This window comes from Nomascus leucogenys, chromosome 20 (genome assembly GCF_006542625.1).
Source record: "Nomascus leucogenys isolate Asia chromosome 20, Asia_NLE_v1, whole genome shotgun sequence".
NCBI classification, from domain to species: domain Eukaryota; kingdom Metazoa; phylum Chordata; class Mammalia; order Primates; family Hylobatidae; genus Nomascus; species Nomascus leucogenys.
The window spans coordinates 41733501-41805589 of record NC_044400.1 but is presented as its reverse complement, the minus strand read 5'-3'; the positions used below and the strand labels follow the sequence as shown (position 1 = coordinate 41805589).

General features: G+C 35.5%; 2 protein-coding genes across 6 annotated transcripts; one reads left to right on the top strand and one right to left on the bottom strand.

The window, feature by feature from the left end:
• Nucleotides 1-17556: 17556 nt before the first annotated feature.
• On the top strand, nucleotides 17557-53616 carry GUF1 (GUF1 homolog, GTPase). 5 transcript variants are annotated; one of them, XM_030800874.1, is made up of 18 exons: nucleotides 17560-17968; nucleotides 19640-19751; nucleotides 19894-20042; nucleotides 20320-20400; nucleotides 21525-21602; nucleotides 22426-22509; nucleotides 25157-25221; nucleotides 25712-25915; nucleotides 27202-27341; nucleotides 28473-28596; nucleotides 29029-29161; nucleotides 29890-30033; nucleotides 30842-30975; nucleotides 33680-33781; nucleotides 35673-35792; nucleotides 37447-37483; nucleotides 38565-38703; nucleotides 53301-53616. In XM_030800874.1, the coding sequence occupies exons 1-17, from the start codon at nucleotides 17804-17806 to the stop codon at nucleotides 38694-38696; spliced, it is 2004 nt and encodes a 667-aa protein (XP_030656734.1). In that variant the 5' UTR covers nucleotides 17560-17803; the 3' UTR covers nucleotides 38697-38703; nucleotides 53301-53616. The 5 variants fall into 5 exon arrangements, 4 of the variants coding, with proteins under 4 accessions (XP_030656736.1, XP_030656734.1, XP_030656735.1 ...); XR_004027221.1 differs by lacking the exon at nucleotides 53301-53616 and having other exon boundaries at nucleotides 17557-17968; nucleotides 35654-35792; nucleotides 38565-42015; XM_030800876.1 differs by lacking the exon at nucleotides 53301-53616 and having other exon boundaries at nucleotides 17558-17968; nucleotides 22430-22509; nucleotides 38565-40724.
• Nucleotides 42187-66781, bottom strand: GNPDA2 (glucosamine-6-phosphate deaminase 2). The gene is made up of 7 exons (XM_003258397.4): nucleotides 66665-66781; nucleotides 62071-62232; nucleotides 58282-58383; nucleotides 57091-57273; nucleotides 50981-51165; nucleotides 47835-48009; nucleotides 42187-43186 (listed from the first exon to the last, which is right to left on the bottom strand). Exons 2-7 carry the CDS (start codon nucleotides 62192-62194, stop codon nucleotides 43125-43127), a joined length of 831 nt encoding a protein of 276 aa, XP_003258445.2. The 5' UTR covers nucleotides 62195-62232; nucleotides 66665-66781; the 3' UTR covers nucleotides 42187-43124.
• Nucleotides 66782-72089: the final 5308 nt, after the last annotated feature.

Here is a 72089-nt window from a genome sequence, read left to right as displayed (position 1 = left end):
AGTGAAAAATATGTTTTTGTAGGATGGAAAAAATTGAGATTTATTTTATGTAGTACCAAAAAGTTTGGCAATACTAGTGCCCTGGTTAATCTGTAAAATAGACAAGGAAACTTTCCAGACAAAATACAGAAAATGCCAACAGGCTTCTTGCAGCAACTTATAAGAACATATAAAGAGACTAAAATACAAAAACTAAAGCAGGAACTGTTAAGATTCTAAATGGAATTTAGAGGAAATTTAAAAAGGCCAGGACTTGCTTGATTTGAAAACAAAATAGTTTTCCAACCTTAGTCTCTCTTAGCAAAAATTCTCAAAGTGGAAAATGGCTTCAGCACAAAGATAAAACTTAGGATGCCACCATTAAAGTATGGGCTCAGAGATAAACTGAAGGTTGTGACTACAAACCATTTGTTAAGACTTCAGACAGATGTAAGGGTATACTTAGTAGGGCTTCTAAATATCTCATGGGCACGTCTTGTGAATTCTCTCAGTTAAACAACAAGGATTTTAGAAATATTAACATCCCACAGTAACCACAGAGGGGGTCTAACGTAGAAAAGGGCCTGTCTTGGGAAGAAACATTGGTTGCGAAGTGGATTATAAATTGATCCATAAGAAACTCAAATAGGGAGGCAGCGAATTGACAGAGCACCTCTGTTCTTTGGATAGAAGTTCGTAAGATTTGTAAATAGTAAAATTTCTTACACAAAGTTTGCAAGTACTACAGGTTGCATTTGTTGCAATATGCATTTGTCATCCCTTATAAAGGGTACACATGTCTCTTTAAGTCATCTTAACAGCAATAAAAAGCAGCATAATTTATTAATCTTATATATTTCCCACCAGGGAGGAGACATCATTCACTGGGAGGTGAGAATTATTGGGCTTAAACCTTCAAATTCCTAACATAAAAATGTACATTTGACCAAAAGTGTTGCAGATAAATCCACGTGGAAGAAAAAAGATTAACAGGAATATTACTTAGTGAGGTGGAATCAGAGAATGGGGACTTGGTCTTTAATTACCAAGTTAATTGGTTTTTATCTGTCACCATCTCTAGCCAGCAGATAGAGTTCCTGGTTCAAGGCACTCACAACTTTGAATCCTTCAGAGGTACTGTCAGCTTTTTTCTCTTCAAGGCTCTTTCTCCCTTGTTTCTTTCTGATTTATCTTTCTTCTGATGAACATGTGCTTTTCTTCAGTTATACTGAAACCATTTGTTACATTATACCAAATGTTGTGCTGTTCAGTACAGCAGTACCCCTTATCCTTATGGGATACATTACAAGACCCCTAGTGGGTGCCTAAGAAATCACAGATAGTATGGAACCCTATATATATACTGTTTCTTCCTATACATACATACCTATGATAAAGTTTAATGTATAAATTAGGTACAGTAAGAGACTAACAATAATAAAACAGAACAATTATAACAATATGCTGTAATAGCAGTTATATAAATGTGGTCTCTCTCTCTTTCTCTCAAAATATCTTATTGTACTCTACTCACCCTTCTTTGTGTTGATTTGATAACCAAGAAGGCTACTTAAGTGACTAATGGACAAAGAGCAAACATGGTGTGGATACTTTGGACAAAGGAATGATTCATGTCCTGGGCACAGTGGAGCAGAAGAAGGACAGAGCAGGACAGGGCAAGACTTCATTATGCTACTCAGAATGGCACTCAGCTTACAACTTATGAATTGTTTATTTCTGGAATTTTCCATTTAATGCTTTTGGCATACAGTTGACCACAGGTAACAAATTGTATGCTCGCTATGGTTTGGATATTTGTCCCCTCAAACCTCATTTGAAATGTGATCCCAATGTTGGAAGTGGGGCCTACTGGGAAGTGTTTGGGTCCTGGGGTGGATCTCTCATGCACTGCTTGGTGCTGTCCTTACAGTAATGAGTGAGTTCTTGATCAATTAATTCCTGTGAGAACTGATTGTGAAAAGCAGCCTGGCTCCTCCCTCCCTGCTCTTTCTTGCTTCCTGTCTCACCGTATGATCTGTACACACCAGTTCCCCTTTGCCTTCCGCCATGAACAAAAGCAGCCTGAAGCTCTCATCTGACATACATGCTGGTGCTGTGCTACTTGCACAGCATGCAGAACGGTGAGCCAAATAAACCTATTTTCTTTATAAATTACCCAGCCTCAGCTATTCCTTCATAGCGACACAAATGAACTATGACACTTGGAAAGAGAAGCCACGTGTAAGAGGGAACTACTATACATTATTCTTTCTTCTTTAAGTGGTTTTGGATATTCTTGAACGCATCTCCTATAGATTTTAGGTTTTAAGTGATTAATGTGGTTGCTCTAATTGCCAAAACTCAGATGGTGACTAATAAAGGAAAGACCAGAATCACTATTGTGATCATCAAAGTGAGCACAGAGTTTATTGATTTGCCAGGCAAGAGAACACACACCAGAAAAAAATTGAAGGAGCAGTTTTCTGAGGGAAAAACTTTAGGCAGTATTATGCAATAGGGACGTAGTGAGAGTTGGTGATGGTTACGCTAATGAATACTTGATGTTTGCTTTCTGGATAGGACTACCAGTCCGTAAGTCTGCACAAGGTTAGTTAAAACAAGCCCCACTGTTCACCTGTTAACAGTGAAGTTCACACTTTCATTGTAATTTTAGCATGTGGGGTGTTGACCCTTTTTTGTTGTTGTTAGCTGTGCACAGAATGTGTAATCTTTTTCCTGTGTGTGTGTGTGTGTGTTGTTTGTGTGTTTTTCTTTCTTCTCCTTGGCTAATTCTTGGCAGGGATCTTTCTGGAGGAAAAGCTGGGACCAGCCATGGCAGGAGAGGTGTGGAATCTGCCACGTGAGGCCTGCTGTTTGCCTGCCAGCCCAACCTCTTGTTGCTTGCCCCTACCCTCTGCGCCTTTGCCTCTCCTCAGGCCTCTGGAACAAAGGAAGGACAGCTCATTCCCCATGGGCGATCACTTCGCACCTGAAGGGTAGAGCCTGTGGGAGCTCGAGAGTGGGCTGGGGGCTCCTTGTCCTGGGTTCACAGCTGTCTCCACGCCCCGTCCCTCAGCACTAACGGTGCCACCTCCCACACGGGGCTGCTGCTTTCTGCGCAGCCACTACGCCGCCTCCCTCAAACTGTCATGGAAAGAGTGGAGAATGGAGGAGAACCAGGCGTCCTTGGAGGCAGCGCGGGAGGGCGACTGTGTAATGTCACCCACAAGGGAGGCTGGGGCAACAAAGCAGGCCAACAGCAGCAGCAGCTGCTGCGTGAATGTGCAGCATGGAACCCAGGCCAGGCCAGGCTCCGGGGTTGTGGGATCTGCTCGGAGTTTTCTGCCCCACACCCCGAGCTTCCGGCAAGGAGCAAGGCTTGCGAACAAGTCAGAAGGATTTGAACTGAGCAGCCAATCTTTTCAGCGCACCCCCTCCCCAACCCCCACCCCGCAACCACTAAACTCTGCCTGGAGATGCGGCTGCCTGTGTCATCCAGGGCCTCTGGTTTTTTGTATTATAATATATTTCGCTGTGGAAAATATCACGTTTATTCACCTTGCAGCCCAGTCACCTGGTCCTGTTGTTTTACCCCATCTCTTCTCCCGCGCGCCCTTTTATTTCTCGTTTCTGAGAAGAGTACACCGTTCACTATTGTAGAGTAATCCCTGTGACTCAGTATTACCATAGTGTGATGTCGTTTCGTGCTATTTTGAACAATTAAAAGACTTTTTGAAATAAACAAGAGAAAGAGTCTCCAATTGTGTTCAGCAATGGTCCAATATCCTGGAGTCACTCAAAATTCACATTCATTTGTCAGCCATGGTTGGTGAATGTTCAATGTTCATGATTGCTTAAAAGCTTCCACTGGTTAGCACTAGCTGGGGTGAAACACAGCGTATCATATAGTCCAATTATATCATAGGCAATCACCGCTTTAAGTTGGAAATCTTTCTTTTGGATATCTCATTATTGCCATCACTTACCATCTACTATAATTATATAGAAGGCTTATATTCTATTCTGGTGATTCACTTGAGAATTTAACTGCATTCATATATTCTTCATAGCACCTAGCACAGTTCCTGAGATGCAATAAACGTTCAGTAAATGTTTGTTGAATTAATGAATACTCAAACAAGACAACTTTTTTTAACCTCACTTTTTTTTACCTTGTCAAAATTAATGTGTATCTATTTAGAATAAAATCTCTGTGTAAGAGGCTTTCTTAATATTTTATCAGGGTAATATACTTGAAAATATCCTTTAACATAGGAAAACCCCTATCAATAGATTCTCTTTGCATTGTCATTTACAATTAGCATTTTATTAAAAATAAGATATACATATAAATTTATTTCTATTCTGATTAACTAATAAATTAAGTGATAAATGAAATACACAGTATTATGTTCACAGCAGACATTCAAAAAATGAGACTAGTAAGACATATACTCTCAAATTCATGTGGCAGAATTGATTTTCAGGACTATTTTAAATATATTTAACAAATGATGTAAAATGTATCAAATGATGTAATGATCTTTATGACTTACATGAGCTTGTTTTAATTGTGTGTGTGTATACACACACATACATATACATATTGTGGAACTAAAAACAGTGATAAATCACAGCAATTAACAAAACTGATAAATTAATTGCTTACTATCTATTAAAGACAAATATTTATATTAAAAAGATGTATTTCAAATTTTATTATTACATATGTTTGATTGTTTTTGACTGGGGAAATAAGAAGTTTTGGGTTATAAATAGTTTCTGGCATTGTTTTGTTGCCTAAATATGTTATGCAGCTTTAAGTATAGCAAAACTAGCTTAAAATCTTTTTTTTCTTTCTATTGCATCAATGTTTCTATATAAAAATCTATTGCTGAGCATGTTTTTAGGCTGTGAATTTTAGGCTGTGCATATCACACTGTGGTTTTCATAGAATAATATTAATAGTTTTACTGACAGTCTTTTTTGGAAAGGTTGTTTTCTAACTGTGATAGGCAGCTTCTGATGTGGTCACGAATAATCCCAGCATCCTGGTATTCATGCTCTTGTGTGATCCCCTCCCCTTGAGCATAGTCTTGATTACTTGATTCTAACCAATAAAATATGGAAAAGATAATGGGATGTCATTTCTGTGATTAAGTGTAAAATATTATGACTTCTATATTGTTAGCAGACTCTATTGCCTTTGTGGCTTGCACACTTTGATGAAGCAAGCTAAAATATGGGAGAGACCCAGGTGGCATGGAAATAAGGGAGGCCTCACTTTCTATCCATCCCATTTCTCATGGATAGGTAGAAAATGAGGTCCTCAGTCCATCAGACCACAGGATCTTAATACAGCCCCAAATCACTGAATGAGCATGGAAAAGAATCCTTTCTCAGTTGTGTCTTCAGATGAGACTGTGGATCTTTGTCTGATATCTCAATTGCAGCCTTGTGATAGGTTGTATAGCAGAGAACCCAGTTCAGCCATGCCCAGTTTCCTGACCCAAAGAAACTATAAGATAAAAAAATGTGTGCTGTTCTGTAGTAGTAGGTAACTAATACAATAACTCGTCAGTAAAACTGACAAACTTAAATATTTCTTGACATCAAAATCTTTTAAAAAACTAATTAAATGTATAAGATCTTATCCTCACATATGTCATGTCAACATGGTGCAATTCTCATTTTCTAAGAAAACCAGATAATTTACCTGACAAGACAAACCTGTAGCCATTCTAATGTCTTCTCTTGATGTATTATGCTCATGCTATTTCTCTCTAAATCATCTATTATGACAAAGAAGGAAAATGGGAGACATTACATTCATATAACAAAACTTAACATGGTACCCAGAGGGCCTCCAGCTCATCTTTTTCCAAGGGGAAAACATCATCAAATTTTTCCACTAAGAGGGCCATCAAGTTTTGTCACAGAGATTTCCCTAATAATAGCTTCCTGTAAACTTGTAGGTTAGCATTGTATTTCTGTTATAACGTAAGCTCTCTTCTTCCTGCTGTGTGACCTATGGCAATTTACTTAGTTTCTCTGCACGTCAGTTTTCTAAGCTATAAAATTATATTTTTGGACTATATGGTACATAAGGACACCCCTATACCTATGAAATATTTCAAGTACTGTAAGTGTGCCTAAAAATATTTATATTTTTAACATGGCCACAGCAGAAGCTTCTGATGGGAGACATTATCTGTGTTGCAAACCTGCTTGATATACTGCCTAAATGTGCCAAAAATTTCTGCTAAGACATTTTATTGCAAACTCGAATCTACTAGATTCTGCAGGGATTCTTTTCAATAAATCCTTTTAGGCCTTAAAAAGAAAAGTTCTCTTTTTTTCATGTTCCTAGTGCAACATTAAAAGTGTTTATTTCTCATATTCTTTATTCAACATGTTACAATTCCCTTCCTTGTGAGCATAAATAAATATTAAATTCCACAACTGCCATAGAGAAACAAGCACAAAAGGAAATGATGTTTTTCTAAGATAATTCACTTTCAAATGAATGAATACTACTGTGAGGTGTTTAATAAATCTAAAACTAGTGACAAAAACAGGAGGAATTATTAGAGAAAAAATTGATCAGTACTATGCAAATAATGACTCACATAGGAATACAAAATGTCAGAGAAGCAAAAAATAACACAGGTAAGAAATAGATGCTAAAGTAATTTTTTAAAAAGACAAAGTCACAGGAAAATTAATTTCCTTATTTTCCTTGGCATTGTGCACTTAGAAATGTACTCTTCGGGGTTGCTTAAGAATCCTTGTAATGGACATTTATTGCTACTCAATATCCAATCCACCTTCTCATTTCCTGTCAGCACCCAGTTTTCCTTTTGGGGAACACCCTGCTGACATTGTGTAAGGGCCCGGGGGCTCACATCAGAATTTTTTCCATAGTGCTACTAGTATATCCAGATCAACACCTCAAAAAAGGATTATTTCACTAATTGTGAAAACTGATGCTGTCTCCCTGTATCTGAATAAGAAAAAGCAGTGCTTCAATTGCTTCTTACACTCATTTTTTAAGGATGTAAGACAAAATAAACCAAATATGGAGGAAGGCAGAACCAATGGACTATCAGAGAAACAAACCTGTGATCCTGATAAATCCAAGGCTTAAAGAGACTTGGCAGTGATATAAGCCAATAGAACTTCTTGTTTAAACCAGGTTAAGCTGTATAATTGTAACTTAAAGTTTATAATACACCTTCCTGTGAAAACATAGCTAACAATCAAAGCATCTCCCCCCACCAAGAGATAGAGTGATTCACTCCATTGCATAGGCTAGAGTGCAGTGGCACAATCATAGCTCACTGCAGCTCTGAACTCCTGGTCTCAAGTGATCACCTTGCCTCTGCCTTCCAAATCACTGGGATCAGAGGCATAAGCCACTGCACCCCCCAGCCTCCAAAGTGTCTTTAATTGATGCCTTTTATTTAGCTATTGTTGTATATGTTGGGTCAGGATATTTTTCAATTTAAACACTTCTAATCTTATCCTTCCTAGTATTTTATGGGGATAAAAATCACAATTAATACTATAATATTTTATTTTTAATAGTGAAATCTATCAAAACTCTTAATGATATGATCCTAAACGAAATACCGATGCTCCACGACATAGCTTTCTGAAGAAGACATACCTTTGAAAGACGTATGAGTGAATATGTGTGTTCCCAAATATACGACAGTACAAAGGCCACGGCCGTTGCCTGGCCCTGCCTTGGGGTTTATGAAAGTTACCTGACTGGTGGAAAAATAGCCAAGCCTTTCCTGTGTGATATATTCTGGTGCATGAGTAGCATATCATTTCTCCAGGTCAAAGACTTTAAGCTAAGGCATCAAACAAGTTTCTGTACATGCCAAAGAGCAAAAGGAAGGATTCCAGAGACAAGTCATTTTCAGTTATTACTAACTTCCTGAATCCATAAGATTCACTGAAGAATTGGAGAACAATAAACTTTGCTTTGAGATTTTTGTTTTAGAATAATATAACAACAAGCTTAGAAAGTAGTTGAATTGGTCTTCATCTTACAAGAATGACCCAAGTCTCCACAATGCAAAACTAAACAAAATATTCCCTCTCCCCTGCCCTGGTTAAATTTTAACCAATAGATGATAATGGAGGCATAATGGAAACCAGGAATCAGCTGATACACTTCAAGTGTGAAATGCGAAAATTTTCTTTACTCTGGGTTTGTAATACGCAATTGCTTCTTTCATATTCTATATTAAGGCAGGATGAATTTACCATACAGTCAAATTCATTTCTTCTGCAGACACAGTATCACTGTCCCCATGTAGGTTGCCATCATTTATCTCTTGAAACTAATTTATTCCCTGCCTCCAAGCAGCTGTTAAAATGATCTAAATGAGACACAAAATTGCCACGCTACTCCCCTGTGTAAAATCTTTCTAACCTTGCAGTGGCTACAATTACTAGTAACAGGAAATCCAAGCTCCTCCTTCCCTGGTCTGGTTCCTAATTTCTTTTTCAACTTCACTTCTTGCCAAACTCTAAATTCCTGCAACCTAAAAGAGCTGGCTGTTTCCTGCATATATCATGCCTCTGTTCACGTAGGATCTTCCATCTAGAACGTTACACCTCACTTTCATCTCAGCCTGGTTGAATCTGACTTATCCTTTGGCCCCCAAGTTAGGGGCATAACTCTGTGGTCAAGGGAATAGTTTTCAAGTCTGCCAGAGTGGTGCTTAAATGCCCCTTCACTACATATGACCTGTATGAACTCAGTCAAGTTATTCAACTGGCCCAAGCTCAATTGCCCTATCTGTAAAACAGGGGCAATAATACCTATTTATAACATTGTTTTGAGGATTAACTGAGATATTTACAAAGTGCTTAGATGAGCACCTGGCACATAGTAAGTTCTTTATTAATGTGTATAGCTAAGTATTATTGTCACCTGCCATGCAAAGACTTTCCTGGTACCACCACTCTCTGGCTGTAGAAGAGGCCTCTTCTCTGTTCCTTTATAATACTTTATTGAAAATTCTATCATAAAAATTATAACATTGTAATATTATTATCTTTTATAAAATGGCTTTTTAAATTTATCATAAATTCTCTCAGTACTACAACCATACCTATTTCACTTTTGCATTCCCATGGCTTAATACAGTGTCTGACATGTAGTAAACATCCAGCTAATATTTATTGAATGATTAATAAATGATATTCTGTCCCCAGCCACATCTCATCTTGAGGTGTAATCACCATAACCCCCATGTATAAAGAGAGAGACCAGGTGGAGGTGATTGAATCATGGAGGCAGTTTCCCCCGTGCCATTCTCTTGAGAGTGAGTGAGTTCTCACGAGATCTTATGGTTTTATAAGGGGCTCTTCCCTTTTCACTCTTTCACTCAGTACTTCTCCTTCTTTACTCCTTGTGAGGAAGGTGCCTTGCTTTCCCTTTGCCTTCTTCCATGACTGTAAGTTGTCTGAGGTCTCCTCAGCCATGCTGAACTGTGAGTCAATCAAATTTCTTTCCTTTATAAATTACCCAATCTCAGCAGTTCTTTATAACAGTATGAAAATGGACTAATACGCTAATCAGTGAATGCAGATTTCTCAGAATAAAACAAATATGTGTACATAAGTTGTTACAGATAGTCATTGCTACACACACACACACAAAAAAAAACACATCAAAATTTACTGAATTTAAACAAGGAGACATTTATCTTTTTCAGAAATCTGCAATTTGGGCTGTGCTGATGGGGAGAGCTCTTCCCTGCTCTGCTTGGCAAAATCTGTGGTAGCTCAGAAACTAAATGCTGGAATCATGTGAAGGGTTGCTGAGTCCATATGTCTGGTGGTTGTTGCTGGGTGTCACCTTAGCAAAAGGCATATAATTAAGGTCACTTGTTAGTTGACTTTAAAATAGGGAGATGATCTGAGTGCCTTAATCTAATCACATGAATCTTTTTAAAACAGAAAATTTTCTCTGGCTGGTGGCTGGCGGCAGAAGAAGAAGTGAGGTATTTGAAGCTCAGTGGGGATTTGATGTACCATGGCTAGCTTTAAGATGGAGAGGGCCACATGCCAAAGAATGCAAGTAGCGCTAGGAGATGAGAGCTGCCCCCTGATGACAGTCAACTAGGAAATATGTATCTCAGTGCTACATGGAATTGAACTCTGCCAGCAGCCTGAATGAACCCAGAAGTAGATGCTACCCTAGAGTTCCAAGTAAAAGTCCAGCCTGACTAGATCCCAGATTTCAGCCTCGTGAAATACTACGCAGAGAATCCAAATGAACCATGCTGTACTTATGGGCTACATAACTGTGAACTAATAGATCTCTATTGTTTGAGGTGCTACATTTGTGGCAGTTAGTTACATGGCAACAGAAAACTAAAACAATGGAGTTTCTGGGGACAGCATTCCGACAAGAAATATTGCTATGACCATTTAAGAACAACCAATAAGTATCTATTCAGAGTATTTGGGTTTGTAATGTTTTTGCTTGAACATAAATACTTTAAAAGTGATTATCATTAAAAGAGTCTTTGGATTTAAGGCTAATTTTAAGGTAATTTTTACAAATTACCATAAATTATGATACAAAGTCTCAGTCTGATTCATTTTTGAGGCTCTGAAAGAGGAGGTTCATCCAGATTGTTAACCAGGATCAAGATTTAGACAGAAGGCTACTGACCTTGGGCCTGCCTGGAGGTCAACTCTTAGGTGCTGTTGTGGTTAAACTCTGTCCCCACCAGAAAGATATGTTGAAGTCTTAATGCCCAGTACCTCAGAATGTGACCTTATATGAAACTGGGGTCTTTACAGAGATAACCATGTTAAAATGAGATCATTAGGTTGGGCCCTAATTTAATATTACTGGTATTTTATAAAAATGGAAATTTTGAAGAGAGAGAGACAGAAGACTATGTTAAGAGACACAGGGAGAACACCATATGGCAGAGACTGGATTGATGCAGCTACAAGCCAAGAAATGCCATAGACTGCCAGGAAACAAGCAGAAGCTAGTAGGGGGCAATGGAACAGATTCTCTATCCTGGTTGCCAGTAAAAACCAACCTTGCCAATTGAACTTCTAGCCTCCAGAACTATAAAATAATGATTTCCGTTGTTTAAGCCACTCAGTTTGAGGAAGCCCTAGAAAACTAATACAGATGGCAAAAGGAAGTGGGCTGCTTCAGCAAGAAATATCTTAAAAAGTATAAGTTGTTTTGAACTTAAGAAATGCGCAAAGACTGAATTTTGAGGTAAATGGCAGAAAAAGCCTAGATTGCCTTGAAGAGATTGTTGGTAAAAAATATGGATGTTAAAGGAGAGTCTGTGGAGAGCTCATAAAGAGGAAAGCTGGAGAGAAAGCTTCTATCATCTTAGATGATACATCATCATGAACAATGTTGCTAGAAATATAAATGTTAAAGGTGGTGGGGTATCAGACAAAAATGAAGATCATTTTATTGGAAACTGGAGAATAGGTGATCCATGTTTATGGAAACTGAAGAAAAGGTGACAGAGAATTTGGTTGACTTGTGTTCTATAGAGTGGAAAGAACTTATTCATGATGAACTTGGATATTTAGCTGAGGAGAATTCTAAGAAAAGTATTGAAGGTGCAGCCTGGTTTCTCCTTGTTGTTTATAGTAAAACAAGAGAGGTAAAAGATAAACTGAAGAAGGAATCCTGCCTGAGTTTTCCTGTAGATTTTGAATTCCCTGCAGATTTTGGACTCAAGAGTGCAACATCAACTCTTACCTGAATTTTTAGGCTGCCATCCTGGTCTACAAATTTCTTGCCTGCTAGCTTCCACAATCGTGTGAGTCAATTATTTAAAATCTCAAATGTGATCTCTTTCTCTCTGTCTCCATATGCATGTACATGCCGTGCATAGCTATATATATATGTGTGTGTATGTGTGTAAATATTTATATACACACACATATATATATACACACACACACATTTTGAGTGTATGTGTGTGTGAATAGCCAGTATATATATACCTAGCATGTGAGACAGTGTGTGAAGCACCTTGAATAAGTAATGTGAGAAGCCATTGTAACCAGTATTTCTAGCTTAGGTAGATTGGAGAATAACATTGCTGTTAGGATTTTTTTAATATTCAATATCTCATAGGTAGTTATAAACCAAGTTTAGGGAAAATAATTCAGGGCTAGAGTTCTGGAAACCATCTGTAAACAATTTTTCAAAAAATTGTGGTACTAGATAACTTTTTGAAGCCAGAGGGCAGGAAATAAGGTTGTTGAGAAAAGAAGAGAGAAGAACTCAACACATTTGAGGGTACCCTTTTGTGAAACATGCCTTGAGGAAACAGAATAGCCTATATGGATTTATACTTACATTTTTCAAAAATTATCTCTAAGCATCTATATTAGTCAATGTTCTCCAGAAAAGCAGATGATGACTCCAGCCTCCTTAAGTTTCAGTCTGGGAAAGCTCAAAGCTGCCAAAAGAATCTGTTTGTTCCAGCCAACACCTTATTTTGGTGCTAATATTTCACAATTCTTCTCTAATGCTGACTAATCTCCCTTTTTAATCAAAAGAAATCAAACCCTAAATGAATCACATTTTTTATTCATTACGCTGATACTGTTAGTTTTTAACAGGTCATTATGCCGTTTCGATTTATATTAATCATATAAAGTTTTCTATTTAAAAATTCATTTACATATAAAAGGTAAGTTAATTTAAAAAATATTAAGTATGTAAGAGAAATAGGAGGACTGACAAAATACTTTTCCTGACTAAACTATAGCCAGGTTCCTCTGAGCCCTTTTACTGGCAAAGCCTCCTTGGCCTATAAAAACTACAGACTCTCAGCACAACTGATTTCATCCATATCCTCCCCCCTCCCACCCCTACACACATATCAAAAGACTTGAACAAACACTAATATAGTTTCTAACAGCTCAAGGTTGCATTCTTAAGATGAAATTTGGAGTTATCCTGGACTTCTCCCTCTCTCTACATCAAATTAATCTTGTTAATTTTGTCTCCAAAATGCCACTAATCATCTCTTCATTCTCTGCCACTGATTCACCCAGGACTCTACTGTGTCTTACCTAGATGATGATGATGATGATGATTATTATTATTATTTGAGATGGAGTCTAGCTCTGTTGCCCAGGCTGGAGTGCAGTAGCGTGATCTCGGCTTACTGCAAGCTCCTCCTCCTGGGTTCACGCCATTCTCCTGCCTCAGCCTCCCAAGTAGCTGGGACTACAGGCACCTGCCACGATGCCCAGCTAATTTTTTGTATTTTTAGTAGAGACGGGGTTTCACCGTGTTAGCCAGGATGGTCTCGATCTCCTGACCTCGTGATCCACCCGCCTCAGCCTCCCAAAGTGCTGGGATTACAGGCGTGAGCCACCGCGCCTGGCATGTCTTACCTAGATTATTAAAATTAAAAACTCTCTTTTCCTTCTCATTCTCATCACCTCATCTGATTTCTTTTCATTTTACACATCATTGTTAGAGAAAGCCCCCTAGAGCAAAAAATTCTGTTATTTCCTTCCTTACGATGGTTTCTGCATAGATTAATGTTGAAATGCTAACTAGTAAGTCCCTGTTCAAAGCCCTTCACAATGTGATACAAACTCTTCTTTCTCTGATTCCTCCTCTACCCCATACACTTTCTATTTTTTGATATGAAAATATTTCTAAAGATCCAATTTTTATGCTCAAAATTTGAAAAAATATAAAACTCTAAAAAACTTAGCATAATTTAAAAATGGGCCTCAAAAGTGAGTTGAAAGTTGTATTTTATACTGTAGACACACGGTGGCACCATTTTAGCAGCCTAACCGCAATACTAGAGAACCTTTGTTAATACTGTGTGATTATGCTCTAAAATTGTCCAAGTGCTTTAAATGGCTAATGTGATACTACTTTAATCATTTAATAATGGTATTGTTAGTGCTAAAAATGCTCCACAATATCAATGACTTTGAAACAGAATTTAGAGGTAATATTTATAGATTGTTTTTATTACTCCTTTATTATGGGCTGAACTGTGTCAACACTTCCATGTTCATATGTTGATGTTCAAACCCCCAATATCTCAGAATGTGACTGTATTTGGAGATAGAGTCTTTAATGAAATAATTAATTTAAAATTATTAGGATTGGCCCAAATCAAATATGACTAGAGTCCTGACAAGAAAATGAGGACACAGACATGTATAGAGGGAAGACCCTGTAAGAACACAGAAGGTACTGATCTGCAAGCCAAACACAGAGAGGTCCCAGAAGAAACCAGCTGTGCTGATACATTGATCTCAAACTCTTAGCCTCCAGAATTGTGAGAAAATAAATATCTATTGTTTAAGCCACCAAGTCAGTCTGTGGTATTTTGCTATGGAAGCCCTGGCAAACTCATATTCCCTTCGGTATATTTACAAATATAGAAACCATACAATAGTTGTGGATTAATGTACCATATGAGTGCAATCTCCATATTATGTATTTATTCTTACAGAAAAACTGAGTCTTGATTTATGAGTTTGTAAATTATTTGAGCTCTTCAGAAGTCCTCGCCTCAAATAAAATCCTACTGTCCTGAATGTTGGCCCTGTTCTCTACTGACTATTAACCCAATTTATTGTGTATTTTTCCTCATTTGTATCCTTGCTCAGCTGAGCCGAGTTCACTGGAGTGGTTAAGGGTGCAGGCTCTACAGCCGGACTGTGTGGACTCACAGTCCTAGTTCATCACTAACTGTGACTCTAGACAGTTATTTAAAAAGCGTGGGCCACATTTTTCTTGGATATCTATAAAACAGAGATAATAAGAGTGCCAGCAATAAAGGGCTCTGTGAAGATCGAATGAATTGATACAAAGTATGTAGAATAGTACTGGGAACTGAGAAAATGTGTTATGCTGTTGATTATTCCTCTGCTTAAGTTCCATTTATTTCCTTGGGTAAAAACAAAAAACTGCCTATCCTTCAAAGCACAGAAAAGATACCTCCTCTTTGAAGTTCAGTCACTATACCTCCTGCTTCTTCTCAAGTTGAATAATAAAGAAACTTGTGCTGTCAAAGATATTGCAAGAGATGAGCTTTAGTTTCCAAAAATTTGGATTCAAATAATTTTTTGCATTTATCTATCATGTAATTTTAGACATTTTGCTTAATTTGTTTGAGTTTCCACAGCTCGTATATAACCTGACACAGTGGAGCTCAGTATTTTTCTAATAAATATGTTTTTCCAGTTGCAGGTTGGGGAATATAATGTCAGCCTTATAAGATACTGCAGTTTTCTAAAGTGTGGGACAAATATCTGTTGAGGCACCAAGATAGATTTAGGTGAGATACAGACATGGTATCAAGGACACTGTATCATTCAGATAAAGTTTTTCTTTCAACCCTATTTAAATGCTTCTTGTTAGGTCAAAGAGAAAAATCTCAGTTTGAGGCTAATATTTTTAAATTCTTTTCTAATATTTGCTAATCTCCCTTTTGTAATCCAGACAGACCAAACCTACAATTGAAACACATTTTTTATTCACTACAGTTATATTTACTGTTACTCTTATGACAGCTCATCATGCTTTCTCCATTAATGGTAATCTACGTTTTCTTTTAAAACAAATTCATTTACATATAAAGGTAAGTTAATTTAAAGAAAACTATAAAGTACACAATATCGGTATGAGGATTGACAAAGATTCTTGACCAAACTCTAGCCACACTCCTCTAAGCCCTCTTACCAGCAAAGCCTCAAACTTTCCTATAAAAACTACAGACCCTCAGCACAAATGATTTCATCCATATACTTCCCCTACCGGCTTGCCAACACACATTAAAAGACTTGAACGAACTCATATAGTTTCTAACAGCTCAAGGCTGCATCTCTAAGCTGAAGCCCCCTTAAGTTTCTGTCTGAGAAGGCTCAAGACTAACAAAATAATTTATTTGTTCCAGCCAGCATGTGAAGGTAGGACTCATTTCCTAGTGTCTGCGGGAAAGGTAGGAGCCTTATTTCCATAAGAAAGTTAACAACCCTGATGGATTTCAAATGGACCATTCTCCCGCCTTTGCTTTTTGTAAATTTCCGTTTCCCTGACTTTGATCAAGCCGTTGTTCTCTTTCCCTACTCCCGCATTCTCCTTTTAAAATACAGTCGCCTCTGTACAAATTGTAGTTTAGTTCATTCTGGATCTTCTTCCCGATTGCATTAGTATATCACTATAATAAAAATCTGTCTTCACCCCTTGGTGTCTGCCTTTGTTTATCTTTGACAGGATATGGTGAAAATTAATGAGGGTAATGTGCAAATTATGGAAGTCTGGGCAACACTGAATATAAATTATTGTGTTTACTTCAAGATAGTTGTTAAATTCATTCTCTTACAAGTGTGACAGAAATAGTCGTGTATCAAGTACTGTTTTAATTCATAAAAGTTCCAAGAAAGGGCCAGGCGCGGTGGCTCACCCCTGTAATCGCAACACTTTGGGAGGCCCAGGTGGGCGGATCACGAGGTCAGGAGTTCGAGACCAGCGTGACCAACATGGTGAAACCCCGTCTCTACTAAAAATACAAAAATTAGCCGTGATTGCTGGCGCGCGCCTGTAATCCTAGCTACTCAGGAGGCTGAGGCAGGAGAATCGCTTGAGCCCAGGAGGCGGAGGTTGCAGTGAGCCGAGATAGCGCTACTGTACTCCAGCCTGGGCGACTGAGCGAGACACCATCTCAGGGGAAAAAAAAAAAAAATCCAAGAAAGAACTGAGTCTGGTACAGAATTCTTGATCCTGAGAAATCCTCCAAATGAAGAAACTTTCAAAGGCTCTGGAAACAATACGAATGATTCTGTCTTCAGTCACAATGATGAACTGAACATAGCTGTCATCTCCCTCCTTCACACCAAACTCTGGATATTCCAGAAAAGCGCAAGAGAAATAGTGGGAGACAAACACTGGATGCAATCCACGCATCATCATCTGTTTTATCCCCCATTCTTACTTCGTCAGAGCTCATTCGATGAAGTGGTAACTTGACGACGATGGAAACATTGGGAGTCCAGCATGGAACTTTTTCCCACCTTTACTTCTTGCCAAAACCTTCCTGGATTCACTACTGCAATCGATGTTATGGCCCGTTTCCTTTCAGATGCACTTCAAGATTAGCTCAGTCACTGACGACATGGGGAATATATTTCGACCTCCAGATTTTAAAAGTGCCATTATTATTTTGCCATTAGGTAGAAGGCTAAGTCTCAACGTTGTGCTAATAATAGCATCTTTAAGTCCCTGGACTAAGACCTCGGCTCCTGGTTTGGGAATCAGACTGCCTAGGCGGCACTCAAGGCTCCACAGCTCCCCACCTGTGAGCTCCAGGGCATGTCACTCGGTCCGGATTTCCAGAGGTAGTTTGGGGGGAACCAACAGTACACACACCACAGGGCAATAGTGAGAAAGAAAGAGACAATGCAAAGGAATTGGCACAGCACTCAGCAGACAATATAAGCTAATACGTACTCTGTCTACACCCTGCGTTTTAGGGAGTTAACCGAAAGCCTCCACTCACGTGACCACTCCACTACCCGGCGCCACGACGCGCTGATGTCACGACGGCGTGCGGCGTGCAGACGTCGGCAAGCTGCGCCGCGCCTTCGGGGTGCTTCCGGATCTGGTACTTGGGCAGAGTTGCTCGGCGTTCATTGTCGTCCCTTCACAGGGTCTGTTTGAGTCCTGTCCACGGGACCCTACGGGGGTACCTTCGAAAAAAACGGGCTATGCTGCTGTTGCTTGTCGGTACCCTTTCCTGACGCCTCCGCCGCTGGGGTCATGTGGACCCTTGTGGGTCGGGGCTGGGGGTGCGCACGCGCCCTCGCGCCACGAGCCACTGGGGCCGCGCTTGTGGGGGGCCCGGGGCCCCGGCCCGCGCCGACCTTTGGGGCTGCTCCAGAGTCCTGGGCTACCGACAGGCTCTACAGCTCCGCAGAATTCAAGGTGACTGCCCCCTGGAATCTGATTTAGCCACATTTTAAAACATTGGAGTGCCCCATGCGATCTTGGAAATGTATAGGGCTTTCTGGGACTAGTTCTGAACTCTGCTTGCCACTTGGTACAGGGAGGCAGAGCAGAGAGTGTGAGCACTGCTCAGGTTCCCGACCCTCCAACCCTCACTATCGTGACCTTGGGCAAGTCACTAACTTTGTAGGTTTTCCCATTTGCAATGTCAAATGTTGATTTGTTTACGCGAGCCACTGGTCGAAGTGCTTTGCGCGTATTCATCTATTTAATTCTCCTAAAAAGCCTACTGAGAAAGTTGCTAGTAAATATTAATATAACGTCCATTTTCCTGCAAATTAACTGGCTATGTGGCCTGGGCAAGTTACTTCTTTGTCATTCTCCTGCTTCATTAGTTGAATGCAGAAGTAATCAAACATCCAGTGGCTAATTTGTGAGATTTGTGTGATGTGAGAAGTGGACTTTTTTAGACTAATACCTAGAATGCAGGAAGTGCTCGGTCTGACTTTGTAGTTTTATTTCATTCTACCTCAGCCAGAGCAAACCTGTGTAATTTTGACTGTGGTGGGAGAGGGTGGGAGGTTCAACAACTCTGGTAATTGTGAAGGGATACAGTTTAGGCAGAAAAGTGAAGTGACTGAAGGCAAGCTGTAAGTAGGCAGAAAGACAAAACCTTGTAATTAATCAACTTTGGCCCTAATATGCCTGTGGTTTTAAAAATGGATTTATATTGCAATTCGAAGTTTTAAAGATGGTGCAATTCTCTATACCTTTTGAACTGAAGGCAAAGAAAATCTACAGGGCAAACATCAGAATTAGTTTTTTTTAAGTTTTTTTTTTTTGGCAGTCTTTCAGCTATAATTGTGCTTTTATTATCTGTCTCGTGTGGGGTATTACAAAACTTAAAGCTTACGTGAATTTTATATTTCATTGTACTTTCGTGGTTTTGCTGATTGTCAAATATACGGTTGTTTGGAAAAAAATGTCTAGAGTACAAAAAACTGGTATTTTTGCTTGATAACAATTTCTAGCAGTTTGTGATGTGTTTCAGTAAAACGTTAAAGAAGATGTGTACACGAAAAACCAGGAGTTCCGTTTTAAAATATTTTTAAGTTTAAAATTATAAGTCTTTTGTTGCATGTCATCTATCTTTCTCACTAGAGAAGCTGCAAAGTAGTAAAATTGTATCTAAAATAAAATTTTGAGGCTCAGTTAGAGACACAGATTTTTAAATAAATCTGATTCCTGATTAAATGTGTGATAGGAGCAGAAAATTCTTCTTTCAGCTTTTCTGTAGCTCCGTTGCCTCAAAAGTTTTACTGAACAAGGTATTCTCAGGCCTTTAGAAGTTCTAGGTATCTTATGTTCTCCATTCACGGTGATAAATTCAGTTCCTGATTGGCCCTAAAAATGGTGTAGAAATGTTAAGGGATTATTATTCAGCTGTATAGTTACCTTTGACTATTAAACTGATGTTCCTTGTAATATGAACTTAACCATACATGTCTTTATTCTTAGAAGAATAATATAAACAATATAAATGCTAGAAATGATATTGTTCAACAATTAAAAGAATATTCTTTGAATTGGTGTACTTGTTTGATAGTATGCAAAATTTATACTCTTAAATGTGGTATTTCCCCTTTCTAGGAAAAACTTGACATGTCTAGGTTTCCTGTTGAAAATATTAGAAATTTCAGTATCATTGCACACGTGGATCATGGCAAAAGTACTTTAGCTGACAGGCTCCTAGAACTTACAGGTATTTCATTTATATTACATACTTAACTGATGGCTGTGAGTTATTGGGAATTACTTTTACTCTTAAATTTTAATTTTATAAGTAATATTCCCCCCCTTTTTTTAAAGCCCAGAGAAATATCAATAAGTGTTTCTGTTTATAGGGACAATTGATAAAACAAAGAATAATAAGCAGGTGCTTGATAAATTGCAAGTGGAACGAGAAAGAGGAATCACTGTTAAAGCACAGACAGCATCTCTCTTTTACAATTGTGAAGGAAAGCAGTACCTTTTAAATCTCATTGATACACCGGTAAGTTTAATATTAATTTTGCATGTATTGTTAAAGTCAACATTGTGTCAGTAGTGCAAACAGATCCTTGTTTAATTTTTGAACTGAATATTAAACGTCTGCCTTTGCTTTTTGTTTTCTCAGTGTTGTGTTAGTGTCAGTTCTTTCAAAAGTGCAGGCTACAAAAAAGAAACGAGTATTTAACAACTTTTATCAAGTAAAGTCAATAAATTTGCCATAATGCCCTTTCCTAAAAAATTAACTCACATTTATAGGTATCAATATTTTTGTTTCTCAGGGCCATGTTGATTTTAGTTATGAAGTATCCAGGTCACTTTCTGCTTGCCAGGGTGTTTTACTTGTGGTTGATGCAAATGAGGTAGGTATTTTTCATTTCGTATGATGTGACGTGATATGTGATATGACATGACTATTTGGTTGTTTCAAGAGTTTTTCTTTGTGTTTTAGAAATAGAATTTTTGTGCTTGAAAAGTAGATTTAATCTATTACTTATTGAAAATCATATGGTTTCATCCTGTTAGCTTGAAATATTATTACACTAAAGCATTCTCTGGAATTGACTAGTTTTTAAATTGGAATTGTTCAAAAGATTGTTGTATTTTTTTGAAGTGTGACATATTATCAATGCATCTTACCAAAAAAACCCCACCAACTTTAGCAGTTCTTAATCTGCGGTTTCTATATCCATTTTTAGCAGATCTTGATAATCATTAGTTTTCAGATCATTTTAGGTGATTTTAAGGCAATAATTTGGGAAGTATTAGGTTTTTAAAAAATCAGTAACATTCCAAGCTCTTTTGTGGTGTAAACCATAAAGACATTCAGCAGATGACCATAAAAGAGCTGTGAATATAAGCTTTTGAACATGTTTCTCACAAACTCTTCATTCAAAACCCAGCTTTTTTTTAGTGGTGGTGGTGGTGATGGTGTTGTGTTCAGCCTTTCCTGATCCCATCAAGGAAAGTCAATCTCTACCTTATATAGGCAGTACTGGGCTTTATAAACTTCCTTGATGACTGTGTTCTCTAATAAGCTTTGAGGTCCTTGAGAGTCCATGTTACATCTTTTGTTTCTCCAATGGCTGATGTAGTTCCTGCCACAGAAAAGGCCCTCCAATAAATGCTTTCTGAACTGAAAGGAATTATTACAGAGAATGATTCAGATGCATGGAAAAATAGGTATCATAGTTGAGTTGCTGTGTACCTTTCCTTAAAGGCTTCCTATCTCAAACTTAGTAGACTGACCGTTGGCTCACTCTACTTGATGTGGTTATTGCTTTACCATCAGCGATTTTCATTTTGACCCCAAAGACATAAGTTGGAGAGAAAAGTATGAAGGGTAGCTCCATGGCATGTTGTTGAATTTTATTATTAGCATGATGTGAAATCTCTTGATGAAGATGTGTGGAATGGTCTTAAATTACAAGTTTTGTGATAGATAATAGAATGGTCATCTGAGTATCTTGTGTCTTGATATTTTCAGGGTATTCAAGCCCAAACTGTAGCAAACTTCTTTCTTGCCTTCGAAGCACAGCTGTCGGTAATTCCAGTCATAAATAAGGTAATTACAATGAGACAACAGTGTTGTTATTTCACTTTCTAAAAGTACAATTAGTGTTTAAATGTCAGTGGTACTATTTATTATAATAATATGAGGGATCTCCAGCTATTTATTAAATATATTGGTGGGATTTATCTCTTTGAATTGTATATAACAGAAGTGCAACTGAAACTCACCCTTGCACAGAGTTGAGAAGATAGTTCCCCTGAATTATTTTGCGGTAACTGAGGGCCATTTCTGTAGGGAAGGGATGCAGGACAGATGAAACATGTTTGTCAGATTAAACCATACATAGGAAAAGAAGAGAAGTTTATAATCTAGGAAGAAACAATACAACACATGAAGCATGACAATTTAGTGCTAAACTGAGTTCCGTCTATAAACTTCCATTTCATATTTTAAAGTTAATTTAGAATCTTAATTTTAAAATCTGCATTGCTTTAAATTATATTTCTTGAAAATGGAGTTAAGTTTAAAAGAAGGCCATAGGTAAGACAGCTTGTTGTCACACTTAATGTTGTATTTAACTTAACTTTTAAAATCAGTTCACATGCTGCTTAATTGATAAATTACTACTGATCTGTTTTGCTGCCCTAGGTAGCTAACTGCTTAAGTTTTTTTTGCATGCTCTGCTACCTTCTCTTTTTCAATCATGGTTTTTAAATTGTACTGCTAATACAAAGATTATTTTACTCCTTTTGAAAAAATGTCATAGAGGGGTCAGTTAGGTTAAAGTGGGTAAGCTTTTAACTACCTCAGAATACTGTTAATACATAATACATCTTTATTATACTAACACATAATGGATTTTTTTTTTTTAAAGATAGATCTGAAGAATGCTGATCCTGAAAGGGTTGAAAACCAAATTGAGAAAGTGTTTGATATTCCAAGTGATGAATGTATTAAGGTAAAATACTTTCCTAAAAAGATTATACTTTGAAAAAAGTCTAAAGTAATTGGGCTAAGTGAAATTTCATGGTATTTGATAACCTGGCATTATATGCTGTTTTTTATAGTTTTACAAACTTCTTTTACTATTATTTCCTTTGATCCTTACCAAAAGCCCTTTTTATATTGTTAGGACATACAGAAATTATTGCGATGCTGTAGTTGAAGGAACTGAGGCTCAAAGGTTTTATCACTTTCCTAAGATCACAGGTTTAGTTAGCCAATATGCCAGGACTAAAACACAGGCCTTCTGAAACTCCCTGCAGTATTTCTTGTGTGTCATTTTGCCCAGTGGAAATACTGTCTTTGAAGAGTAGGTTCAAACTAATTTCAAGGCATTTGTATGTATCATTCTTTGAACTGACAAAAACCTATTTTATAAATAGCTAGTTATAGTAGTGCTAGGAAACAATAGATTTTATTTATATCAAAGTTGCTACCATTTTAAATTTGAATTTTTATTTACCTTTCAAATGATGATCTGCTTGTTAAACAGCCACAGCCAAACTGCTATACTATATGGTACTGTAAAGTATGTCAGCGCAGCAATGTAATGTTTTTCTTTCAATCTCATTTAATTTTCGAAAGAGCAAGTTATATATGGTTTTATATTTTGGATTGTGTTATATTAAAATACAATTAACTATTCTGATTTTAATCTTAATAAAATTCATTCAGATTCTTATTTGGTATATGCCAGCTAAGAGTATGGCAGTGAACAAGACAGACAAGACCCCTTCCTCTTTGCAGACAGTCAATAAATAAGTAAACAAAGAAGTAAGCATAGGAATTACTGACTAGGATAGAGATTGTCGAGGAAATTCAGTTGACAGATTGTATTATTCTAGGTGAAATACCATCGTTAACAGTGAAAAGTCTTTTTTCTTAGAGAGATGTTATGACATGGAATAACTTAGCAAAAACGTCTCTGATAAACTGAAACGTGGAGGAATGAGTAATTTTCAGAAAAGCATTCCAGGAAGAGAAAAGAGCATGTGTGAAGGACTTAAATTGGGAAAAGATTTGGCATGTTTACTGATCAGAAAGGTAGATTGGATGAGAAGGCTTTGTAGGGGTATGCAGGAATCAAGTCATGCTGGGACTCTTGCCGTGCTGAAGAGCTTGAAAATTATTCTAAGGTAATGGAAGGATTTTAAAGCAAGAGAAACAAATTAACCAGTTATTCAGGTAGCCTTACAGAGAATGGATCAAAGAGGTGTAAGAAGAGATACAGGGAATCCAGCTATTAATAGTAGCACAGATGTGAAATTATTATGGTTCAGTATTAACTATCCATATGAAAAGGAGATTATGATCCAGGAGGAAACAACATAACACATAAAACATAACAGTTCATTGTTAAACTGAGCACTGTCTACAATCCTCCAATTCATACTTTAATAAAGAACCTTAATTTTAAAATCTGCATTGCATTAAATGATGTTTCTTGATTTGGAGTTAAGTATATAAGAAGCATGGCTGCCCATAGGCAAGATAGCTTGTTGTCAGACACAAGAAATGAACCAGACCATTTATTTGATTTCTTTTTTCCAGTAATGTTAAGCTGCTCTGTATATGGGCATAGAAAAAACACATAATTGGATGCAGTCAAGGTTGAGGTTTTGCCAGCTGCCTCTGATAAGAAAACAGAAAGTGGTTGAACCAGAGTGATTGTAAATGATGGATCTTGGAGTCCCATCTGGGAAAGGATAGAAACAGAGTGGAGAGTGGAGCTGATGGACAGCATCAAGTAGTATATTCAATAGTTACAAGTTAAGGATTGTTGTAAAGAAAGTACTACAGTCTAGAGCAGTAGTTGTCAGTGGTGGGTGGTTTTGCCCTTGGGCAAATATTTAGAGATATTTTTGGTTTTCACATCTTGGGAGGGATGCTACCAGCATCTTGTGGGTAAATGAGGTGCCCTGGTTGCTGCTGAACATCCTGTGATGCACAGGACAGCCTCCCAAAACAAATAATTATCTGGCCCAAAATGTCAGTAGGGCTGAAACTGAAAAATCCTGGTCTAGAGTGAATGTGAAGAGTAAGAAGTTTGAAGTCAGGATTTCAGAGATAGTCCATTTATTACTAGTGATAAAGGTCAGTCATACCATGTGGTTTGAGTGTTGGCTTGCTTTTCTGGTGTGAGAACAGTAAAGTAGTAGTAACATGCCTTATGGTTTTATGCCATCCACATATATTGTTTATCCACACAACAACCTTGAGATGTAGGCAGAATGTGAATAATCACTTCATTTTTTAGATGATGAAATTTATGCTCAAAGAGATAGATACTGGTGAAATACATGCATTCAATGCAGAGACATGATCGTTACCCAGATTTTGAACTCTTAGTCTATTCCTCTTTCAATACCATAATCAGGACTCTCTTGTAATTCAATTCTAGAACCGTAGAACTACCTAATTATAATAGAAAACGAGGTATTTGTCAATATACTGTTTGCTTTGTTCTTTTCCTTTTGCTGTATTTCTCAAATTGACAACTATTGGAATTTTTTTTTCCTTCTGATCATAAGTCATAGGTCATCAAGACAGAAAAGTATAGTCTTAACTTTAAATGCTTACATTTTTCACATGTATCTTTGTAGATTTCTGCGAAACTTGGAACAAATGTTGAGAGGGTTCTTCAGGCAGTTATTGAAAGAATCCCCCCGTGAGTATTTGGTGATTTTTATACTAGTTGTCTCTATTGAATAGTTCAAAAACTGTCTGTGTTTAATAATGCAGAGACTGTCAGCTTGAACTGTTATTTTAGCTTAATGGATGTGGCAAATATTCTTGCAGGGAGTGAGAATAAATTTATTTGCTTTTAGTAATATATAGAAGGCAAGTACAGTAAAGTAAAAGAAAAAGTAAAGATGATTGATAGAGGTCTTTTCATGACAGTCATTATAAAATATAAGTCAGTACATTGGCAGTTATTTTCCTTTGCTTTAAGCTGAACAAATATATTCATATATAATTTGTTAAAAGTAGAGGTTATTAAATCTAATATATTTTATAAAAAGTCTTTTTATTTAGGCTGTTGTGTATCAAAATTTCTCAGGTACTCAAATTAAGTACAATAACTAAGTTGAAAATAGGAATTTTATTAAGATTTTAATTTAGTATATATATATTTACTTTTTACTTTTATTTACTAGTCCTAAAGTGCATCGCAAAAATCCCCTGAGAGCTTTGGTATTTGATTCCACCTTTGACCAGTATAGAGGTGTGATAGCCAATGTAGCATTATTTGACGGAGTGGTTTCCAAAGGAGATAAAATTGTATCTGCACATACTCAAAAGACATACGAAGTTAATGAAGTAGGAGTTTTGAATCCTAATGAGCAGCCAACTCATAAATTGTAAGTAATCTGCATTAGTAATTAAAATGCATTTGTATGTGGTTCTATTTCTGCATTTTTCTTAACTTGGTATGCTTAGAATGATCCTCATTTGGTAACTTAAAAAAACTATTTAATGCAACTATACAGTAAATGCTTTGTCAAAAGGAATCTCTTGTGAAGGACAATAGAAACGTCAGTTGATACTTTTTTTATTCTAAATGACTAGTTATAACTAGGTTTATGATCAAGGGTAGATTGGATCCTATATTGATATATTTGATGAGACAATGAAAGAGTTAGTTCCCTCCACCCATATCCATATTGGGTATCATTTTTGACATTTCTTCATAACTAGATTTTCCAATGTAAAGGTGGTATAATAGAAACCTTAATAAATCTTTAGTGTGGAATTCATGGTAAGACCTTGATTAAAATTCTTGGGGAGTGGGATTAACAAGGGTAGTGTGCATTAGAAAAACATCTGAATTGACTTGTAAAATAACTATTTATTGAGTGCCTACTCCATATCAGGTACTGATGAGACATGACCTTGGGTATATAATTTGAGCTTTGTAAGGTCCTGTTCCTCATCTGTAGAAATTATTGAACCAGATGACTGTCAGATCACATTTGAGTGTTTAGTGTTGTATGTCTTAAAACAGCACTATATTGAGTCAGAAAGTCTATTTTTATTTTACTGAAATATTTTAACATCTATTTATATTCTGCCATATATACTGAATATTATCACATCTTCATTTAAGATTCTTAAAGCTCATTCTAAGTGTAAATTATTTTAATTTTGTAGGGTTTTTTTTTTTTTTTTTTTAACTAAGCTTAAACTGAACTCATAGGATTTGTCGTTTTGCTACAGGTGGAACATCAAATGTCCAGTTTGTTGAGAGTTCACATTTTTCTTGGATAAAAATTTACCTTTTTTTCCTTTGTTAAAGAACATTTGCAACACAATTCATTAATAAAAGACATCACAAGTAGTGTACTTATTGTAATGCTTTTGTACTTACTAGTTTCACTGTATTTACATGTATTTTAGAAACTGCTGTTTAAATTGCAAAGGTTGGCAGAATCATGAAAAAGTAGAGAGGTCTAATGGATTGTAAGACCTGGTGTGTTCATTTGCTGACAAGCTTTAGAGTTTGATAATTGATATGTAGCACTTATTTTCAAAGTGTATGGAAAGTTTGGAAAGTGTATGATAGTTTCCTGGGAAGGTAGAACTAATTGTGAGTTATGTGCTTGAAACATTAAAGCAGTAAATATTTGCATATAATAATTTTATTTAGATATGCAGGACAGGTGGGCTATCTGATTGCTGGGATGAAAGATGTCACTGAAGCGCAAATAGGAGATACATTATATTTACATAAGCAACCAGTGGAGCCCTTGCCTGGGTTTAAATCAGCGAAACCAATGGTATTTGCAGGTGAGGAGCTCACAAATTCAAAGGTTGAGGGCCATGATATTTTTAAACTAAAAGTCTGTCTCAGTGGTTAAGGAAAAAATACACATTCTGGTTATTTTAAATAACCACTAATTCCAGCATATTGTTTCACTTAATTGTTTGTGCTGTTTATCAGTTTATAATTTCATATGTATGATGAAATTATATGTGGGAGATCATTTAGGATGTGTTAAGAAATAAGCTCTTAAGAAGCTGTGATATATAGAATACAGTAATATAAATTTCTTATTTTTCTAGGGAGTTCCTTATTGAAACATTTTTCTAATTAGGATGTTCTTATTACTAATTGTCAGTAGACACTGAGTGCCTTCATCTTCGATAGACTTTCTTTAATATTGTATTGTACTAATGTAGACATGACAGAGAGTGGTGTTGCCTCAAGTACGTATAATTTCAGAATCTTTTACTTTCTTTACTTTGGAAAAAGGAAGATCTGATTGAAGGTCATCGGGTTACTCTGTGCTGAGTATCTAGCCCTTAATTTTCACCCTACAGTCTCTCTCACTGCGAATTAGGAACTTTGTTTACCCCTACCTTTAGGCAAAGTCAGTCATCTGGATTTTAGAGGACTTCAGAGGTGTCAGATGAAAGAGAATCAGTAGTGATTCCCATAGTTTTTGTCAGTAAATACCAAAAAGCAAAATTTAACTATGGTTTTAAGTAGATAATCTGCCTTAGAGAATTGAGAGTGCAGTATAGTTTTAATTTCTACTCCTATTTTTATCTAATAATAAAGTTTCATTTGGGTTGTGGAATGTCTTGTGCTTTTGTTTTTGAAATTACAGTGTGTTTTCTTAATAGGCCTAATTCCCATGGTTTTTATTTTTCTTTTCCCTGTATTTTTTCAAAAACATTAAAAACATTATTTGGAGTGCAAATCTAGTTGTGTATTCTTTCAGACTAATGACTTGTAAGATACTTTGAAACCAAATAATCATACATTTTTAGCAAACGAATATTTTGGTCAATAAAATACAAGAAAGTAATTTAAAAGGTAAATGACTAATTTGGAACTTGGCAGCACTACACATGTGGTTTGATTGGTCTGTAGGCAGCTTATCACATGATAATTAGAAATCATTGTATCCCCAGGAATGTATCCTCTAGACCAATCTGAATATAACAATCTGAAGAGTGCTATAGAAAAACTGACTTTAAATGATTCCAGTGTGACAGTTCATCGGGATAGTAGCCTTGCTCTGGGTGCTGGCTGGAGGTAAGATTCATTCACATTTGTTTTATAGGAAAGGGAGGTATAAATGGTGTATTTTTAAAATATTTGTATAGGAAAGGGAGGTTTTTTAAAGTATCTTTATAAGTAAGGGAGGTATAAAATTGTGCATTGTTCTGGAACATTTACTAAAAATAAGTTTATATTAGTGTAAAGTGAATGAAAACAATTTTTGTTTGCCTGTTTCACGTTGTGGATTGACATTTTATGGGTAAGTTTTATAGTGATTTAAAATAGATTCCCAATGGAAGATTTTAATCTTATTTAATAAAATTATGCTAGCATTTAATTATATTGTGAATTGTTTGAATGACTCTTAATTCCATCCATCTCTTAAAGTAACAATATGTTCATAAAAAAAAAAAAATGAAGCCCATGGGACATAAACATTTTGGAGTTTGTCTTTTCCTCCCTCAGGCTAGGATTTCTTGGACTTTTGCACATGGAAGTTTTCAACCAGCGACTGGAGCAAGAATATAATGCTTCTGTTATTTTAACAACCCCTACTGTTCCATATAAAGCTGTACTGTCATCATCAAAATTGATAAAGGTACTTGGTATTTAGTACTGTTTTGCATTAGTCTCTTGGAAAAAATAAATGTGTGTATATACAACGCAGGAGAAGCATTTTACTATACTGGTAGCTGATTAAGTATTAAACGAAATATTGATTGATTAGTAGTAATAAACATTGAACTACCCTATGGCTAATGATGAAGAACTTTTTTGAAAACTAATTTATGCAATATTTTTCTTAACCTGATATAATCTCCACATTATCAAAACTAGTCTATTGCTGATAGTAAAAGGTAAAATTAGTAGTGAAAATAATGTGCTGATTCTAGCACAAAGATGAAAAATGTAATTTTGGTCCTAAGTAATTTATCTTGTAAAGAGTGAAGCATTCATTCCGGTGACTGGGAAATTTTAAATTTCAAATCAGTGATGAAGACAATATTGTATTCCATGTAAGTGGCAATCTGTTCATTTTAAACAAATAATAATTTTGGCAATCTAAATATTTTCCAACAAAATTAACTTATTAAACTATAATGTTTTATAAGTGTCAGGTTAAAATGTATTCTTTTGTCATACTTTTTCTAAATGGTCCATGAAATATGTTTAGTAAATATTAATAATTGGAATATATTGTTTACTAATACTTGTTATTAATATTAAATGATTATAGCTGGAGAGATTTTAAAATATAAAGCAAACAAGAAAAATGATAATCATTATATTAAGATTTCAAGTATTGCTGATTTTTCTAATTTTTAGGAACATAGAGAAAAAGAAATTACAATTATCAATCCTGCACAATTCCCCGATAAATCAAAAGTAACAGAATATTTGGAGCCAGTTGTTTTGGGCACTATTATCACACCAGATGAATACACTGGAAAAATAATGATGCTTTGCGAGGTATAACTGTAATACAATTTAATACAAAATTAGGTTTTAGTCCTCTGAAATAGTGATTTCCAACTCAGGTTTTAAAAGATTTCTTTCTGCTGAGCATACTGAATTTAATGAGATTTTCATATATATATATCTGTTTATATCTATACACATAAATATGTATGCTTTTTAAATTATTTTGATTTTAAGTAAACATATTTGATAATTTGTGTAATTTACTGATTTGATATTTTAGCCCAAAGGAAAGAAATTTGATAATTAGCTAAATGTATAATTTCTTTTCACCTTTTTGAGTAGATTGAAAGATAATTATAGTACTTTAGGGACCATAAATTTGAAGGTACTCCCATTTTGCTTTAGTTCTCACCACATTGTAATAAATGATTTAATCCTCAAATGGTATGTGATTATATTCCTTAAAAATACCTACGTGAAATACTCTGATACATATTGGAAAGTGTGTCAGATGGTGACTTGAGTTTTGATTAGGTTAAAAACTAGATTGTAATCTTGGTCTTACACTTTTATTTTCTCTGGACCTAATTGTAAAACAAGAAATTAGTACTTTTGACTTTATATGTAGTTACATTTGATTTACTGTTAAATGAAATGGTGTTTATTTTAAAAGATAAAATTGTTAGATAAAGATGAAAAGCTTTGGTAGCAAGCCTAATGTAATTGAAATATAAAATGTTTCTCTCTGGATTATAAATACTGCCTGTAAGTTTTTACTAGACCTTTAGAAAAATACATTATTCCTCAGTAATTGAGTAGGTTATCATTAAACCCATTTTCTTCCTTCCCTTTTTAGGCTCGAAGAGCAGTTCAGAAGAATATGATATTTATTGATCAAAATAGAGTTATGCTTAAATATCTCTTTCCTTTGAATGAAATTGTGGTAGATTTTTATGACTCTTTGAAATCCCTGTCTTCTGGATATGCTAGGTAAAAAAATAATGAGCACCTAAGATGCCTGACCAACTTTTTTGAAATATTGATGAGCAAGGGTATACTAATTCTTCATTTATTTAGTAATTTCAGCTTTCTTGAAGATAGTTGAGAATCATACTCTAAGGTTAGAATGACTTGGAACAACCTTATCAGTGTTACAGACTGCTTGTGATTTGTTTATAGGAGAAAAGTTTCCTTTGATTTGTTATCTAACTTTTATTTCTCTTTTAACAAAAAAAGTTAGTCCCCTTTTCATGAAGAATTGTATTCCTTGTCTGTTAAGAATTAGACCTCATTTCAAAAATTTACTGTAACCTCAGTGGCAGTTTTAAAATGTATTTGTATGTTATGCAATCTCAAGAGCATCTGTTTACATTTTTTGAAAAATAAAAGTGCATATTCAGTCTGTAAAAAATGTTAAATAGGCCCCACCATTAGTGAACACTTTAATAACTTAGTCTTTCCAGGAACAGGTTGTCCTCATCATGAAAACCATTGTGTATCTCATAGGAGTACATGGAGAAAAGCCAGAAAAAAGTGAAAGGAGAGTTACTATTAAATAACAAATAAGGAACTCAGGGCATAGCATTCTGAGAGGCTGTTTTTTTTTTTTTTGGGAGGGCGGGGGGCGGGCATATAACTCTAGATACCCTCACTATGCCCTAAAGTCTTATGTTACAGGATAGTATATAGTAGAAAAAGATACGAAACATTGGGAAGCAGAAGGAGAAAAATGAACATTGATATCTATAAAACTCCCACACAGTGCATGAATGTTAATGTTAACATGCAGAGACAAATTCCAGTGTTTAACGAACATGCTACAGTGACTTGGAAGTTTAACTTTATTTAATCATCTTGTCAGTGAAGAGAGTTAGCATATATAATTCTTCTTACCAAGGAATCTTCATATTTCTTTGAGAATTTTCTTCTACTTTTGTCACCCAGTTTTTTCTTCTTCTATATCTTCTTTCAGACTAAGACCTTGAGCAAGTAAGTGGCAATGGAATTTAAAGTAAAATGAATTGGCATGTTAAAATTACTAGATTGGAAGGAAGATTAGTAGGTTTAATGTTTATAAATATTTTTAACAGAAGTCTGTCAATTTTAGTTTGCATTTGGGTACTACTTTCTGAATTATAAGTGGTCTTAAAAAGCCTTTTCATTTGGAAACTTAAATACATTTTGAATTTAATGAGAGAACATAATTTATTTTTGAACTACATAAAAATAAAATATTCCAGCTTCCAGCATTAAGGTAATTGTTATGTTCAAGATGGATGTTTTACATAGGCAGTCAATTCCACACTTAACAGAAAGTCATCATAGGCTATGAATTAAGATCAGGAAAAAATTTATTTCATACCAGGAGGCAAGAATCAACTGCAACTGGGTCAGAGCAGGGAGTCCTGTGTTACACAAGAACTGTAGTGGTGCCTAATCAAACAGGCATTTGCCCTCAACCCATAACCATAGTAGCTTTTTAGAATTACAAATGTGTTTCCTGCATTCTAAGGAAACACTAGAAGATCTATGTTTTTTTCAATAGAGGTTAGGTATCGATTGGGCTGCTTGGAAACAGAAACAATTTTTATAATGATTTCTTTTGAAAAAATGAGTTAAGAAGTTTTTAAGATTTTTAAGATTTTGGACCACAACATAGCTGGAGCTGTAACAGCTTCAAAGTTAAGGACCACATCTATTTTATTCTCTCCCTATTTGCTTTGTATTCTGTATGATACTTAACATGGTATCTTTCATACAGTAAATGTATAATAAGTGATGCTTCCTGAAGAAAGAAAGGATTTTAACAATACTTCTGAAAATAATCTGTTAATAGAGTGTATTATTGTCACTTTATGACCTTCCTGCTGAAAATCTTTAGAAACCAAACATAATTTTGCAAGTCCAGGCACCAGTTGTTTTAAAATTAAGACAATAGGAGTATACATGTTCTTGTCTGTGATTGGGACAACTTGTAAGCCTAATTGAAATTTTCTTGTTAGACTTCAGTTTTATAAGTTAAACATTTAAATGTCTGTTTTGACTAACATTGCAAGCTTTGACCACGCTGTTCAAAGTAATAGCTGAAACTAAGTGCTTGTGTGTGCTAAGCTAGGCTCTGTTTAAACGCTTATTATGTACTAGGCATTGCTCTAAGTGGTTTACATGTATTAACTCATTTAATCCTCACAAAAGCCCTGTGAAGGGAGGTGCAAGCTCAAGAGCCAAATAGGAAATCCAAAGGTCTCATTTATTAATGGCATTTTATGAGTGTCATACCACTTATTTAAACATAGAGTTGTCATTGGTAATAGAAAGTTAAACAGAAACCCAACTCATGAATCTGAAAATGATCCATTAATGTATAGTATTGTCTGAAGCCTCCCAGCTGCTGGGAACATTGGGAAGGCATGATTTTTGTCTTCAATAAACCATTTTCTTTGTCAGGTTCACCAGCTTATTTTCCTTTCCCCTATAAACACATTCCCCTTGCTTTTGCCCTTGACTTAATAAACATAAAAAGATAACATTTAGATCCATTCACAAGAAACTGTATATGTAATATTTTGATGGAAAGTTAGATCTCTTTGGGGAGTGTAATGTGGTAGAAAGTAGACATTTAGTAAAGAGTAGAGTAATAAAGGTAATGTCTTGGGAAGTGTAATATTTACCACTTGGACTTTTTTCCTTTTAGTTTTGATTACGAAGATGCAGGCTACCAGACTGCAGAACTTGTGAAAATGGATATTCTGCTGAATGGAAATACTGTAGAGGAGCTAGTAACTGTTGTACACAAGTAAGTTGAGTAGGAACTAATCATGGAATGTGAAAATACTCATTTTTGATGTTTTTCACTTATTTTTGTTGAGCAGCTGCATTTAAAAAACTTTTAAAGGTAATTAGAGTTCACCCTACTAACTGCTTTCTCTTCTTTTTCCACACTTCTCTCTAGACTGCTAAAAATTGAACAGAGCTATAATAGTCAAAAAGAATAGTGTCATAGAAATGTTTCCCTTTACCATGTTAAAAAAAAGTTTTAAACATTTTATAATGATGGATTTAGAATTGGGAACAAGTTTTTTTTTTTTTTTAATTTAAGTTTTAGGGTACATGTGCACAACGTGCAGGTTTGTTACATATGTATACATGTGCCATGTTGGTATGCTGCACCCATTTACTCATCATTTACCATTAGGTATATCTCCTAATGCTATCCCTCCCCACTCCCTGCACCCCACAACAGTCCCCGGTGTGTGATGTTCCCCTTCCTGTGTCCATGTGTTCTCATTGTTCAATTCTCACCTATAAGTGAGAATATGCAGTGTTTGGTTTTTTATCCTTGCGATAGTTTGCTGAGAATGATGGTTCCCAGCTTCATTCACGTCCCCACAAAGGACATAAACTCGTCACTTTTTATGGCTGCATAGTATTCCATGGTGTATATGTGCCATATTTTCTCAATACAGTCTATCATTATTGGACATTTGGGTTGGTTCCAAGTCTTTGCTATTGTGAATAGTGCTGCAGTAAACATACGTGTGCATGTGTCTTTATAGCAGCATGTTTTATAATCCTTTGTGTATACCCAGTAATGGGATGGCTGGGTCAAATGGTAATTCCAGTTCTAGATCCCTGAGGAATCGGCACACTGACTTCCACAATGGTTGAACTAGTTTATAGTCCCGCCAGCAGTGTAAAAGTGTTCCTATTTCTCAACATCCTCTCCAGCACCTGTTTACTGACTTTTTAATGATCGCCATTCTAACTGGTGTGAGATGGTATCTCATTGTGGTTTTGATTTGCATTTCTCTGATGGCCAGTGATGATGAGCATTTTTTCATGTGTCTGTTGGCTGCATAAATGTCTTCGTTTGAGAAGTGTCTGTTCATATCCTTCACCCACTTCTTTTTTTGGATGGGAGTCTCATTCTGTCGCCAGGCTGGAGTGCAGTGGCGCAATTTCTGCTCACCGCAACCTCTGCCTCCTGGGTTCAAGCGATTCTCCTGCCTCAGCCTCCCGAGTAGCTGGGACTACAAGCACGTGCCACCATGCCCGGCTAATTTTTGTATTTTTAGTAGAGACGGGGTTTCACCATATTGGCCAGGATGGTCTTGATCTCTTGACCTCTGATCTGCCCACCTCGGCCTCCCAAAGTGCTGGAATTACAGGTGTAAGCCACCGCGCCCTTTTATATTTGTAAAAAAATTATTAAAAGGAAAAACCCCACATGTTCAAGAAATAGCAGATTGGCTAAAATGAATTACAAAGCACCCATATTATTATTTTCAGCCATTAAAACTTGTGGAGTAATATTTAGTGACATAAAAATGTCAAATAAGAGGGTAGAATATTTCATAAACACTGATCATACAAAAAAAAAATGAGTAGAAAGATATCTGTTTAAAATAAACATTCCAAAATGTTTAACCATTCTCAATGGGTAAGGAAAGAGAATCAAGAACGGTTTCTATTCTCTAATGTTGTATTTCTAAATTTTCTGTAATCATACATTACATTTTTAAATCAGAGAAGTTGTTCATGATTCAGAGAGTAGGAGATATTTATAAGTAAGTTTCATTTGAACCTCCTTAAGAGATCACCGTTACGTTGATTATGTAACTGGCCTAGAAAAAGACTTGAAATATTCTTATTTAGGATATATAAACAGGTGTATTTTTCTGTCTCAGAGACAAAGCGCATTCAATTGGCAAAGCCATATGTGAACGGCTGAGGGATTCTCTTCCCAGGCAACTGTTTGAGATAGCAATTCAAGCTGCTATTGGAAGTAAAATCATTGCAAGAGAAACGTGAGTTGAAATTCATTTTTGTTCTTGAGCCAGTTTCAGAAATGATATACCTAAAAAGTGTAAGAATATTGAACATTTTAATTTGACATTGGCCTAAACTTTATTTTTACTTGTAGAAACAGTATGATAGTGCTCTCCAGTTTTCTGATTTAAGTAATGACTGTTACTTTGAATTACTTATATAACACCATTGGGTGATGTGATTTGCAGTTAGTATAATGTATATGGGTTTGAGGAACTGTTTTAATTTCCACTCATATCAATATCTATACTGAATTTCCTGGGTAAGGAATTTCTTTATGGTTTTATCCCTTTAGGTAGATTATAAATTAATAGAAACTGAAACTAAAAGGTTTTGTCTTCCAAATGACAAAATTACAATTTTTTTTTAACCCAAAGCATTTAGTATTGCTTCCCCACTTCCACAGAACTAGGGAGGTTATAAATCAAGGAATGCCAATACCATGTTAGGATTTGCATTCTAGATTAGGGACCTCACATAAATTATAGTAGATATGGAAGATAGGCTAATTTCTGTAGGACACTAGTCTTTCATGAAATGAAAGACTGGCTGGGTGTGGTGGCTCACAATCTGTGATCCCAACTACTTGGGAGGCTGGGGCAGGAGGATTGCTTTGAGACTAGTCTGGGAAACATAGTGAGACCTAGTTTCTTAACAAAAACCAAAAAATAACAATGAAGAACACCGAATAAGCTGCTCTGCCTGTAACATCAGGTGCAGGATGTGTCTTGTAGCACTTCCCATTTCCTTTCCTTAATGATCCTAAGACTTCTGGGAAATAGGAAGTATCTCCTCAGTTATGAAAAGCTGGAAATTGCTATTAAATTCTACCTTAACCCAAACCTAATGGGGAAATACAACCATCATGTTAATATAGACTTGAGGTTAATTTTAGGCCCACTGTTTGAAATACATTTCATTTCCTAACACTGTTTTGCTTTGGTTAGTTATTCTGTGTTTCGTAAATACTGAGATCAGGCAGAGTGGAGATGATAACCAGGAAACATCCTGGAAAGTGCAATTTAAGACAGTTAGCAATTGCTTATTCTAATATAAGTGTGTTGAGAGAATACCTTAAAAAAATAGGTTTTTCTGTCTTAAGGAATACATAAAGATGGAGCTATTTTCAAAATCGGAGTGATCTAGAAATTTCTCAAACATTATGGAAATAGATTAGTTTATAACTGCTGGGGTGGATATATCAATCTTCCTAGCCACTCCATCTACATTCAGTAGAGGTAGTCAGTAATAAGATAATAAACATACTTTGTTTTGCTGAAGTAGTAGTGGTAACAGTATTTTTAGATTGAGTAAAAAATAACAATATATTTCTTGTAATCAAGGTCACATCATGCTTGAATTTGGCCTAATCAGGCCTACCACAAGCCTTGACCTTTTTTTCTTAATGTGTGTTGATAAACATGTTGAATTTATTTGTTCTTTTATGCCAAGTACATGAAAATAAATACAAGAGCATTTGAAGTATCCAATTAATACGCTTATGGCAATTTTACATAGGTAATGATACTATCATTAAAATTTTCAAGTAAAGGGGAGGTTGTTTTTGGTAAGAAAGTGCTTTTAAACAGTATAATGGAATTATGTACTTAAACGAATTTTTCTCTTTTACAGTGTGAAAGCCTATAGGAAAAATGTTTTGGCAAAATGTGTACGTATCTAGTTGTATTTATTCTACTTTATAATATAACTTTTATGGGTTTTAAATCAAAGGCGGCATAAACTTACTGATTTCCATTGTTGGTTTTTATACATTCTTTGTTTCCAAGTTCTCTTTTTGAATAGGTAAATTTCAGCTTGACCATGGCAACCTGTTCATTTTGCCCATATCTTTAAATATTTTTTCATCTTATTTATAAAATAAAAATTTACAAAAATATTTATGAAAATTGTTCTTATATGTAATACTAAGGAAGATTTTTACAACAGTTATTTCTATGATCTGGGCAACATGTTTTCTTGATCTAAAATACAATGAAAGATTTTGAAAACAATGGCTTCATCTTACAGTTGAAATCTACCTCTCCTGACATTGTTTTGCCAGTTTGCTGTTAAAAAATTATACTTGCCTGGGCTTGGTGGCTCACACCTGTAATCTCAGCACTTTGGGAGGCCAAGATGGGCAGACCACCTGAGGCTAGGAGTTCCGAGACCAGCCTGGCCAACATGGCAAAACCCCATCTTTACTAAAAATACAAAAATTAGCCAGGCATGGTGGTGCATGCCTGTGATCTCAATTACTCGGGAGGGTGCAGCACGAGAATTGCTTGAGCTCAGGAGGGGGAGGTTGCATTGAGCAGAGATCGTGCCATTGTACTCTAGCCTGGGTGAGAGGGAAACTCTTATCTCAAAAAAATAAAAATTATTCTTAAATATTGTGAGAATTGAATGATCAATTCTTTCTCCAAAGGCACATTTATTCCTATGTGATTAAGAGTTTCCTGTATTAGACTGTGGCTTTATAGTCAAAATTCCAAGCCTAGAATCAGTAATGAGATTGATAATTCTTCCTTGACATGCATATTATTATACTAGGTTTCCTTGGGGATCTTCACCTCCATCCACATTAAAGCCTTTATCATTCTTTGAGAAGACAGTAAAATTAGGATCTGCTAGGAAGGTTAGAGAGATGTCTGCCTTATGGATAATAAGGTTGTACTGATGCCTCTGTAATCATGAGATTGTTTCTCTTTAGAGTGACTTAGACTTCCAATTTTTAAAATATTTTTCAGTATGGTGGTGATATTACCCGAAAAATGAAGCTTTTGAAGAGACAAGCAGAAGGGAAAAAAAAGCTGAGGAAAATTGGCAACGTTGAAGTTCCAAAAGATGCTTTTATAAAAGTTCTGAAAACAGTCTTCTAAATAATTGGTGGGAAAACAAAGAATTTTCATAAATTAAAAACTATCTTTTTTTCATTGCAAATTGTAATACGCTGACAACAGAAAGAAAATTATAAAATTTGCTTGTTACTTTCAGGGTCTTCAGGTTCAAATAACCTACTAGCCTTTTGTTGAAAGGGAGTAATGAGTGAGTAGGCAAGAGCTTAGATTTTGAAGCCATGTTGCCTGTTCTCAAATATCTGTTCCAACCGCTCACTAGTAAGGTGACCTTGGCCAAATTAACCTTTGTTTCCTCTTCAGTAAAATGGAGATTATACTACTACCTATATAAGTTGTTGTGAAGATGAAATGAGGTAATATGTTAAATATTCAGAGGTGCACGACACATAGTAAGCACTCAATTGTAACTACAGTTAAGTCCTTAAATGCCATCGAAAGGTTCTTAGAAACTGACTTTAAGCAAAATGACACATAGCACAATGTCCTTGAATGATGCCATTTCCTTAAGTGGTTTGTAACCTTGATGAGGAAAAAAAATTGGTTTATGCGTCATTTCATTTTATTTATTTTTTGAGACGGAGTCTTGCCCTGTTGCCCAGGCTGGAGTGCAATGGCGCAATCTCTACTCACTGCAACCTCCGCCTCCCAGGTTCAAGAGATTCTCCTGCCTCCATTACAGGCGCGCGCCACCATGCTCGGCTAATTTTTTGTATCTTTAGTAGAGACGGGGTTTCACCATGTTGGCCAGGCTAGTCTTGAACTCCTGACCTCGTGATCCACCTGCCGTGGCCTCCCAAAGTGCTGAGATTATAGGCGTGAGCCACCATGCTCAGCCATGTCATTTCATTTAAAGTCACAATTTCCATGAATCTCAACAAGTGAGGACCTGCTATATTTTGTTGCATGCAGTTTTTCTTTACTGACACTAAAAGGCCCCATACTTAAGATTCCATCTACTTTAAGTTAAAGGATTTTCAGAATCACCTTAAGTGTCAAATTTGTTAGCAGGATTAATTTATCTGATATGAATTCATTTATTAAACAGTAAACTCAAATAACATACTATCTAGACATCTGCTCTAGTTCATGATAAAATGTTTATAGATTTTATCAGGTGGTTAAGTTTGAAACTAAATGGTTTACATGTAAATTAAGGGCAGGAGCTGTCTTTCAGACATTCAGAACGCATTTGTGTAAAATGACAGGTGTTTGGTATTACCAGGAACTCATAATGACATTTTAATAATTATTGTCTAAATTTCATAATCGAAGCGATTTTAGAGTAGTTAACTTGAGATTTCACAACCAGTTATTTCTCCAAAGCTCTCAGCTCCCATGTTTATTCAGCCAACGAACAAACCAGACTGCAGACTATATTACAGCAAGATAACATCATTTAGCCATTGATTTTTATCTTCAACCTTGAATGAATTGAATGAGGAAAATGTCTTTTAGGGATAAACACTATCAAGGATGAATTTTATACTAAGGTTATATGAAAGAAAAAGAATCTATCTCAAAACCACTAAGCCAAAGGGAAGTCAAACTGGGAACTGATTGAGGCAAACCTGCCTCCCATTTTATTCCTAAATAAGACAGCCACGAAGATAAAATTTGCCCACAAGGAAATTCCTTATGGACAAAGACAGAACTCAAAGTCTTCCTTCTGCTCACATGACACAAATGCATAAATGATTGCTTTCTCTGCTTCATGTTTCACTAAGCCAGATTAAGGTATAACTGACTATTCCTCTACCCTCCTCTCACATGTAAATTGTATATTCAGTGAAAGGCTAATCAGAAACTCAAAAGAATGCAACCCTTTCTCTCTTACCTGCCTATGCTTGAAGCCCCCGCCCCTCTTCGAGTTGTCCTGCCTTTCAAGACCAATGTACACCTTACACATACTGATTGATGTCTCATGTCTCTAAAATGTGTAAAACCAAGCTGTGCCCCAACCACCTTGGGCACATGTGGTGAGGACCTCCTGAGTCTGTGTCACGGGCACATCCTTAACCCTGGGAAAATAAACTTCCTAAACTGACCTGAGAGCTGTCTCAGATATTTTGAGCTCACAGTTATTGTGAAGTCATTTTAATTATAAATTAAGTGGAGATTTACTTAAAATCATGTGTAGAAGTAGCCTGTGATGTATCCTAGATACATATATTATCATCTTATGTATCTTCCCTCCCCCTTCCAGGTTCTGATAAAACAGATGAAATCTGAAAGACCATGATAGTAGTATTTTGAAAATGACAGTATTTGAAATTAAAAAATTGTAAAAGTGTTCTGTTCTATCACTGCCAAAGGATAAGTTACAAATTGGTTCTTGGAACGTAATGTGTACTATGTGCTTGCTATTTAATAATTTACTAATATTAGTCTTTTTTATTCAGACTAATTTTATCTTTTTTTAACCTATGACTCTTTAGTTATAGTAGTACAAAAAAGTAGTTTTAGTTGTAGTACAAAAAAGCATTTTCTGTAAGCTTAATTTCTTTCCCCTTCCCACTTTCCCAGTGAGATGACTTTAGTGATTTGGAGTTGTGTGCTTTATAAGTGTATTCCTCAGAGGACTTAATATTACTAAGATTTTAGCAAACATTGAAGTATGTTTAAACACTGTTACCAGTATTAAAATAGCACCGTTCATTGAATTTAGTATGACAACCACTGTGCTGAGCTATGTATGCTTCCCTCATTCAATCTATGTAAAAATTTTGGGGAAGAAGCTGAGACTTTTTTATTTCCCAAAGTCACCATTGTTGACAGAGCTGGGATTTAATGGTTGGTTTCTTCAAAAAGCTAAGTTCTTTGTCTAACAGCAGCTTAGCTCCTGAGTTTAGGGAATGAAAGCAGGAATGAAAATGGCCAGAGTTTTCACTCCTCAGCTTGTGGAGGAGCTTGAGTACATGAACCTCAGTTAAGCCCCTAACACCAAGGGCAGGAAAATGGAAAGGAGAATTTTTAGACCTTTAAAGCACAGAAATAACTGGTGAATCATGTACCACAACAGGTACCTTTAGCTTTTTCACTGTGATGCTGTATGACTTTCTAAGGTAGTCAGCATAGTTTGTAGTAAGTGATTCTTATTACTGGAAGTGTAAGTGGAATGTTACTCACTAGTTATTTAAAAAACATATATAAGGCTATTAAAACATCTGGAATTACAATAAAGCAAGATAATTTACCCCATCCCCCACTTTTAACCATAGAACCCTATTACCAATTTTATTTCATTAATTTATTTGCTATTTTAATATTTTAAGAACCTACATTTTGATCACATAGACAAGCAGATAAGTAAGGCTTCTTCTACCAGGTGGGCTTATGAAATGCAAAATTAGCAAATGGAGCATTTTCTTGCTCCCCACAGAGGCAGAGACATCTTTTAACCTAACTCTCCTAATGCATGATGGCAACAAACCCAAAATACATGCCGGTTCACATGTACTATAATTGTTGGGAGTCGAATGCATATACTTCTTCAGGTTCACTTCTGGAAATAAAATTTAGATAACTTATTTATTACACGCTTTATTTGAGTTAAAGATAGAAAACAATATACTTTTATGTAAATTGCTATGGCAATGTAGTTTACAGTAATTCCTTTTATATATACTTAGTATTATTCTTTTAGACATTTTATAAGGAATAAAGCTAATCGTATATTAAGTTTAACAATAATCAGAAAATATTCTCCAAAAGAATTTCCTGAAGTGGATTGCTAGGTATAAAGCTCATAATTGTCAAGATACTTATATTAGGGACATGAACCCAAGTCGTTAAATAAAAATAAGATATTTGTAAAAAAGTGCTATAGAAGAAGGTGCACAAAAAACATGCACTTACACATACTTTCCAAAAGGATGTAAACTGTACTTTTAGGCACTGTCATCTCTTCAAATTTCCTTTACCAACGATATATAGCACAATTTTTGATGTCTAGATGGTGCTGTAGGAAGATGACTAAGGCAACCACGTGCAGAAAAGCATGTGTGTGATGCACAGAAAATATAAAGATTGCATTCCAAAAGTGAAGGTCTGCAATGATAGTTTGTTATCTGAAAGGTTTGGAGTGTCTTGTCATTAAAAAATGAAATATATGCCACTGGAGTCGTATCACAAATGGTGCCTGATGTGTACATTCTACCTTTAAAATGACTTTTTAAACAGGCAGACATTTCTATGCTGTTTTATAGGTGGCTATGTGACTTCAATACTTTGTAATAAATAGCCAGTCAATCTTGAGAGCCAGCTACTTCTCTTAAACCCAAGTACAAGATATAAATATTCAAAATATGGAATGTTTAACATAGATACTCGAATGAAAAATGACAATCTTCAAAATTCCCCATGTTTTGTCATATTGCATAGCTGGAAATTCATCTACTACTTAGTAAAAAGTGCTCTGTTCATTCAAGCAGAATTTTGCTCCAGTCTCCTTCAATTTCCATCTTTCATACTGAATAGTGGATCCACAAGTTTATTGTGCACATGCATTAGACCTTAAAGAAAAAAAGCACAGTTCTAGTTGTTTTTGTTAATTTTGAACTATCTCATTTACTTTAGACAACAAAGTATTTTGTATAAGACACAGTAAGCCTGTTTAGTTCCCATCTTGATATAGTCAAGTTTATTGAAAAAGTACAAATAGAAATGTTTCAGAATGTCTTAAGTTTTATCTACCTAGCAAATACCAATTTATAATTATGTAACAGTGCAGATCTAGAATGTGTATAGGTACTTTGGGAGTAACCGGAAGAGCATTTCTTGTCTTCAAAGAGATTCAGCATGACAAATTTGAATACTGACTTAGATAATATGTTTTAATTATATCTAAAAGTCTATGTTGATCTTGATCCTCTGGCAGTTCCTCTACTAGACTCCAGCCAGGGGCTCAGAACTGCTGTCTCACTCTTAATACATGACCCTATCCATTCATCTGGCAAATTATTTTCCAATAGTTTAGTGTGTATTTATGACAAAGGTTGATTACAAAATCTACATTGAGGGAGGGTTACTAAAACAATACAGAAAACCTGTATTAAATCATTTAATTCAGAATAGAAATTTAGATTTTAAATCAGGTAGATTATAACTTTCATTTTGTAATTGGTACATATACTTGCAGACTGCTCTTAGCTATGGAAGCTGCTTGGGAAATAGCTGATCTTCCAGTTACTCCTGTTTTAATGCCTCCATACTCTATTTCTTTGGGGAGAAAAAAGTTCTAAAAAGGCTGTCTTTGACCCAATTAATGAACCAGAGATTTTATATTTTGGAGGGTAAAGAAATGAGTTAAATTTTCCAGGTTATTAAGAACATGGGAGGGTGGGGAAAGGCACTTACAATGCAGTTTTGCAGGAAATGGGATTACTGGAGAGAGGTTGCTTGTTAGTAAACAGATGTTCCTTGTCAGAAAGGCTGCAAAAAGGACTCTAAAATCCCAACTTTGAGAAAGACCCATTTTTAAGGGACAAGCAAAGAGTACTGGGAAGTGTCTGTGTAGTAGGAGACATTCTAACCATAAGAATGGGACTCTAAAGGAGGGAAAGGGGAAGTATTCCATTCACTAGTGCTGCAACTGAAAGTGAGAGAATGCTTCTTAACAGCCTTCTTGAAGGTCACCTGAAACTTCACGTCCAGTAGGAGAGGGGACAACAAAGATAAGGGTAATACCAACTGCATGACTTAGAAGATGCAACATTTTCCAGAGTATCACTTTGTAGAGGATCATTTTTCTACTTAAATAGTATTCATCTGTCATTTGCTAACAACTTTGATTATGGAAAGAATACACACAGCTTTAAAATACATGCAACTTAAAATATCAGTAAAAATATTAAAAATTCAACTCCTTTATAAAATTTTTTTTCTTTATTATACATTGGATATATCTTTTCTAAATCAAATAGGGCTGATTCCAAACTAGAAATAATTATTTTGAAAATTCTATTAATTGCTTTTTAGATATTAAGTCAAATATTTACTGTGACTTTAGGTAAAAACTGACAACTTTCTACATATGAATTTTATGTAAATAAATAATTGCTACTTAAGTCAAACAGAAATAATTCTTCTGATAAAAATGCACCAGACTTCCTGAAACCTTACCAGAAGAAAGGTTAAATGTCACAGATTCTAACCAATGTCTATATAAAGTAACTTTTAAGGTTTTGACTCAAAATGAACTCATTCTACCTTTGTCAAACTACCGAGGTGGAGCCTAAATACAAAGTAAGAGAAAAAAATTCATGATGATGATGTCATGAAAATATACTAAAAATCAAAGATAAAGCTGTTCTATTTAAAAAGCAAAAATGAAAAGCGAGAATGAATAAAACAAATCCCCAGGTACTAAACTTGTTGTCTTGTGATTAACTTATATCTTTCAAAAGGTATATACTGGTATATAGGTATATATTGAAATAAACTTGCATTTACTGACAATTTTTATTGTTTTGGATCTAGTTAACCTAGATCTTATCTAGGCACTAAATAAAACCCTTTAAGATTCTGGTCAGCACTTTTTAGTGACGACAGAAGAAAGGGTAGTGATGTGAATGGAATTTGAAGAGTTATGGATGACAATTACAGGAATTTACATCCTCCAGTATTTTGATATACTAGTAACTCAATGGAGGTATGAAAAGTATACAAACTACATTTGAAATGTGTTTATTTAAGAACATTCAATTTCTCTACCCTTTACTAAAATACTATAAAATGAGGCCCATATGTAGCCCAGAATATCTAAATTCTGTCTTCATATTGAAGGAGGTATCCTAACAGAGGCTGATACCTTGAAACCTCTTCAGAAATAAAGACAGCTCCAAAGTGGAAAATACTGTGTCCTGTTTATGCAGTGCAGCTATCCTCTCATGAATGGTCTGTTGCGAAATTTTTTCAGAAGAGCTTACAATTAGATAGATGAACTAAAAGAACTAAATACATACAAACATCTACCACCCTTCTATTTTAAATCATCTAACATATGTCTATATACCTTTTTTGGAAGCAGTGATTATGATATGGGAAAAAAGCAGATGGAAATATGGTTTTGATGTAGATGGTATCATACCTAGAGTTTATTCTGGGAGGCAGTATAACAGAATAGACAAAAGCCTATATACTCAGAGATCAGCCTGATTTTGATTTCTATTACCCATCTCTGCCTAAATATGCGCTGTATGACTGGGTAAGTAGCTTAACGTCTCTGTTAAGCCTATTAATTCATTTAAAAATGGGACTATGAGTACCCATTTCGTAACATTTTTGTGAAAAGTAAATAAGTGCATTTAGAATAGTGCCTGGTCATAGAGATACTGGCTATTATTAAATATCTTACTAAATATTCACCAAGATATAAAAATCTGATAAAAACCAAACTCTGACAAAATTAGATTAGTACAGGGATTTATCTGGGACTTAATGAGGACTAGAAAATGGCATGTTACATGAATCTCCTTAAAACTGGAATTAAAATTTGTGGATAGTGAGGATTCCTTGTAGTCAAGAAATCTATTATTTGGGATGAAATCTGAAGGATTACATGGGAAAACAGAGTTAAAACTCCATCAAATACTCTGTTTTATTCACAAATCAGAAATTCTTCAGTTTTTCAATTTTTCAGTTTGATATATTTGTGGCTTGGTAAATTAGTAATTTAAATGGTAAAAATATAAATGACTAGAAATAATCTTTAAGTGTTAAACAATAAGGAAATGTTTAAATTATGATTTATGTACTTGACTATCCATTAAAATGCTTCCAAATATTTAGTAAAACAGGAAAATGCTCATGAAACAAGTACAAAACTATATACAAAGCATGATCAGCATTTTGTTTAAAAATAGACTATTTTTAGTGCTTGCCAAATGTCAGTTATTTGTATAACACCTTCAAGATATTTGCCATATTCACACATTTACATGAAATATGAGTTGGTTTTCTTTGCATTGAATTAAAAATTTAAGATTATATACTTTATTTCTGAATATGAGATGCTATAGACTGTAAGACACACCATTTTATGTGCCACTGAGAAAAAAATGCTACCCGGTAAGCTATGATCTGATACCAGTTTTAAGACACAGTCCAACATCAGCAAGATCAACATGTATTCGAGCCAATCAAATATGGTAGCTTTTTCGTCCTTGTCTTAAGCAATAATATCCAAAAAGTATAGCTTTGATTTATTCAGTGTATTTTCCAATAGGCATTAAAATAAATACCTAGTTACTAGAGTAAAAAAGATTAAAAGGTATAATCATGTAGCAAAAGTAGCACACATACTACATACTTAGTGAATCACTGACCTATCTATATGATCAACTATATAACTTTTAATATCAGCTATGTAAATAGCTGGTGCTTTATGAAAATTACCTGTTTGTACAGCTTGCTTATATATGTGTAATATGTGGAGCTGACTCTTAAATCAGAGAATGGGTTCTACATTGGGTATAGGCAAAATGTCCCTGGAAAATCTCTTAAAACCATTACATCAAGCATATGTGTTTTGTAATACACAGCCTGGTACAGTAAGGTTTCTGAATTACTGAACTAGACTACAGGAAAAAGCAAAAAAGGAAAATCAACATGAAGTCTGGGCAATCAAACTCCTGCTTACTTGCAGAGTTTATTCCACACTATTTTAACATTTAGACATTATAACTTTAATATATGGGAATAAATTGGCTTAAAATTTTAAAGATTAAATTAGATAGTGGGAGATCTCTATTATCCACTGATTAGGTTCTAAATTTAGGTTAGAGGGGAGTGAAGGAGAGGGATTGAGGTGGGACTAGTAAACATGAAAAGAAATCCAGAATAGACAAAGATAGATTTTCTTTTGGGTTATTTGGTCTTGTATATTCAATATGAAAGTAAATTATTAAACCTTGGATTTCAAGAAAAATTGTTTACTGAAAATAGACACTGAAGAGATTCTCTTCACGAAAAAAAAAAAAATAGGTACTACTTTGAAGATACTATTATCTGAGGTGAGAACTTTCCATTCCTTGAAAGAACCAGCTGTGTGTTGCCACTTTTCAATAGGTCACAGTGTGAGATTTAACTCCACAGTCACAGTAAGTTTTAATTGTCATCACAACAGATTATCTCAGTCAGCTTTTGAAATTCAGTGCTCACCTTTAAAGTATTTCACAGTTTTAACTCTTAATTCTAAAGTAGCATCTTCATCACATACAAAAATAGTTCGGGGATGCTGCTGGAAAGCAGAAACAGTCCACATGTGATTGACTCCTTCTTCTATTGCTTTGTACAGGGCAAATGCCTTGTGTGCCCCTGTTATGAGGATCATTACCTGAAAAATTGTGAACATCAATTGTTAAGACTTGTTTCAAATGAGTAAGAAGCTCTTTTTTAAACGAGGACTTCAGCACCAATATTTTTTCTGAGAGAAAGAAAAATACATAGCTCCATATAATAGTTCAAGATATTTATTTCTACTTTTTAAGGTAACAAGCACAAAATGTTGCTTCTAGTTTAACAAAGCAAAACAATATCTTGTTATGGGGTACTAATGCAAACACTATAATACCTGTAATTTTTAACACAGTAAATGATGATGTGTAAAAGAAACCTAGGACAACGAAGAAAAACAAAAGGACTGTCTTGCAAAAGCAGAATTACAGATCTATAAATAATTTATACAATCTAGAATGATACACCAAGTTGCTGTAGTCTAGATAAGCAAAAGATATTATGTCAGAAAAGCAAAGACTAAAACAACAGATAATTTGAAGAGTTATCAAGAAAAGCCTGAAGAGCATTTCACTGAACATGTGCTATTCAAAGTTGACTCAGAATAAAAACTGGATTTAAAGAAGGATTAGGGATCTACTTAAACATAGGAACTGTCTTATATAAGCACATATGACTGATATTACCCTTATAAGCTACAGAAAATCCAAGCTCTTGGTCCCCAGTCCCTAAATGCCAATGAAATAATGCAATGACATGTTGCAAATGTGAATGTATATGTGTCAGAATCTTCTCTTTATCATCTTTAAGCTGGAAATTGATCCCATTTAACACCTCATCTACACACATTTTTGTAATGTAATAAATCTTTAAACATTTTTTTCTCATTACAATTGTTTTAAAAAAGAATGTTAAAATTGCTGTAGTTCTAAAATATTTATAACAAATTTTGTATTACATATTTTATAACTAGACCTAAAACGGGAGGAAATACTCTGCACTCTCCTTGAATTACATCAACTCCTCAGAAGAACACTATGAGAGAAACACTATTCTTACTCATATTTTAAAGATAAGGAAACTGAGGCATATTCTGTAACTTGCCCAAGGTTTTGGTAAGATACAAACAAGTAGTTTTTTTCTACAGTGCATATTCTTAGCGATTAACAATTACATTACATTGCCTCTTGTAAAAGTTCTAACAATTAGACAATACGAGCTAAAAGTCTTTTCATTATTGATGCACACTCTATAAAAATAATGGGACAGGTGGCAAGAAATCTTAACATCAAGTATATATACTGACGAAAAAAAGACAACCAAACTTGTTGGTGAGAAAAGGTAAGTACATACCTGGCATTAACATTATGAAGGGAGTGGAGGGAAAGGAAGCTTAGTATAGGATGAAGAAATTCATTAGTGGTGTTTATCTATGGCTAAGGTATAGACAAAACAAACTGCTCTCTAAAGAGACTTGATCTGATATGTGATTAGTTATACCTGTTCTACTCTCAAGGAGATTATTTCTCATATCATGGGAAAGGACAAACTATATGGAATAATTTGGTATGTTTGTTCAAACTGCAGAATCCGTAAATTTGAAGAAGCAACCTAGGTGTGGATACCAAGTGATTCTTGTGTACACTAATGTTTGAGAACCAGTGCTAAGGCAGATGTTGCACTGATACAGCTTTTTGCTACTTAAGTGTAGCAATAACACTATTTTAAAAGGTTATGAAATAAGCTAATTTTAAAGAATAATCAACATTTAATCATCCCATAAATTGATATAAATGATTTGCAAAAATCTATAACCTGATATTAAATCTTCCACACCCCTTCTTGGTTGGAATTTTTAAGTCAAATGTAATTTTTAATAAATGAGGAAATTAGCCTGGGCAACACAGTGAGACCCTGTCACTTCCAAAAAAAAAAAAAAATTGAAAAATCAGCCAGGCATGGTGGTGTGCACCTAAAGTCCCAGCTACTTAAGAGGCTGGGGTGGGAAGATCTCTTGGGCCCAGGAGGTTGAGGCTGCAGTAAGCTGTAATCACACCACTGCACTCCTGTCTGGGCAAAAACTGACCCAAAGAAAAAAAAAATATTTGAGTAATTCTGTTTGTTCTAAAAATCAGCATAAAAACTGTATTAAAACTTACATCTTGTTAAATGTAATAAATCTATTACATAACTCAGTTTCATATTTTAGAAATAAGATTGCTCTAAAATCCTTTTTTCAACTTATTAACTGAAATTTCAGTCCTTGAAAGATCTTTTTTCATATACCTATGATTTTTAGGTTTCTCATATATTTTGATTGACAGTTCTATTTGTATGTTCAAGTTTAAATACAATTATATCAAGATAAGTTACTTTTTCATCGTACCTTGTCTATACTTTTTTCCTCTGAACCTGTCCAATCTGGCTACCAGAAAGAACAGAGTTCTAGGTGTCCATATAATTTAACTACATGTAACCATGAACTGACTACAATTTGTTCTGTATTCTCGAGGAAGAAAATGACAGCCTAGTTTTAAAAAACTTAAAAATTACACAGGGTCTGCTGTTCAGAGCTCTTCCATGCTTAAATATACCAAATGTAGAACAGTTGCAGCCCTAGCTGAGTTCCTTTTCTGCTGGAAACCAACAGGGCTCTATCATCCTACATAACATACAGTCAAAAAGCATTTAAATCATCCTGAGAGCTCCAAAAAAGATGTAGTATAACTAGCATTGCATCATTGTCCCAACAGTCCTGTCATGAGACACCTTCAATAAAAAACAAACCATGTGATCAGTAAGATTTTAGAACCTCAAACGGGAGCAGGAATAGGCAAGTGAAGTAGTACCTCAAAAGTGGTGGTGCTTAATTCTTAGTTTACAGCTCCAAAATACTTAATTGATCCCTAAACGTGTCAATCAGACTGACAAAACTTGGTTACTGAAAACTAGAAAACAATTTACACTGCAAATAGAATGCAATCAAAATATCACATTCAGCATCATAATCCCTCCAAAATATTAATATATTAACATCAAAAGAAAAACAGCAAAGAACATTTAATGCTTACTTCTCTAGCATCCATCACTGTCCCCACACCAACAGTTAGAGCCATAGTTGGCACTTTTGATAAATCTCCATCAAAATATTTGGCATTTGCCAAGATGGTATCCATTGCTAGAGTCTTTAATCTTGTCCTTGATACTAAACTGGATCCAGGCTCATTGAAAGCGATATGACCATCTGGACCAATTCCTTTCAAAAGAAATATACATACATATACACATGAAGTAAATAGGTTTCACAAAGTTCAATGTGTGTTAAAGAACAACAAAAAAAATCACTTACCTTGTTTTATACTTGAATTCCTATTACTGCATTAAAATATTTGTTTCTGTATTGATTCAACAAATGTTACCATGTTTTCTACATGTTTAGCAATGAGCTGGCATGATTCTAATAGTAAAATTAAGTATCACCTTATATTAATATAACATTTGATAATGTATAAAGCCCTTTCACATGCATCACAACAGATTATTAAATAATATTTAATAATCTTATGAGATGGTCAGATTAGCCATAACTATTTCCCTCATTTCCTCCACCTTTTTTAACATACAAAAGGAAATTTTGATGCTCAAGAAAAATAAGTGACTTGTTCAACATCACAACGGGGTAAATACTGAGACAGGACTCGGATCTGTCTTCTGTTTCCTAACTTGGACATCTTTATAGTCATACTTTAATTTACTTGGTTGTAGTCCAGATAGGGCAATTAACTAGTAGACCTTTCTGTAGGATAGTTTCCTCGCTTATAAAAATGTGTGAATTGGACAAGATAATGTCTAGGGCAACAGTTGTTTGTTCAAATTTCTGACTGTAACCCTTGTAAGAAATAACATTTGATACTGCAATCTAGTATATATATACACATATACAACACAAACATATAAAATATAATTAAGACAAGAATTCTATGAAATCATACTTACCCTTACTAGGAACCATACAAGCTGTTTTCTATGACATTGCATTTCATTAACAAAAGGAAAATGTTGCATGTGACTGGCTATATTGATTTTACGATATAATAATGGGTGACAACCAGTTTTAAAAACACTGCTTTAAAGAGACTTAGTGCCAACTCTAATAGTCTAGGATTACCTCTAAAATATAGACAGGAATATGACATTCTTATTTGAAGGAAATGGAAGGTAATTCTTTTCACAAACTTAAGAATCTTTCCATGACATAAATAAATCGAGTTTTATTTATAAGTACCCTAGTAGCTAGTCACATTTCTGGTAACCTCAGCCAAAAAATAAATCCGCCAATTCCCTTGAGTCATTAAAATATCTTTTACATTTATATTCTGCATATTTACTTTAATGATATCTGTATTTTACTGACACTTAGCACACAAGTTTAACAAAATTTTCCAAGGCCACAAGACGATAAAATATGACAAAGAATAACCCAGTTTTGAAAAATGAAGAAATGAATACTGAAGCCAAGTACAGAATGCCAAAGTACAACAATTTATGAATTTTTAATATGGAGATATAAGGCCAGACCTACATGTGGTTAATATGCATTGACTGTTTCTACTATTAAGTATATATCTGCTTATAAATATATTATAGACATTAAATTATCTAGATTTGTAAAAGTGTTCTGTTTCTCCTCTTAGGTATACATATCCCTAAAATTTATTTTTCTCTATATATGTGTAAAGAGGGAAGGATGGGATCAGGAAAATACAAGCTTCAGGAAAAAATATGAAGTCTACTAAGATCTACTACTAGTGACCTCACTGATGATTTGCACCTTATAGAAATGTACAGCTAAGCTGAAATTATGAGCAAAGATTAATAACAGAGGTGGGTCAAGATATTTGCTTGTTGGCTATGAATAACTGAGGTTCCTGATATAAAATTATTTTTTTAAATGTGGCTAATTCTTATTCAGCCTTTAAGTTAAAGTATCAGCACCTCTATGAAACATCTCTAAAACTCATTGTCTGGAGTAAATGTCATTCCTGTGTTCCTACAGTTCTAAGGGTAGAATGTACATGTACTCTTCATGAAAGTAAGGGTTTTATCTTCATTACTATATTCTTACCATTTAGAACAACAAGTGACACATAGGACGCACTTATTAAATAATGGCTGGATAAATGAATGTATGGTTGCTGTTCTTTGGTCAGCTCAGTATAGTTTATTCCACCTCCCACCTTGTTCTCTTCTGTCTTGCTCCCCTCACCAGAGGGGATGGAACAATTTTAATTTCCTATATCCCTCTTAGGTAAAGTGACTGTGGTCTAGAGATAAGCACTTGTCTCAGGCTGAGCCAATCAGAATCTCTGTCTGTATCTGAATCTTGACCAGGGATACAGTAAGGAAGATGGCATGGTGAACTGAAGCACTGGATGACAGCACTGCAGGGAGAAGATTGATGAGTTTCTACTTCTGAGATCTGAGGTTCTCTGGTTGTTTTTCCAAAGACTTGGTTGTTTTAACTTTTCCTTCAGTTTGTGAGTTACCCTAGAATCCTTCCAGTTAATTTACTTTTGATCCCATTAGTTATTTCCTTTTTCTAGCAAAGGAAAGAATCCAAGCATGCAACCAAATCAGAAAGTTAACATTTTCCCCACTGTCTTCTTTTATTTTTACTTTTTAAAAACACTATTAGGCTGGGCTCAGTGACTCACACCTGTAATCCTAGCACTTTGGGAGGCCAAGGCAGGTAGATCACCAGAGGTCAGGAGTTCGAGACCAGCCTGGCCAACATGGCAAAACCCCATCTCCACTAAAGATATAAAAATTAGCCGGGCATGGCGGCAAGTGCCTGTAGTCCCAGCTACTCGGGAGGCTGAGGCAGGGGGATTGCTTGAACCTGGGAGGTAGAGGTTGCAGTGAGCCAAGATCAAGCCACTGTACTCCAGCCCAGGCAACAGAGCGAGACTCTGTCTCAACAACAACAACAAAAAACCCAAGACACTACTGCCTTAAGATATTTTAAAAGTTTATATATTTAGATTTTATTGTAAAACTAGATTTTTAAAATTATTTATTTATTCATTTTGAGACGGAGTTTCACTCTTGTTGCCCAGGCTGGAGTACAATGGCACGATATCAGCTCACCACAACCTCTGCCTCCCAGGTTCAAGTGATTCTCCTGCCTCAGCCTCCCGAGTAGCTGGGATTACATGCATGCACCACCACGCCCAGCTAATTTTCTATTTTTTTTTTTAGTAGAGACGGGGTTTCTCCATGTTGGTCAGGCTGGTGTCGAACTCCCAACCTCAGGTGATCTGCCCACCTTGGCCTCCCAAAATGCTGGGATTACAGGTGTGAGCCACCGGGCCTGGCCCTAGATTTTATTTTTAAAAATCCATGTTTGTTATCTTATTGCTGGGGTTACGTCAGGAATTGCATGATACACCTTTTACCCTTTCTCTCAACACGTTTGCCATCAGAGGAAGAATGAGAACATTTGAGTATGTATTTCCTCCTTTTTCTTTCCCTCTTCCCTGTAGGAAAGGGACCTCTGCTCTAATTCCCTGGAATGAGCATTAGCAGATTAACATTTTTGAGCTCTTCTCATTCTACTGTTTCCAATTCAAAGGGCAGGAGTGAAAAACCCCATTCTGGCTTCAAGCCCAAACTGCAATCTCTATTTCAACTTTACCTTTAATAAAGCTGATATTTTGATCCCATTTGGCACAGTTCTTAGAGTTTTTATTAACCAAACCCTGGAACAAAAGAAGGGTAGTCGTAAGACCCAGATGCCAATCCTCATCTAAAAATCCAATGATGATAAACCTAGATCAACAAATGAGATTCTTTCATGAATACATATCCAATAATAGGGTATCCCAAATAAGGAAAAGTTCAAAGAAAATGCAATAATCCTTCTCTCTCTCTGCACAATTATGTCCTTTAGATGGTACATATAAAATGTCAGGCATTGGATCATCCATGACTACAGTGAAGATGTTAATGTAAGAGGCACAGGAACTCTCTTAAATATATTTGGGAGCGGGGAGGAGCGCGGAAACAACTACAGGAAGCTTAAGACAAATTGGTTAAAAAACCAAGTCAAATTCTTTTTAGTGGTGTCAGTGATAAACATAAATAATTATAATTTATGCAACATCTATTTCAAAAGGAGAGCTGAGGTGGTTTATACTGAAGAAACATAACCCCCTCCCCAAAAAAATTAGCTAAAAGGAAGTACAAAATGATTTAAAGTTATAAGGAAAGAGGAAAGTTCTACCAGACATCTTGGATAAGAGTTACAGGCTTAAACATTATTTTACGCTATGAATGCTTTCTGGAAGGCAGACAAAAAAATCAAGTGTTCTTATCAGTGTTATTCCCCATAGTAAAATCTATTTCCTATCTTTGAGTCTACAAGAGATTTGTCACATGCCTACTTATGTAAGGTCAATAAATTAACAAGGGGGAAAGAAAGTCTACAAATGAAGATATTTTCAAGCAGTCACTTTTAATAATGAACCTCAAACAGCTAAGAGCCTTTTATTGCATTATAGTAAATGAGTGAAAACATTTTTTGATATAAGCAGTTGAAGTATGTTGTACTCCAGTAATCCTACTAGATTTTGGTGTGGAGCTTAGAAAATCTAAAGATTAGATGGTCTATGCACCCCTCAGACACTCTCAAATATCTACTGTCTTAGCCTGAATATTGGAAGGTACAAATGGTTAATTATCTCAAAATTGAGCCATACGTACAAAGCAGGAGTATGCAAATGTTCTCTAGGATTACTGAAGTAATATTAGTAAATTTTATTTAAAACAGATAACCTTCTAATTTGAAAAGCAATAGTCTAACTTGGTTTCTTGCTCCAATAAACAACCATTCTATCAAGAAAGTAAATGTTATTGACTCTGCTAGGTAGAAGTAAAAACTGTCTTAAAGGGAAGATTTCAATCTCGCTGGATGTCCCTAGAGGAAATTCGGTAAAAATCCCAAGGAATTCAGTAATTCTAAGGGACAATTATTTCAGCATTTACAGTTGAGAGAGAAAGAGAAGACTGAAGTAGCACTTACGGAGTACCAACTATATACCAAGCACTGTGTAAGACATTTTATGTATGTTACAACATTATTCTCACAAATTTTGGAATGGTTAATATTAATCCTCTTTTACAAATGATGTACTTATACTGAACTTCAATAAACTTTCCAAGGTCATACAGATACTAAGTGGCTAAAACAGGATACGATTTTACGTCTGACTTTAAAACCAAATTTCCCCCAATGATAATCAACTATCTCAACCATACTTGGCCACTTCAAGTATAAATTAACCTCAGTACAGCTCTATTGAAGATCAAATTCATGTAATTTTGATCAGTGTTCTATTAAGTTAATAATAAGTTATATACAGATAATTTACAGCATTAGTATTTTTAGTTGAATATTAAAGAATCTGGCAAAAAAATCTGATTTTAGTTTAGTTGATGTTGTACTATTCTTATAGCAATTAGCTAGCTGTCTGTGATAGTTTATACTGATAATAGAAAACAGGAAAAAACTTCCTATTTTTAACTGTAGATTATGTATACACACACACATAAAAATTACAAGTGGAATTTGGTAAACATAATTTTGGAATTTATTATGACAATTATACAGCTTAACTCATATTAACTTAAGGCTGATAAGTAAAAAGTTTTACATCATTCTTAACTGATTACTCAGTAAGATGAAACAATTAAAGTGATCTACTAAAATCCACCTGTTCCTCATGCAAACGTTTAAACTGTTATTTGATAAGTAGGCTGGCTAGAGTTTTAAAGAAATAGTAAAAAGAAGCTATCATTTAGGTAAAGAAACATATTACTCATTTTGAAAGATGTGGTAAACCGTCAACTTTAAAGAGGTAATTATAAGAGTTTAACGGGGATTGGGATCTACCTCTCAAGGCATAATGTAAACAATTCCAGCTGTCAATTTGAAGATTAAGATGGGAATTTTAAGATTATTTTCTGAAGAAAATGAAAACAGGAATCAGTAGCAGAATAAATGCGTATTATGGACAGCCACAGGTGCTCTTTACATTACACAATGGGAAGATTTCTTTTTTAAATTTAAAAATCCCTAATTCAAACACTAACAAACAGTTAATACCAAAAAGTTTTTACATACCTCCAACAAAAAGATCTATTCCTCCAGCTTCCTTTATTTTCTTTTCAAAAGCATCACATTCTGCTTGTAAATCTGCAGCATTCCCGTCAAGGATATGTGCATTATTAGGATCTATATCAATATGCTTAAAAAAGTTATTCCACATATAAGAATGGTAGCTTTCAGGATGATTTCTTGGCAGTCCTAAAGATGAAGTTAATAAAAATATAAGTATTCCCGAAATAAATCTAAAGTTTATTTTTCTTTTTAAGTCATAAGTGCTATTTAATATATCTAACTTCTCTATACCATATTAAATTTAAAAGCATTTTTATGTGGAATATATGATTATATGCCCAGTATTAATCACCTTAAATGTATGCATTAATTGATAAAATGTCTATGGAACACTATTATCTCATTTTATAGGTAAACAATCGAAACACAAGAATCTTTCCCAAAGGTCTCATAGTTCAGAAAGGAGTTAGGATTCAAACACAGAAAGTCTAGCTCATGTGCACTTAGTAACTATAGTCTTCTCAAACACAAAATTTTAACCAATGAAATTGACTTACATGTTAAGCTCCAAATAAATTAGTCATTCAAGTGAAATGATACCCATGTTTCTCCTCTATCCATCTTGTATGTGTGCAGATTATGTGGGATCACAACACTTCTTTGGCTATCATTTATGCTACCATTAAATACACATTTCTATATTTAAATTTTAACACAGAGTTTCTATGAATCATAGATTTCAGGTAAGTAAGTTAACAATAAATCATAAAAGCTCCAGGGCTACCAATATAGCTTTTTATTTGAAAAAATACTTAACTAATTACTTTTACATATACATTACTTAGTTTATCCTGACAACACTGGTTTTATCTCCGCCTTAAGAAAAAAAGAGAATGAGAAATGTGAGTAGACTGGCTTAAAGTTACATCACTGTTGAGTGGCAGAGCCCAGGATGAATGCAGATCTTCTGATTTCTAGTCCTTCATTCCTTCCACTATTCTGTGCTACTATCACAAAAATACAGGTTTTTATATAAACTGACAATCTCAAAGCAGTACATTTTAGAAATATATTCATACATTAATATTATATTCAAAACATAAATTCAAATATACTAGTATTCTAAAACTACATTCACTTTATTCCAAATATAACATATCCAAATAATAGTCAATATATTTAAGTATAGCTTACCTACATATTCATCCATATTAAAGGTCTTCACATATTTAAAAGAAAGGTGTCCATTCTTATGATATTCTATTAGTTTTTTATAACATCCTAAAGGTGTACTCCCTAAAAGACATAAAAATTCCATTTTTAACATGACCTAATAATCTATTAAATAAACTTTTTATTAACTTTACCTATGTTTTCCTTAATAATATTCTGTAGTTCTGATTTATTAGGCAATTATTAACTTAAATACATAATCAACTAACAAGTACTTTGAAATTTTGGTAAACTAGAATTTGCTGAATAAAGCTGGAAATCTGTCAATAAAAATTAAAGTTTGGAAAATTATCCTTGAGTTGTTGGGTACTGGGATATACTATTACAAATTCTAAGATTAGAAGCTTCTAGAGTATATACCTGAATTTTTAAAAATCTCCCTTTCTGAAAAAAAATCTTGAGTTCTTGCACAAATGATATATAAATAGGTCAAGTGTTGACCATTTACTGAAATCGAAAGGGAAAACAGAGTTAAATTTAAATATTGCCCCTACTTTCAAAATAGAATCTCAAACTGGCAAACATTGAGTAGGGACTTGAGCCTTACAGCTTTCTAAATGGAGCCCATTTCTCATCTTTTGATAACTTCGGCATGCATCAGCTAAAATGTGTAAGGTGAGAAAAAGAAGTTATTTTTGCTTAAGATAGAACTTATAGGAAAGAGATATTTCATCTGAGTTCTTGATTCTATTGTTTTATAAAATTATAGTTTGATATGTGAAAAGATGGTGCTTCATGATATGACAAAATAAAAATAAATATATTTAGGCACTTGAGGATGGCCTTCGTCTTTGTTTTCTAAATTTGTTACTTTTTTTTTTTCATTTTAATTTCAAACTGAAAGGCTAGATTGATTGCATTCTTATAACAAGTTATCTGGCCCTCCCAATCCTAGTTGGAGTACTGATTCCTAGTTAACCCACCACCACAAAACAAAACAGTGCAAAACAAAAGGCTGCACAAAAAATTCCAACCCAAGTATTATACATAAATCTAATAAAACTAAACAGTCTCTAACAAAAATAAATACAAAGGCAATTCAAGAATAGTAAAAAGACTGCCTCTCGTTTGAGATGACAGAATAGACAAGGCTATAAATAAATACCACACAAAGAAAAAAAGATTTTCTAAAAGCTAAGCACGTTATTTTAAATTATAATTATTAATTTAAAAATTATGTAGTAAAATTTTACGTTTCTCAACAACTATAGCCCACTAACATGAAACCTGTCTAAAAGATGGATAAATATGCTTTCCCTCTTCCTTTCTGGAAGGATAAATGAATCTCTTCTCTCTTTTAGTGTCAAGAGACAAGTTATAGGATTCTCTCAATTTAAGGATATTATGAATAAAAAGGTGAGCTGTCACAACGGAGGTGACAAAAAAATTCATTTTCTATTTTGTAATCAATGTAGCTAAAAAAAAGACTGAAGAAAAAGAACTGGTTAAAGAAACTTAATTTTAATATTTGCTTTGTAATAGTCATTACTAACACAATTTAGTAAGTACCTACTACGATTTATATAAAACAAAGATTAAGACATTTTCTTTCCTATAAGAACTCACAATATAGGGATAAGCAAGTACAAAATAACCATAACACTGGAAAAACATTATAAATAATCTAAAAGAAGTCTGAGTATTGCAGAACATCAAATAAAAAAGACTACAATCTTGCGAGTTGGAAGAACAATAAAAGAAAATGGCATTTCAATTCAGTCTTGATGAAGACTTTCATTTCATTTCAACGAAGAGGAAACTAACTCAGAACAGAGAAAAGATGGAGCTGGAGGTTCAATGATGACATCTGTCTACCATGTGGCTAGATGCTGTGCTAATGTTTTTATATATTACCTTGCGTAAAGCTCACAACCTTGAGAAACTGGCATTATCTTTCCCATTTTGAAGATAGAATACTGGGTCAAAAAGATTAAGGAATTTGCCAAATGTCATATGGCTGTGAAACCAGGAATTCCAATCTAGATAGGTCTGGTGCCAGAGCTCATATAGATTCCATTAAATAACATGCTAGGAATATGAGTGAAAGCAAAGCAAAGCAGCAAGCAAGTTCAAGCCTATTCTTGAACTGCAAGCAGTCAAATCTGCCTAGCCCAGTTCTGTGTAAGGAAATGGTGGGAATAAGTTTTGGGAAGCAGATCAGGCTCACGGCATGCAGGCCTTTAAATGTCACACTCATTAAGGTCACGCGAGTAAATATAAAATTGAACAGATATTGCCCAGAAATTGTGCTTGATAGGGAGATAATTACAATGCAGCCTGGTACTAGCAATTACCGACATGTATGTTCAAGTCTCAAAAGCAGTGGGGGAAGAGGACATAATTAACCTTGTCAATGGTCAATGAAGGAGAGTAATGGAAAATTTCAACAAGGTTTTCCAGATACTCCCTTGGCAGGTATATTACTAGCAGTTATACTACCCAAAATAAAGCAAAAGTTGTAGATCTAAATACACAAAAAGATGTTTAGCACTGCTGACATTTAAGACTCTCTAAGTCTTTCTGTCCCCCCCACTCAAATTACTGTTTTTTCTGCATCATAATTAACACAATGTCATTAACAGAGGTAGGCCGAGTGTAACGAAGGGTAACAGTATTGAAAGTATACAGAAACCACGTTCAACCCCAAGGGCTCACATATCCGAACTGAGGGTGCTGGGGGTATAGTACTGGTGTGTCCAGTGAAAAAAGTCCCCTTTTGCCATTCACACCAAGATCTACTGTCCTGGACCAAATGAGAAAAAGCAAAACAAAACAATCAACTTGAAGAGTACCATTCATGGAAATTACTCAAGTGGGAAAAAATTACAATTGTAGTTTTTATGTAATTAGCATGTATGAGGGGAGGAGCTGTAGAACATAGTCTGTTTAAATAAAACACACTTACGGGAACTATAAATTTATAGACTATTTACAGTATACAAGGGACTTACACATACACTATCTTAGCTGAATCTCAAAACAGCATCTTAAACTATTATCCTTATCTTTCTTATAGGTAAGGAAACCAAGGCTCAGGGGTATAGAACAAATGCCTCGTAGTCAATAAGGAGCAACTTTAGTTCCAGGTCTAACACTCTTTGTGAAAATCATGGGTCAAATAGAGTGCCATGAGATCAAATGACACCACCTGGTCGTTCTTTAAGAGAATGCTTAATGGAAAACTGATTTCAATAAAATATGTAATTAGTGCTTCTCCTTAAACTGTGATAAGATATATTTTTCACTTGTAATACATCCATAATAGAAGAAACAAATAGTAAAAGACTAACAAACATTACATAATATATAATTTATAACTTCTATATTAATAGGGATTTATAAGGCAGATGAAGTTAAATTAAGAGGCAACAGTACATAACTTAGATACCTCTTAATGATTAATAAGAAAGCCAATCAACTAAAAACTGGTATGAATGGTAAAAGCAATGCTCCCCAAAACAAAGGACTACTAGAAAAATGTACAAAAAATACGAACAACATTTAAGTTACAATATTTCCTATTGCATTTTGGACTGATAGGTGAGGTTAAATTTTGGCACAAGAACTAGTAACACATTGCAGATAGTAGATTTTATATATATACATTTTTCTGGCCTTTTATACTATGATGTTCAATTAGTGATATGGCAACAAATGAATGGGGAAAGTATCTTAAGAGAAACCCTTCAATTCCATCAGAATTAAATTTAGATAATATCAGAATATAAAATGGAAAAAGTAGTTAATTACCTGTTGGTAAACCCAGTGTAAAATATCTGTCCTGTCCAGGTTTGAACTGAATGATGCGATTACAGATGTATTTGGCTGCCCATTCACTAGCCAAGTCATAGTCATCAAGAATTACAAGCCTCATTACGGCGACACACAGCTTCCAGAACAATAAGTTCAAACCTGAGAAAAGTCCATTGTAGAACACTTTACATAACAAACAGATAATTTAAATTTAGTAATTTTTTAAAAGATGTAAATAATAGAGCACTGAAACAGAAGAATATACTGATGATTTTAAAAAGTACATTACTGAAGAAGGACATGCACATATACAATCTGAATTTTAAAAATAGTAATAGCTGTTCTCTTTTGAGCAGACACTGAGTTTAAGGCAGTGGGCTAGGTCATTTTAGTATAGTTAGCCTTCTGTGGATTCCATATTCGAGGTTTCAACCAACCAAGAACTGAAAATATTCAGGGGAAAAAGATGTTTGTATCTGTATTAAACAGGTACAGACCTTTTTTTGTCATTATTCCCTAAACAATACAGTATAACAACTATTTACACAGCATTTACATTGTATTAGGTATTATAAGCAATCTAGAGATAAAGTACATGGGAGTATGTGTGCAGGTGATATGCAAGTACTATGTCATATAATATGAGGGACTTAAGCATCTGTGGATTTTGGTATCTGAAGGGGGATCCTAGAATCAATCCCCAACAGATACTAATAGATACCCCCCACAGATACCAGGGACAAGTGCACATATTTTAATCCTTACAACCATCTTGTGAAGTAAATAAAATGCCCAGTTGTAGATGAGGAAATGGATTCACATAATTTGGCTAAGGTCACACAGGTAGTAAGCAACAAGGTCAGAATTCAAATTGTAACAATGGGATCACACTAGACATGTTATTTTTAATAAGAGAATTCAACAGAAGAAAAAGAAAACAAAGTGAACTAAATAAACTGCTGATCTCTGGAAGATAAATTTCTTGACAAAAAGCAACTTTAGTTCCTCAAAAATTATTACAAAATTAAGAAAAATTATTATACGTATATTAAGAGATCAGAGTCACTTACAAGCTACACAATTCTATTTTACACAATGTAGGTTGGCTTATACCATGAAAGATGTGGAAATCAGCATTCTTACAGTAACTCATAGCTTCTGATATCTGTAAGACATATTGTTTTCCTTTTTTTAAAAAAATGGTATAAATTTAAGGGGTACAAATGCAATTTTGTTACATGGATATATTATTTAGTGTCTAGGTCTGGGGTTTTGGTGTATCTATCACCTGAATAATGTACATTGATCCTAGCAATTTCTCATCATCTACCCACTCCTACTCCCCAACCCTTCTGAGCCTCCAGTATCAGTCTACTTTCCATCACCACGTGTACACATTATTTAACTCCCACTTATAAGTGAGAACATGTGGTATTTTTCTTTCTGTTTTGGAGTTGTTTCACTTAAGATGATGGCCTCCAGTTCCACTCATGTTACTGCAAAGGACATGATTTCATTTTCAATGGCTGAATTTCACAGTGTATATATACCACATTTTCTTTATCCAATCATTCATTGATGGACACTCAGGTTGATTTCTTATCTTTGCTACTGTTGTTATTGGAAGGAAGGTCATGAGTGTGAGGTGTCCAGTTCCTTGGCATTTTGAACAAAGAACTGCACAAAATAATGAAACACAGGAATGAAGCAGTGAAAGCAGGGATACTGAAGCAAGAAAGCACTCCACAGGGTGGGAGTGGGCCCAAGCAAGCGGCTCAAGGATCCGGTTACAAAGTTTTCTGGGTTTTAAGTACTCCTTTTGAGGTCCCTTGTCGGTTACCCCTTATTTGCATGAAGGATTTGGTCCGTGGCTAATTAAAGGCTGAGGTGAATTGGCTCCCTCTGCAGATGAAGGGATGGCCCATGCTTAGTCCACGGACAATCCAAGGGACTTTATCCTTCCATCTGAGAGGTGGTGGAAGGCAGTCGATTGTAGAGAGTAGCCTTTGGTCCTTTGCTACTTGGGCACGGGGAGATGGGTTTTTTCCTTTTGGTTTAGCTTTAGGAAGTTTGCGTTAATTGGTTAACTGGCTTTAGGTTACCGGCCCCCAGACGCAGGTGTTTTCTCTTTTAGGAAGTCAGCACAAATTGGCCTTAGATTGTCTGCCCCCAGACGCAGGTGTTTTCTCTTTTAGGAAGTCAGCACAAATTGGCCTTAGATTGTCTGCCCCCAGACCTTGGTGTTTTCCTTTGATTCAGCTTTAGGAAGTCAGCACGAATTGGCCTTAAGTTCCCTGCCTCCAGACCATATTCCACTGCCTCACTGTGAATAGTGCTGAGGTAAAAATGAGTGCGGGTATCTTTTTGATATAATGAATTATTTTCCTTTGGGTAGATACCCAGTAGTGAGACTGCCTGATCAAATGGTAGTTCTATTTTTAGTTCTTTGCGAAATCTTCATACTCTTTTCTATAGAAGTTGAAATGTCATTACCACCAATAGTTTATAAACTTCCCCTTATAACATTTACTCAACATTCTATAACAATTCCCATAATTCTTAGATTTTTAATTCTTAATTTTATATTTAAATGGATCAGTCACCAATACCAAGCTTTTTATAACATGGTTTCAGCATTCCTGAGTTTCGTACCCACACACTTTACATAGAGTAGTAAGTCAAATTTTCTAAATTAATGACATTAAAAGGTCTTATTAAAATAAATGTAAGGAATCTAAATGTCTTTAAGAAGGTAACAGTTTCGAATTCTGACACAACAACAAAAATTTATGGTCACCATGATCTAGAATTCTGGCCCGATAACAATAATTTATTTACAGAAAATAAATTACATAGTAAGTCATAAATTCAGTCCAACAAATGGACTCGGCCTCCACTTAAATATAATCCATAATCTAATGTCAAATACAATTTTAGAGTTAAACCAAAGAATCAGAAACAATTATTGGCTGTAATTACCATCAAAAGATATATTTATTTCTAACAAGAATATATGGCCAGCTGATTGTTAATAAAACGGAAAAAAAAAGTAAAGTAAGGAGGACGAGAAGCATTAGAGCTTTCCAACGTCTTCTGCATCCTGGGCATGTTATTTTTCTCAGCTCAACACACGTTTGAAGACCTGTTATATACTAAGCACTATGCTAGGTTCTGTAGACACAAAAATGATCAAGAACTCTATTGTCAAAGGGCTTAGAATCACTTAATTGTCTCTGAGGTGGAAATTATTATTCTTATTCTTCAGATACAGAAAACTGCAACTACGAGAAGTTTAGTGCTGACGTTAAAAAGTGGCCCGGGGAGCTGGCTTTAAAACTAAGTGTATCTCACTCAAAGAGCCATATATTCTTTTTAGAAATAAATATATCTTTTGATGGTCATTACAGCCAATAATTGTTTCTGATTCTTTGGTTTAAGATGTCTTATCGGTTGAGAATCACTTAGGATGCTAGTTAAAAAAATACAGATTCTCAGGTCCCTCTCCCTAGACACAGTGTTTCAAAAGATCTGAAATGAAGTCCAAGGAATCTCTGCTTTTGCAAATTATCACAGGGTATATTCATAATCAGGTGAAATTTGTTAAGAACACCACACACCTCACTGAAACGAAGTTTAAGCAGGTCTCTCAGACCGACGTACAGGCAACCTTTTGTTTTCTTAAACTCTCTGGAGGGCGCAGAGTCACCTCCAGAAGTCCCAAATGAATCCCTTCACCCAGAGGAAAGAATTTCTTCACCACATTTAAGTTTTTAAGATTTGAGTTTTCCAGTTTTTGCCAATCCTCAGAGATCCAAACTATTGGCCAAAAATCCTCAGAGATCCAAACTACTGTGGCCTTATGCAATTCTCTGGCATCACGAGAAGACAGCATTAAAAAACAACAGAGCACCACCCTTACCCTCGTCTTCCTTCAGGTGCTGATTCATTTTGGATGTGCATCGCTAGGAAAAAGGGCTGCTGAATATAAATCGCAAAACTTCAGTGCTGGATGACAACTTCTACGCCCGTGAAGTTACACGGCTAGTTAATGGCGGGGCCAGGACCAGAATCTACACTTGCAGAACCTCTGCTCCGAGCTTTTCCCTAGTCAACCTGACCTGACCTGAAACGGTAAGGGTGGCCTGGCCGCGCGTGTGGGACCGACCCAAGGAAGGACGAGAGACAGCAGAGAAGGCTGTGGTTCCTGCCCAGGAGGCAGGGGCTGCAGATCCCCCTCAGCTGCGCGTTTGCCTTGCCCTCACTCTGCAAAGGACAGCGAATGCAAATAAGGATGACTGTTAGGAATTTTTAACGAGTGTAGAGAGAGGTGTCAGGAAGAAGCCGCAAGAGAGGAGAGGACAGGGACGCCTTCTCCCGTAGGCACAAATCCGGAGAGGACAACCAGGTCCGCGAGGGGCAGGACGGGAGACCCCAGGCGCCCCCAGCCTCGAGGTTCCTGAGACCCCATTCCGCCCCGGCCCGGCGTCCCCGTCTCAGCACAAAGCCCGCACAGAGCGAAGTCGCCTTCGAGTCCCCCAGCCCAAATCCCCTTCTTGGCGCCCTCCCCCTCTCCACCCCTCGCTAAACTTACCGGCAGACCCAATGGTTCTTCCGACGCTGGAACAGCGGGAACAAGCAACACCCAATGACCCGCGAGCGACCCCACCCGACCAGTGGAGCGCGAATCCCACGGACCCGGATGCAGATAAAGGCGCAGGAAGGAACCGCGGCGCGGCTGGCGGGAGCTGCGCATGCGCACTGCCTTTAGAACTCCTGAGGTGAGACGGGAGGAGGTTGGTCCGAGTGCGGTGCGGCGGGGCTCTCTTCCTGCTTGGAAGAACGCGGTTTTTGGGGCATCACTTTACCGCTACTTTCCCCTCCCCCCCATCTTTCAGGGAGGGATTTGCTGTAGATTCTTTACGCTTATGAGATTTCGTATGTAGGACCGTAGTGCTCACACATATTTTGTTGCTTATGTTGCTGTTTGGCAACATGAATATATTTGCCATTTATGAATTCATTTGTCTCTCTACTCCAAGCTATTGAATGCATATTTGCAAACGCATTGACAGATAAGCGTCTTGTGTCAAAAAACTCATCAAAGTCAAGTTTGCAAAAGGGCAAACAGTACCATGGGAAATCGGGAGCGTCTCAGTAAGATAAAACGGACTATAATAGGGTACTGGCTTTTGCTGAATGAATCTAAAAACGGGATAGGGGAAGCTGGAATCACCCTTGAGCTGGGCATCACAGATATTTATACAGGAGTGGGAAGGAATTGGGCTGTGGAAATTATTGTAAAGAAAGCAGCGATTATTCAAAAGGAGAAAAGTGTGTTGTGTCTTCACCATGTTCCATTAGGAACACTGTTCCATTAAGAACACTGTTTAGGGTTCTCTTAGGAACAACACAATCTTGACTCCTAGCCAACTTAAGGTTCTGTTTCCGTGGAAACTACAAGTTAAAAAATGTAAAACGCTGTGTCCTCAAACTCATTATATGAAGTTCTTCACCTGGGTTGTAAATCCAGCCTACTTCTTTGGATGAAATGACTCCTCTTGCATCCTTTAGTCAAGAGTAGGATGTTACATTCTCGTTTATTTAGCTTCAAACAGCAACATTGCTCACATACTGATAATAGACAGGTTTGTTAGTACTATAGCCTTGAGTAAGTTTGCAAAAGCGATTTTTGGCCATGTTCGGTGGCTCACACCTGTAATCCCAGCACTTTCAGAGGCCATGGTGGGTGGATGGCTTGAGCCCAGGAGTTGGAGACCAGCCTGGGCAACATAGCGAGACCCTGTCTCTACAAAAAGATTGAGATAAAATGATGAAGCAGTTTGTAGGCTATGCATAGAATGTGGGCTTTGTATTGTAGGCAATAGGGAGTCACTTAAGCTTTATGAATTAAAGATAAGAGACTAGAACATGTGTGTTTTAGAAAGAATGCTGTAGAAAGGTGAAGATTGCTTTACAGTCTTGAATTACAGATATGTACCACATAAGGAAGTTTAGGTAAAGAATGTACTGGATATTTGGCAATGGTCCCATAAGATTATAACAGAACTGAAAAATTCCTGTTACCTAGAGACATTGTAGTAAACGTAAAGTTGTAGAGCAACACCAGTCGTGTTTGTGGCTACATGGGTGTAAACCTACTGTGCTTCCAGTCTCATAAAAGTCTAGCACATACAGTTATGTACAGGATATAATACTTGATAATAAATGACTATTTTACTAGCATATGTATTTGCTATATTATACTCTTTATCATTATTTTAGAGTGTATTCATTCTATTTCTATTTTTATTTTTATTTATTTATTTATTTTTTTGAGACAGAGTCTTGCGCTGTCGCCTGGGTGGAGTGCAGTGGCACAATCTCGGCTCACTGCAACCTCCACCTCCTGAGTTCAAGCAATTCTCCTGTCTCAGCCTCCCGAGTAGCTGGGATTACAGGCAGCTGCCACCACGCCTGTCTAATTTTTTTTGTTTTTAGTAGAGACAGAGTTTCACTTTTTAGCCACGCTGGTCTCGAACTCCTCACCTCGTGATCTGCCCTCCTCGGCCTCCCAAAGTGCTGAGATTATAGGCGTGAGCCACCGTGCCTGGCCCTATTTATATTTTTAAAAGTTAACTGTAAAACAGCCTCAGGGAGATCTTTCAGGAGGTATTCCAGAAGAAGGCATTGTTATTATAGACGACAGCTACGTGTGCATTATTGCCCCGATGAACTTCCAGTGGGAAAAGATGTGAACGTGAAAGACAGGGATATTCATAATCCTGACCTTGTGTAGGCCTAGGCTAATGTGTGTGTTTGTGTCTTCATTTTAACAAAAAAATTTAAACAGGAAAAAAAATTAAAAATAGATTTTAAAATAAAAAAACTTATAAAATAAGGGTATAAAGAAAGGAAATACTTTTGGACAGCTCTCCAATGTGTGTTTTAACCTTAATGTTATTACTAGAGTCAAAAAGTTTTTTTTTTCTGAGACGGAGTCTCACTCTGTTGTCCAGGCTGGAGTGCAGTGTCGCAATCTTGGCACACTGCAAACTCTACCTCCCAGATTCAAGCAATTCTTCTGCCTCGGCCTCCTGAATAGCTGAGACTACAGGCGCATGCCACCACACCCGGCTGATTTTTTGTATTTTTAGTAGAGACGGGGTTTCACCCTGTTAGCCAGGATGGTCTGGATCTCCTGACCCCGTGGTCCCCCCTCCTCAGCCTCCCAAAGTGCTGGGATTACAGGTGTGAGCCACCACTCCCGGCCAAAAAGTTTTTTAAAAATTTAAATATAAAGTAAGAAAGCTACAGAAAACTAAGGTAAATTTACTATTGAAGAAAAAAACCATTGTTTTATAAATTTAGTGTAGCCTAACTCTACATTGTTTATAAAATCTACAGTAGTATACAGTAATGTCCTAGGTCTTCACATTCACTCACCACTCATTCACTGACTTACTCAGAACAACCTCCAGTCCTGCAGCTCCCTTCATGGTAAATGTCCTATACAGGTGTACTGTTAATATTTTTTAATTTTTATACTTTTTTCTTACTATACCTTAGACCATTGTGTTATAATTGCTTACCGTATTCAGTAATATGCTGTACCAGTTTGTAGTCTAGGAGCAATAGGCTGTACCATATATGTGTAGTTTGTGTACATATACTAGGTTTGTGTGCGTATACTGTATAACATTCACACTATAACGAAATCGCCTGAAGATGCATTTCTCAGAATTTATCCCCATCATTAAGTGATGCATGACTGTATGTTAGGAAGACTCCAACACAGAATGACTCTGAGTGTACCTTGTATTTTTCCTACCCAGCCTTGGTATCAGGCATTTCACTAATAGCTGATAGTTGTTTTATTAATCGACAATGGATGTTGAATTTTGTCACTTTCTATGTTTCTATTGAAATGGTTGTATGGTTTTCCATTCTAATATGTTGGTGAATTCAATGTTGAGTACACTTTTATTGCTGGGGAAATTTTGATTTGGTCATTGTTTTTCTTGGTCAGAGTCTTTCTTATACATTCATTGTTGGGTTCAATTTTCTAAAATTTTTTTTAAAAATTTTACACCTATGTGTATGAGGGATATCAGTCCATAGATTTTTTGTTTGTTAGTTTTGTGTGTGTGTGTTTGAAGTCTTTGTCTAGTTTTAGTATCATAGTAATAACAAACTCATGAATTGAGTGGGAAAATTCCGCTCTTCAATGTTTTGGAATAATTTGTGTTGAATTGTAATAACATAATTTATTCTTTAAATACTTGATAGAATTCACTAGAGAAGCCATATGTACATAGAGTTTTCTTTTTTGAAAAAATTTAACTATAAATCCAATTTCCTGAATAAATACAGGATTATTCAGGTTATCTATTACATAATTTTCATTGAGATGTTATTCACATACTATAAACTCAGGCTTTTAAAGTATACACTTCAGTGACTTTCAGTATATTCACAATGATGTGTAACCATCACCACTATCTAATTCTATTTTTCTATTTCTGTCCCCCACCCCACATCCAAAGAGACCTCATCACCTGTTAGCAGTCACTTCCAATTCTCCCTCCCCTACCTCATGTCCTGGCAATCACTAGTATACTTCCTTTCTCTATGGATTTGCCTATTCTAGATATTTCATATAAATGGAATCAATATGTGGCCTTTTGTGTCTTGTTTCTTTCACTTTGCACTATATTTTCAAGCTCCATCCATGTTGTACTTCATCACATTTTATTACAGAGTAATATTCCATTGTGTTGATATACCACATTTTGTTTATCTGCTTGCTAGTTAATAGACATTTGGATTGTTTCCTGCTGCGATGAGCATTTAAACAAAAGTTTTTGTGTGAACATTTATTTTCAATTCTCTTGGATATATACCTGGAAGTGGAATTCCTTGGCCATATGGTAACTACATGATTAACTTTTTGAAGAGCTGCCAAACTGTTTTCACAGCAACTCTACCATTTTATATTCCACCAAAAATGTATGAGGGTTAAAAATTTCTCACACCCTTGCCAACACTTGTTATTTTCTATCTTTTTTATTGTAGTGATTCTAATGGTTATGAAATGATTTGAATATGCGTTTCTCTAAAGACTTATGATGTTGAGCATCTTTTCATATAATTGCACTTTTGATATCTTATTTGGAGAGCTAACTGTCTATGCAAATCATTTCTTGATTTTTAAACTGGGCTATTTGGTTTTTTATTGTTGAATTATAAGAGGTTTTCATATATTCTCAATAGTAGAGCCTTATCAGATATATGATTTAGAAATATTTCCCCATTTTATGATTTATCTTTTCAGTTTCTTGATACTGTCCTTGGAAGGAAAAATATTTTTTAATTTGATGAAGTCCAGTTTATCTACTTTTTCTTCAGATGTCATGATTTTGATGTGCTGGCTAGGTAACTAGAAAAATTTGGGCTTGTATTTTGTGTCTTTTTTCCTTTTATTTTTCCAGTTATTCATTTTTATCATATTTTACAAAAGCACTGGTTTGTGACAAATTGAAAATTTAAAAAAAAATGTATCCTTCACCACAGATAGCTTGATAAGCGCTGTTTTTGAGAACTATACTGTTTACACTGGATAACATTTAGGGTATGTTTGTGGCCCTACACAGTGGCCAAAACAGGGTGCCGAGGGAATGGGGGTGGAAGGGATGAGTCAGGGCACAGGTCATGAGCAGCTGCTATGGGAGCTGTTCCCCTAACCAGGGAGGAAAGGGAAGGGGTGACTTCAAATCTTAAAGTTCTCAAGGTCAAGAAGATTCACACCTATGATCTGTTATAAAAGTTTTTTAGTTTTATCTTTTACATTTAAGTCTTTGATTTAATTTTTGTATATCATATGTGGTAGAGGTCCAACTTCATTCATTTACAGGTCGACATTCAATTGTTAAAACATCATAGATAAAAAAGACTGTTCTTTCTCCCCTTGAATGCTCTTGGCAAACTTACTGAAAATCAGTTGACCACAGAAACATGGG

Excerpts from the sequence above, each read along its gene's own strand:
- GUF1 (XM_030800874.1), top strand. The coding sequence starts at position 17,804 with ATGTGGACCCTTGTGGGTCGGGGCTGGGGGTGCGCACGCGCCCTCGCG. Across the intron at positions 29,162-29,889 it reads CATCATCAAAATTGATAAAG|GAACATAGAGAAAAAGAAAT; the intron begins GTACTTGGTATT and ends TCTAATTTTTAG. Across the intron at positions 30,976-33,679 it reads CTGTCTTCTGGATATGCTAG|TTTTGATTACGAAGATGCAG; the intron begins GTAAAAAAATAA and ends TTTTCCTTTTAG.
- GNPDA2 (XM_003258397.4), bottom strand. The coding sequence starts at position 62,194 with ATGAGGCTTGTAATTCTTGATGACTATGACTTGGCTAGTGAATGGGCA. Across the intron at positions 51,166-57,090 it reads AATAGATCTTTTTGTTGGAG|GAATTGGTCCAGATGGTCAT; the intron begins GTATGTAAAAAC and ends TTCTTTTGAAAG. Across the intron at positions 48,010-50,980 it reads CAGTGATGGATGCTAGAGAA|GTAATGATCCTCATAACAGG; the intron begins GTAAGCATTAAA and ends ACAATTTTTCAG.